This window comes from Equus caballus, chromosome 7 (genome assembly GCF_041296265.1).
Source record: "Equus caballus isolate H_3958 breed thoroughbred chromosome 7, TB-T2T, whole genome shotgun sequence".
Taxonomy (NCBI): domain Eukaryota; kingdom Metazoa; phylum Chordata; class Mammalia; order Perissodactyla; family Equidae; genus Equus; species Equus caballus.
In genome coordinates this window covers 35,067,997-35,138,502 of record NC_091690.1, presented here as the reverse complement: position 1 = coordinate 35,138,502, position 70,506 = coordinate 35,067,997, and the positions used below count along the sequence as shown (strand labels likewise).

At 44.4% G+C, this 70,506-nt stretch overlaps 2 protein-coding genes, 2 long non-coding RNA genes and 1 pseudogene across 13 annotated transcripts; 3 read left to right on the top strand and 2 right to left on the bottom strand.

Annotated features, from left to right (window-relative positions):
• Window positions 1-5,428: 5,428 nt before the first annotated feature.
• On the top strand, window positions 5,429-6,228 carry LOC106783374 (unconventional prefoldin RPB5 interactor pseudogene; annotated as a pseudogene).
• Window positions 6,229-20,055: 13,827 nt separating this feature from the next.
• On the bottom strand, window positions 20,056-30,986 carry LOC138924992 (uncharacterized). Of its 2 annotated transcripts, XR_011440554.1 has the most exons (4): window positions 29,850-30,986; window positions 28,778-28,943; window positions 26,913-26,992; window positions 20,056-23,575 (listed from the first exon to the last, which is right to left on the bottom strand). It is a non-coding gene; the product is annotated as an uncharacterized lncRNA (long non-coding RNA). The 2 variants fall into 2 exon arrangements; XR_011440553.1 differs by lacking the exons at window positions 28,778-28,943; window positions 29,850-30,986 and having other exon boundaries at window positions 26,913-28,324.
• Window positions 30,987-31,150: 164 nt separating this feature from the next.
• On the top strand, window positions 31,151-31,965 carry LOC138925073 (uncharacterized). Its single transcript, XM_070273521.1, has 2 exons — window positions 31,151-31,272; window positions 31,509-31,965. The coding sequence occupies exons 1-2, from the start codon at window positions 31,151-31,153 to the stop codon at window positions 31,963-31,965; spliced, it is 579 nt and encodes a 192-aa protein (XP_070129622.1).
• A 352-nt stretch (window positions 31,966-32,317) lies between these two features.
• Window positions 32,318-64,633, top strand: LOC111774245 (prostate and testis expressed protein 13-like). 9 transcript variants are annotated; one of them, XR_011440548.1, is made up of 7 exons: window positions 36,560-36,917; window positions 41,823-42,049; window positions 42,984-57,904; window positions 58,661-59,953; window positions 60,082-60,105; window positions 60,477-60,617; window positions 60,936-64,633. XR_011440548.1 is itself a non-coding variant. In XM_070272937.1 (5 exons), the coding sequence occupies exons 2-5, from the start codon at window positions 59,890-59,892 to the stop codon at window positions 61,127-61,129; spliced, it is 423 nt and encodes a 140-aa protein (XP_070129038.1). In that variant the 5' UTR covers window positions 41,912-42,049; window positions 59,823-59,889; the 3' UTR covers window positions 61,130-64,633. The 9 variants fall into 9 exon arrangements, 4 of the variants coding, with proteins under 4 accessions (XP_070129038.1, XP_070129037.1, XP_070129040.1 ...); XR_011440549.1 differs by adding an exon at window positions 40,322-40,468 and having other exon boundaries at window positions 42,984-59,953; XR_011440551.1 differs by lacking the exon at window positions 36,560-36,917 and adding an exon at window positions 32,318-32,487 and having other exon boundaries at window positions 42,984-59,953.
• Window positions 34,049-36,536, bottom strand: LOC138924993 (uncharacterized). Its single transcript, XR_011440555.1, has 4 exons — window positions 36,337-36,536; window positions 35,898-36,108; window positions 35,341-35,448; window positions 34,049-34,647 (listed from the first exon to the last, which is right to left on the bottom strand). It is a non-coding gene; the product is annotated as an uncharacterized lncRNA (long non-coding RNA).
• Window positions 64,634-70,506: the final 5,873 nt, after the last annotated feature.

Genomic DNA, 70,506 nt, shown 5'->3' with positions numbered 1-70,506 from the left:
AAATGTAAATATTTGATAAACAAGTGTTTGCTGGTCCGTTGTCTGTAGACAATGTGACCCGAGAGACAGAACTTTGATAAAAATGGGCTTGCCAGTGCCTTTCTGTCTATCAACCTGTTTGACATTATACTATAGTTATCTTGTGGTATTAGCTCCTTCCTGCAACAGGCCTTCTATCTTGAACTCTTTTAGACAGTTAGGGGGAAAGTCAAAGTTTCTTTTAGAGTCTTTTGTTCTAAAAATAATCAAGTCACATGGCTGGCTGGTGGTGCAGTGGTTAAGTGCGCACCTTTCGCTTCGGTGGCCTGGGGTTCGCTAGTTTAGATCCTGGGTGGGGACATGGCACCACTTGGCACACCATGCTGTGGCAGGAGTCCCACATAAAAAGTAGAGGAAGATGGGCACAGATGTTAGCTCAGGGCCAGTCTTCCTCAGCAAAAAGAGGAGGATTGGCAGCAGTTAGCTCAGGGCTAAAGTTCCTCAAAAGTAAATAAATAAATAAATAAATAAAAATAATCAAGCCAAAGGGACGCATTTTGGGGTGGCCAATTCTGATCCCCTACATCATCAAACATCTTCCTAAGAACAGGAGTGACCCAAAACTGATCCCCAAGAGTCTCAGGGTGGAGGAGGGAAGGTAAGAAGTATAGAGGGGTCCCCCCTTTCTCAGGTTGTGGACAGGCTACAGAAGGGAGGAACATTCTCTTAGTATAAAATCATGGTGGGGGGGGCACGATTTGTTTCACTTTTTAAAAAAATTTTGCCTTTCTTTTTAGAACTCAGAAGTCTATATCATTTTATTTATTTATTTGAAGATTGGCCCTGAGCTAACATCTGTTGCTAATCTTCCTCCTTTTTCCCTCCCCAAAGCCCCAGTACATAGTTGTATATCCTAGTTGCAAGCCATTCTAGTTTCTCTATGTGGGATGCCACCACGGCATGGCTTGATGAGTGGTGTGTAGGTCTGTGCCCAGGATCTGAACTGGTGAACCCCTGGGCCACCGAAGTAGAGAACAAGAACTTAACCACTGGGCAGCTGGGCCAGCCCCTGTTTCACATTTTTTTGAAAAACGTGGCAACTACTATGCAAAGATCATGTTGAGAGGAAACACCAGGAGAATTGTTTCACAATAAATTTATCAACATTTGAATGGAACTACATTTGTAAACAGTAGTTTTCTGTCATGAAACTAAATAAAATGAAATGTTTATTTCAAATCCAGTTGTTACCGCCCAAGGTAGGTCCTCTGCTCACCACAAGACATGCCAATAGTCCTGAGGCAAGGTGATAAGAGAGAGAGGGTTTTATTACAACTTGCTAGCAAGGGGGAAGATGGCTGATTAATGTCCGAAAGAACCATCTCACAGAACAAAGACTATAGGCCAGTTATATATGGGCTGGTTTCCCAGCAGGGGAGGCAGCTGGTCTCGGGGTCAGGACAGATATCTGATCTTAGGTCCTCATAGTCTTTTGTTTTACTGGATATGCATCAGAGACCGGAGCAACGCTCTATACCCCAACCATTCAGTAGTCATTGACGATGGCTATTAGCATAGACTCTGCCCAGGGGTCATCACATTCCTAAGGAACTCAAAAGAACAAAGTTATTAACTTATAGCAGCTGGGAGGGGCCATAAAATCTACAGAGTAAGTCTGGGTTAATCAGAGGTCATTCAAAGTTACAGTACAGTTTCTGATCTACAACATGGCTTCCCTTATGTCAACCTTGTGTTGAGCTGGTATCACAGTGAGCAAGGAATTATCAAAGTGAAAATAGGTAAATGCTTCCTGTTTAACATTTATTTTTCCATTTCAAATTTTAAACAATCATCATCATAGATATTTGCATATGTTGTATGTTCACATCTAGATGAATAAAATATATTTCAGTAAGTTTCTGGTGGTTAATTTTTTTTTGCATCAAGCCATATTTACCCATTTACATCTTCTCCCTGACCATATTGGCATTTGAGTGTGACCCTTGGCTCTGGGCAACTTTATTTGCTTTTTAACATGGCCATTCTGATATTTTGCTGAGACCAACAAGAAAAAAATTTAAGAATTTATCTCTTTTAACAAATATTTTTCTTTTTTTTTTTTTAAAGATTGGCACTTGGGCTAACAACTGTTGCCAATCTTTTTTTTTTCTGCTTTATCTCCCCAACCCCCCCCCCCCCCAACTAAGAGATACACAGTTGTATCTCTTAGTTGCAGGTCCTTCTAGTTGTGGGATGTGGGACGCCGCCTCAATGTGGCCTGATGAGCGGTGCCATGTCCGCGCCCAGGATCCGAACCCTGGGCCGCCGCAGCGGAGCGCGTGAATTTAAACCACTTGGCCAAGGAGCCGGCCCCGATTTTTCTTCTTGAATGAATGAAGTCATCAACCCCTCAAATATTTGAAGCATGCCCCCAAATCCGATCAGGTTTAACTGTAGGCAAAGAATGTAAAGTGCTGAAACTTTCCCTTCTTTTTAGCAAACACTACAACAAACCAGGTTAATCTCATTAGGGCTTATTAAAGGAGATCTCGGAGGGAGAGATTTCCTCACTCCCTCAGGTGGGATGGACGGCCAGACACTGTGAAACTCCAGACTAGCATTCTCTGCCCGGGTGGTATACCCCAAGTTCACTTAACCTTCAGTTTTCCATAAGGAGTTGGGTTGGCCAAATTCTTTGTTCTCAAGATGCCGTGTCCCCAGCATTTAGATACCAAAGGGATTCGAGGATCTCTCTCTCAGCTTAAGTAAACACTAGGAGTCAGATCAATGTTTCCTGTCTATGGAGAATTAAGGAAGCAGAATTTTGAGCTGAGGACCAAACCTTAGAGACTGGAGATTGAAGGATCCTGTGGCCCTGAGGCCCTGGCTGGACTCCCCCTAATCCCATCCATCAAGACTTTGACAAGCATCAGGACCTGGAATCTGAGAAATGGGTGAGTGAGGTTGGTAGATGCGGGCATTTCTCTAACTCCCTTTATAAACCAGGGTTTACAAACTCAGATGCCTACAATGACCTGGTAGGGAGCCAAGTGGAATAAAAAGGATTGTGACAACTGGGAGACCCCTGTCCTATCTGAAAGGGGAGCCAGCTGCCTTGTCCATGCCTTCCCATATGTTTTTCCAACACCAGGGACAATTCTCCAATTCTCAGCACACACTGACTGAGTATCCTTCAAATTTAACTCAATTCTGACACTACCTAGAGAGAGTGCCAGACCCCATAGGGTAAGGGCTCAGTCCTACAAGACTGCTGCCGCTTCAGATGCCAGTTGCAAGTCCAGGTTGTCACTTGTGCTTCTGATCAACTGGCTATAAATCAGAGATTCCCACAACCCCCAGCTTGGGTTCGATTAATTTGCTAGAGCAGCTTTTACAGAACTCAGAGAAACATTTACTTACATTTACTAGTCTATTAAAAAGGTCATTATATAGGATACAGATGAACAGCCAGATGAAGAGGCAAGGTATGTGGGAAGGAGCTCGGAGCTTCCAAGCCCTCTGCTCTACCACTCTCTCAGCACCTGCAGGTGCTCACCAACTTGGGAGCTCTCTGAATCCATCCTTTTCGGTTTTTATGGAGGCTTCACTACATAGGTGTGATTGATTAAATCATTGGCCATTGGCAATTGAACTCAATCCCCAGCCCCTCTGCCCTCTCTGAGGAGATCGAGGTGGGGCTGAAAGTTCCAACCCTCTAATCACATGGTTGGCTCCACTGGCAGCCAGCCCTCATCCTTAGGTGACCTCAGGGCTCACCAAAGTCCCCTTATTCACATAAATGCTGGTGTGGTTGAATGGGGCTTGTTAGAAATAACAAGATACCTTTATATCTCTAATCACTTAGGAAAGTGCAAGGGTTTTGGGAGCTCTGTGCTATGAACTGGACAAAGGCCAAATATATATTTACTGTAAATCACGATGAGACCTAGTGAGTATGAGAGCCTCCATGTCCAGAACCCGCCCTGTCTTATTCTCACAGTCTGGAAGCATGCTTTGGAAAAACGCTTAGAACCTCACATGGGCAAACTCAGCAGCAGCCCGTCAGGAACCAGCAGAGAGAATGACTTGTTAGCAGAAGATTCAAGTCCTCTCTCTCCAAACTGTTCCTTCTCTCCCTGATAGGAAAATAACTGATGTTTCTTAGATTCCTCAGGAATGTCACATGCAGCAGGTCTGAAACTTTTGTCTACAGAGAGGCGCCCAAGGGTCTGAGGTCATCCAACACCCAGCACTCCTGAGCCCCCTCCCTTTCCCTGCTTCTTTAGTTCCATTCATATGTAAATATAGATTTCTTTAGCTTTTGTGTCTGTGAGCTTTACATATGCAGGAAACAAGGGTTGAGGTTAGAACACTGACCTCCCCATCATACATGGGAAATAGCAGCTACAAACTGTTAGAGCCCAGGCGGCCTCACATTGAGGTCTTGGCTAATTATGGGTCTTTGAAGTTTATTGCAGGAAAACTGATGTCCAGAGAATACAAGAAACTAAAGTTTCCCAGACCCCACCCCTCGGAGTCCTGGCACCTGAATCACCATCCATCATGGAGGCAGACAACCAAGGACGCTCACCTGCAGATTCCCTTATCTCACCGACCCTCTCCCTGCACATAGTCACGTTCCTCACAACCTTTAAAACCTCATGCCTCCTGTCTTTCCAGAAGACGGATCTGAGTGCTTACTCCCATATCCTGGCTGGCATCACCGAAATAAACCTCTTTCCTTGCCACAAGCCTGGCGTTCCAATTTTTGGCCTCCTCTTGTGCTGTGGGTGGATGAAGCTGTGTTTGTGTTTGGTATCATGGGTACCTCAAATAAGTGGAATCATACAGTATTTGTCATTTTGTGACTGGCTTAGTTCATTTAGCATATATCCCCAAAGTTTATCCATGTTGTAATATGTGTCAGAATTTCCTTCCTTTTTAAGGCTGAATAATATTCCATTGTATGGTTATATCACATTTTGTTTATCCATTATCCGTCAGTGGACACTTGGGTTGCTTCCACTTTTTGGCTATTGTGAATAATGCTGCTATGAAAATAGGTATTTCATTTTGTTTAGTTAGAACCTTGAGAAGTTGTTCCAGAAAAATCACAGCCCTGACAGCAAAGTTCTCATGATACCCTAAGTGGGACTGATTTATATATATTTTTATTGTGGTGAAAGACACATAACACAAAATTTACCATCTTAAGCATTTTTAAGTGCACAGTGCAGTGGCATCAAGTACATTTACACTGTTGTGCAACCATCCTCACCATCCACCTTCAGAATGATTTCTCTTTTGACTGGATTTCTCTGAGGGGCCGAGAAGGCTGATTGGAGAAGCCATCGACACTCACTAGCCCCCTGCTGGAGGAAGCCTGGCACTGCAGTCTCTGAGACTGGGGGCCTCAGTGTGAGCAGCGACCAGTGCTGCACACACGCAGATGCTGTGGAGCCTCAGTATCTGCCCCTCAGCCCAGCCCCCTCGGCTGCTGCCCCCAGCCAGCTGCATGCCTGACAGGGTGTGAGGCTCCAAGAACAGGGAAAGATGGTCTCTGGTTACTGAGAGGAAATCTCGCACTGGTGACAGGAAGAGAGTGCCTGTGCAACCCTCCAGGTACGACTGCGGGCCTTGCCTGATGAGCTGTCTTATGAGGTCAGGGTGCCAGTGGGCCTCTTGTCTCCATGCCAGGAAGACTTGCTGATACCAAGAAAATCACTGTCCTACTTGGGGACAACTGGTTTTGCCAGTGCTCTGCAAAGCAAGCGGTGGATCTAGTAAGAACATAGGAAACAATGTGTAAGGAAAGCACTGGATGCCCTAAGAAAGGTGCTGAAAAACTCTGAATCCAAAGTTTTGTTCACAGCAGATTTACAGGGACAGTGTGACGGGGCAGGAGGTTTTGTTGACATAAGAGAACATGTTCCAAACAACTCTGAATTGAAAAGAAAACCCCAAATTACACACAAACCTCATTCAAAACCCAAAACTTCACATTCTGAAGATGGTGTTAAGTCCAGGAATGATTTTCTTACTGATGAGGAATTGTGGGCTCGTCTAGAAGAGCTGGAGAGAGAAGAAAACCTGCTGGGTAAAGGGAACACTGAGCAGGAGAGAGGTGTCCCAAATGGAGAGGAAAAAGAGGGTATCTCGGATAAGACTATGGGCTGCCTCACTCAGGGACGTTTCATAAGGAGATTTCACAGTCAAAATTGGTGCAAAGTCAAAGGCAAGGTCGTGTGAATGGTTCTGAACATCATCCACGCACAGACCACTGTGATGATAGTGGTTCAGGAGATGAAGAAGACTCTTCACCAGCAATCTATTTTTCCCACAGCCCTGAACTAAAGAAAGTCCAAATAAATACAGAAAAACCACGTTAGCTTTTAGTGAACAGAAAGAAGGAACCAGACATGGCCCTGGAGATGGCCACTTGGCCCCAGAGCACCTGATGATCAGAACACTAGCAGATATTTACAGAATATTTGCTGATGCTGTCAATGGGGAGCGTGGCCTCAAAGTCCATGTTGGAGTTGGGATGCAGAAAGACTCTTGGATGCGGCGGTGCTGGAGAGAGAGGCTGGGCAAGATGACACAAGGGTTTTAGGAATCCTGAGTATGAAAAAGCCATTCACAGAGAGGTCGACGAAGCCTCTTTGGAGAAGAAAGAAGAACCAGGAAATTCTCAGCAGGAGTTCTCATTCTCACCAGGAACAGTAGAGGCTTTTCCTGGCACTGTGGTAGAAACAGAATTTTTACTTCCCTCCCTGACACCGCACGCAGCCAATGCTGCTCAGGCATCGCCTGCCTGCGCAGAGGTACGAGACGCCATCTCAGAAGGGCTGGAAGAAACTCCAAGAGGATTTCCAAGTTCGAAGCTGCCAGACTGAAACCGAGACACTAGGTCCTGCTGTGGAATGCGTGTCCTCGAAGCCAAGGGTGTCTGTAAAGAACACGCAATTCGAGATGACTGCAGGGCCTGGAAGGAGCATCCTGGGGGCACCAATAGCAGCTGGACTTGCTCCTCATCAGTGCTACAAAAAGAACAAAAACAGATTTTGCACACTAAAATATTCAGATTTTATTATTAATTTTCTTTCATAATGTTAACACCTTTATGTTTGCCGCATGTGCAATTGTAATATTTGTAGCTACTTTTCAAAGAATTTTGATCATATTCAATATTCTTGTATTTAAGTTCAAATGATGCCTTTTTTTCTAACAATAGTTACTTTGATATTCTTTATTCAGTTAAGGATCATTTTAGAGAAAATCTTAAACCTAAGTTTCAAATACATTTCACAATTGCGTTTCATTATTTGCTTTAACATTTTAAAAGTGTTTCCAAATATATTGTTATAATTTTTGCAACTTACAAATTCAAGGAATCACTCAAACAGTGGTGAGCTCTAAGAAGAAAGCTGGCACAGCATGGTGACCGTAGTTAACCATATTGTATTATATACGTGAAAGTTGCTAAGAGAGTAGACCTTAAAAGTTCTCATCACAAGGAAAAGAATTTGTAACTATGTGTGGTGATGGATGTTGACTAGACTTATTGTGGTGATCATTTTGCAATATACACAAATATCAAATCATTATGTTGTACGCCTGAAACTAATATAATGTTATATGTCAATTATATAGAGATTTTTAAAAGTTAAAAAAGGAAAGAAAGAAAGCTGTGTCCTCCAGAAGAGAGATGTTTTGCAAATAACTGTTTGTAACAATACATGCATTTTGTGGGACGCATTGATAAGACTTGGTGTGAGACGGATTGTTGAGTAAGAGAAAGATTCCAGGGTGATCCCAGGTCGTTGAAGGGGCAGCTGAGGTGCTAGTAAAGTCATTTACCAAGGTGACAATGCCAAGGGGAGGACGGAAGTAGAAAGGGCAACAGCCAGAGAGGAGGAGATATAAAAGGAGAGAAAAAACTGGAGAGGAACAATTATTTGAGGAAATAGTAGAGATAAATGGACCAAAATTAAAGAAAGAAGAAAGATCTCAGATTGAAATGGCCCATGGAGAGAGAAGAAAAACCTCGCACCTAGACATGTAGTAAAATTAAGGATAAAAAGAAAAATATGAAAAAAATCTAAAAGTTTCAAGAGAGGAAAAGGTTACCTGCAAAGGAACAAGAATCAGACTGACAGCACATCTCTGAATGCAGGAAGAAAATAGAGAAATATTTTCAATGCAATGAAGAGGAAACAAGGTAAGCATCGCCTTTCATATCTGGCCAAGTTTTCATGAATGAGAGAGCATAATATTTAGCATAATAGAGTCAGTCTCAATCATAAAGCCCTCAGAAGCTTTGACACCCAAAGTCTGCATGGAAACACTTTTGGGAGAAGTAACAGCAGAATTGACTAGAGGGAGACCACTGGGCATGAGAATATGTGAAATTTCTCATGTAGTTAAGGGGAAGATATAAAAATCAAAATTTTTTTATTGGGATACAATTCACCATTTTACATTTCCACCAGCAAGGCACAAGGGTTCCAATTTCTCTACATCCTCACCAACACTTGCTGTTATCTGACTTTTTGATTATAGCCATTGTACTGGCTGTGAAGTGGCCTCTCGTTGTGGTTTTGATTCACATTTCCCTAATGACTAGTGATATTGAGCATCTTGTCATGTGCTTGTTGGTGATTTTATGTCTTCTTTGGGGAAATGTTTATGCAAGTCCTTTGCCCATTTTTTAATTGGGTTGTTTGTCTTTTTGTTGTTGAATTGTAAGAGTTCTTTGTATAGTCTAGATAACAGGCCCTTATTAGATTTATAATTTGCAAATATTTTCTCCCATTCTGTGAATTTTCTTTTTACTTCGTTTTTTTGGTGAGGAAGATTGACCATGAACTAACATCCATTGCCAATCTTCCTCTTTTTGCTTGAGGAAGATTGTTGCTGGGCTAACATCTGTGCCCACCTATCTCTATTTTGTATGTGGGATGCCACCACAGCATGGCTGATGAGTGGAATAGGTGTGTTCCCAGGATCCGAATCCACGAACCGAAATGGAGCTCGTGGAAGTTTAACCACTCGGCCATGGGACTGGCCTTCATTATGTTGATTTTTAAAAAGCTGTTTAAAAATGATTTTCCTGTTTATTTTTTAGTGAATTTTGGTTCTAGCTAAAAGGAAATTGTTTAAGAATGTGGCTGTGGCTTAGACTGAAGCTCTTTTGGGGATGAATTTTTTCATTGTCTTTATGAAGGATCAACACCATCTGAATGTCTGACTTTTGTCTTTTCAGGATCAAAGCAAGTTGGAGAAACCCCTGCATCTGGAGACTCTTTAGCTGGCACACCTCGTACTCCCAATACCATCTTTGATTTCCCACCTCCTCCATTAGACCAAGTGCAGGAGGAGCAATGGGAAGTAGAAGGTAATTCAGTCATATCTTAGGGGGTTTAGGATATGGCTTAAGTTTTTGATTCTATAGTATTCCTGCACTTTGTAGCATTTTTTCCATATGTGTTTTTTGGGAAAGAACTAGAAGTCATTGGTAGAAAATATTAGATAGGCACTGAAATGTTTTTCAGTTTCTTTGATATAAATTAGAATTATATTTTGAGTTGTAGACCAAGTATAAATTAAATAAGAGTGGGATGAAAGATTTTAGAAGCCAAGCTAATATACGTGAAGTTTGAAACTTGAACTTTCTGTATCTCTTGAGAAGTGAGTAGAAACCAAATGGTTACATTGTGCTGCTGGAAAAAAAAGTAGTCACTCCCAACTAAAAGTGTTACACCTGCTGAGGCTGAACACCAATACCACCTGTGGGCAATGAATGAGGAGAAAGGAAGATATAAACAACTTTCACCTTAACTTCAGACAGTACAGGGTAATTATGTAATTCTCTAGTACTCATTTGAGAAGCTTTATAGGTTAGTAAAGCTTTGGTTTCTCTTCTAGCCCAGCCAGTATGTTGTCCTTAGCAGCCATTTACTTTTCTTTTCCTGAAGTTTAACGTTTCCTTGGAACAAAACCAGGGCCAACTGGGAAAATATTGTGACCATAGCTCTAGTACTTCCAAATAAATCCATATCTTTTTTTTTTAATGAAGCCCCAAAACGAAGTCTAATTCTGGAAAGATCTCACCGTTTTGAATGTTCTTTTTATTTTAGCAGCCTAAATTCTTCCCACCTCCTTCCAAGCCCAGCCTCCCACACCTTCTGTTCTATTTTGACTATTATACTCACCATTTTACTCTGACGCTATATCTGCCTTTCGGGATGATGAGATTAGATCCTGTCTTTGAGTGAGACTAGTTATCATCAAAGCTGTTTTCTCAAAGTTACGCGTCTAGAAGTTGGAATCTGCTTCCGTGTAGAAGCACCCAAGGGTGGTGGACAAAGCAACCTTCCCAGGGCAAGAGAGCTGGGTTGTAGCTACTGAAGTGACCTGCCGTGACCCTGTGCTCTCTCTTGTGGGCCTAATGGCTCCTCTGCTGTTAAGTGCAAAAGACATTTGGGGTGTCCTCTTCCTTTTCAGAGAACAGTTAATCAGGGCAAATCAGCAAGGCCCCAAAGTGCAGTGATTTAAAATCATGATTACTGCCCTAGAGGCCATGTATTTTGCATACTTTAAAATCAGCTAACTTGGACTACTTGAGTTATCTCGCCTTTTAGAACCTAAACTGTAACCATTTATTGTATTATACTGCACGGAAGGGATATTTCTCAAGTTTTTTGGCTTTCTTTCCCCTAAAACAACTTCTAGTGACTGTTAGAAAGAATGAGTCTCTTTTAAAAAGATTTTTGGTTACTTGTTTTTGAAGAGGTGGGGAAGCTAATGTGATAGAGGATAAAAGTCCACTTTTTCTTATTTTTGGAAGCTAAAGAAAATGATTACACTTCATGTGAGTTGTCTTTTACATGCATAATTTTTCTTTCTTTTTGATGTTGGTAAATTCGGTGTATTCCGTGGAGCGTCTATGTTTTGGACGGGACGCTGTCCTCTCTGAAGATGGTGTGTGATGTTTTGAGCGACTACAGCTTTGATCAGTGTTTCCTTCCCCATACATCACAGAGGGCACCACCGAGAACTGTGTACAGAGGACCTCAAAGCAGAAAATTAGCAGGACGTCCTAGTCATCTTTCTGCGGGCAAGGTTTTTTCCCTTTAGTGTTCCAATTTCTGTTTTGTAAATCATGTTTTTTTCTGACTTTTCCTTCCCTTTTCAAAGTGATCTGCAAAATTGTTCTTTCCTCAAGAAAAGAATTTCTTTTGCTTCGTTCCTTATGCCTTCCCCACTGGTACTGACGGTTTTGATAATAAATTGGTAGGAAAAAAATGTACCTCCTAGAAGGAAGCCCTGTCCGCAGTTTCCAGGTGCCAACGGCTCAGCGGGGCACTGTGAAAAGGAGAACTTGATGTGCACGCTGTGGGTTATTTTTAATAGGCCTCTTCCTACTTAGGGCATTTTATTCTCCTCTTTCACCATACAATGTACTCTTTAACAGAAGTTACTTTAAAAACATCCAGAACTATCTTTAAAAAAAGCTTTATTAATAATCACGAATTAGCTGGTAAGGCTGTATGTTTCTGGAACAAAATATTGGTAGTCCAAAAACTTTGTTTTCTGGAGTCTGGGAAAACAGAAAATGAGAGTTCAAATATTAAATATGCTTAAAGGAACCCAGTATGTGACTTTTTATTTAGATTCTTGTTGATTTGTCTTATACAAGTTATAGAGAAAAGTTTAGGTGCCAAGGAGGGCTTAATCAATCTCACTGGCGGTGACCGTCAGACATCTTCCCGCTTATTAGAGCATCTTTCGTAGTGAAACTAGCCAGTTGATCTCTGTAACATATAAGCTTCCATGAGGACACCAGCAGCTGGATTGGCCCAGCATCTGGGGCAGCTTTGTGGTTGTTTTTTAAACAGCTTTCTTGCGATCTAGTTCATATATTGTGTAATTCACTCTTAAATAGTGTACAATTCAACAATTTTTGGTATTTTACATTATTAATTTTTTAAATTATGGTAAAATATATATAACATAAAATGTGTCATTGTAGCCATTTTTAAGTGTACAATTGAGTGGGATTCATGGGGCAGCTTTCGTGGCCCACTTGAAGATCAGCTTGGTTGAATTTCTCCCTAAATGAAAATATGATGTCTTTATTACCATTCTTATCCCCAGTGCTGGACTTCCACAGGTGCCAACATTTCAACCCAGAAGGCTCACTCAGTTTTGGGCTTTTTTGCATATTGGTTTTGACATAGAGGTGTAATTTGAGTTATTCTTGGGATGATATTTTAGTTTTCAGTCTTCAGGGGCACATTTGGCAGATAGATCTAATAAGCATAACAAAAAATGCTTAGTATTATATTATATTTATAAATAACTATATAACTATAATAATTTATATATAACTATAAATATATATAACCATATAAATATAGTTAAACCTTTTAAAAATTAAGGATATTCAAAGATACTTTGCGGAAATTAACCTGTTTGTACTCTTGGCTCTGTTTGTAAGTAGAACAAATAAATACCCAGACCATTCCCACTTGCTCCTAGATGGCCACCTTCTGATAGGGATGGAGAAAGTAAAACCCTGTCTTTCGACGTGAACAGTTACTTCGACTTGCTGTTTTCTTTCCAGACAAATGACTGATTCACCAAAGATTTAATACTGACTTGAAAGATAAGAGGATCTGTCCTGATGAAAAAGCTGCTTTCAGTTGAGCTTGATGTCTTCCTACTATGATGAATGTCATAAAACGTTACAGCTAAATAGCTAGATGTAGGCGTTTCTCATTTTTTCTGTAATGTCAAGTCTAATTCTTGTTACTAATTGAAAACACTTCCTCAATTTTAGCTGTCAGGAATGTGGTTGTTTTGCCACCTGTTATTACCAGTGAGACATCATCATTTCCTGAGCATCAGTGAGGCCTGGGTGTGAGCTCGTGTGCGGTGGGTAGAGCTACTTCTGTTCTAGTCTTTTCCCCTCATTTGATTAGGGGCTTTGGGGCCCACCTAGAGGTCAAGGCTTCCTTTACAGCCTTGATTTCAGGGGACCCCTTTCTCTGTCCATGTGACCTCAGGGTTGGGGCCTGAAGACATTCTGATCAATAACAGTAATTTGGGTACATCTTGGTAATATTTTTAACATTCTTGGAGAAGAATCTGTACAGAGAAAGTTTTTCTACTATCTGTTATTTCAAACATTAGAGGCAGGTAGCGTGATACTGTCAATGGTTCTCAATCTCTTTGATCTCGGGACTGCTTTACATTCTCAAGAATTATTGAGGACCTATGGAGGAGCTTATGTTCACGTGGATTACATCTATTGATATTTACTTTATCAGAAATTAAAATGAGAAAATTTATTATGAGAAAATTAATAAAAACATTAATTCATTTAAAAATAGTGGTAAACTCATTGCATGTTTTTATGAAAAATTACTATATTTTACACAATAAAAATATTTACCGAGAAGGGTGTTTTATAGTTTTTCAAATCTCTTTAATCTCTGGCGTAATAGAAGAAAACTGGATTCTCACATTTATTTCTGTGTGCGATCTGGTGTGATATGTTGTTTTGGTTGATGTATATGAAGAAAATCCAGCCTCACACAGACATATATTTTAAAAAGGGAAAACTATTTTAATAGCCTTTTCAGATAATTTCGGATTTTCTTCTTTGATACTACACTAAAACGTGATAAGTGGTAGTTTCTTTTTTTCTTTTTTTAAAGATTTTCTTTTTTCTTTTTCTTCCCAAAGCCCCCTGGTACATAGTTGCGTATTTTTAGTTTCAGGTCCTTCTAATTGTGCTATGTGGGACGCCACCTCAGCATGGCCTGATGAGCAGTGCCATGTCTGCACCCAGGATTCGAACTGGCGAAACCCTGGGCCACCAAAGCGGAGCACGTGAACTTAACCACTTGGCCACGGGACTGGACCCAAGTGGTAGTTTCTTAAAAGATAGCTATGATGTGGAATCAATGAAAGTTTTAGACTTTGTTACACTAAAATCCATCAGTCCGGTTTATACTTTAAGTGTGTGAAGAGTGGAATCTTTTACCCATGCATGATTCTATAATGTCCTGTATTGGTCATTTGGAAAATATTGGTTTACTGAGTCATGCAGGTCTTCAAATGTTGGCACATTTCTTTATATAATATAAAAAATTCACATTTGTTAATGTCAACAACCGATATCATCAGAAAAGTCTCTTGGTGGTGGACACAAATTTCCCAAACTTCTAATTTTTGCTTGAAACCTCAAAGTTTATTATTGGCAACAAATACTGATGGTTGTTTTCCTTCAAATGACAGGCTAATTGTTTTCATTTTTGAGAAAGTATCTGCCACATGCTCAAGTCTTAATAGCCATTGGTTAGGAGTCATTCTTTTGAGGTCAAATGGTCCTCTGTCTGAGAGAAAGTGATGGTCTAGCTCTCAGCTCAGACCGTTGCACGAGTGCTTGTCCCTCAGCCACAGCCACTGGGGCTCTGGTGCGGGGCAGAGCTGCTGTGCGCTGCCCATGTCCTCACAGGATAGTAAAAGAGGTGTGCCCAAGAGTTGAGATTTAATAAAATTATTAATTTTTACCATGTCCTCAAGGGCACTGTGAAGTGAAATGGGCAGTGTTGTATGGCGAGTGAGTGGCTGTGAGGAAAGCAGTGCCTCAGTGAGACCTGGTGTCCCTGCCTCCATCAGGCCGGGCTGCCCGCAGCTCTACTTCCACTGCTTTTGTGCCATCAGTGCAGATGTTAACACGGTGAAAAGGCAAATGGTGTCTTAGTAGTTTTATGAAAACAATTGTGACTCTCTAAACCCCTGGAAAGAGTCCTGGAGACCCCCCGGGGGTTTGCAGACCACACTTGAGAACTGTTGGTGTAGTGGAAAGAGGCTGAACTTAGAAGATCTGGATTCAATTCCAGCTCTTTCACTTACTTGCTGTGTGGCCTTGAGCAGGTTCCCCTCTCGGTTTCCATTTTCTCATCTGTCAATTTGGTAAATGATACCTAACCTAGAAGAGTTGTTGTGAGCAGTAAAGAGAAATTTCCAAGCATATGATCGCTGTCTCTCCAAAGTTGTTTTCTTTTTTTCATTCTAAGATCTGACTGTTTAAAGCAGGAAAGGTGAAAAGCGATTAACGAATTTAAAACATGTAAATATCTCTCTTACTAATACAGCCATATCTCATGTTTTACGATGGTTTTGTGTATCTAAACCCTATGCTCTTAGGGTATGTGTGTGTGTGTTCATTTTTCAAAAATTGGTTGCTGGCCTCTATAACAATATACTTGTTTAACTTAATTGTTCTTTTGAATGTAAAGAAAACTTTGTGATTTAGTAAGAACCTTGGTTTTTACTGGACATGTGCTGTTTTGGTGCTGCTGTATGAGGGGGTGGAGTGTGGTGGTAGTAGATGTTCCAGAAACTTCAGTAATCCTGTGTAACCAGTGGTTTTCATCTTGCCCTCTTCCATATGCAATGGGCTAGTACTACTTGTGTTTATCTTCCAGTTAAAGCTAGATCTTGGTAGTTTTGAAACATCTTTATTCCCTTAAAATATATGAGTCACTTACATTCTTTTTAATTCATGGGAGACTGAGTTATATTGCAGTTATTTAATGAGAGTTTATGTTTTATCTTCCTAAAAATGCATTGGTTGCCATGTCTGCTCACTAAAGAGCATAAGCGACTTTCACATCCAAATCATAATACTACTTGGAGACCTTTTCTGGAGAACCCGAACCCTATAGCCCAGACATCATGGCTGCAAGTCCAGTGGATGGCAGGGTTTCTGCTATTTCTCTCTGCCTTCGCCACCTGTCCATCAGGAGAGGGCCGTTCATGGGGCCAAGAAAGCAAGACCACACCAAACTTGAGCTCTTTGTACTCTCTTCTGATATTAGCTGGTGGTCTAACCCAGAACAAGTTGTTCACCTCATCTGGGTCCCCATTTCCTCATCTTCTACTGGGGAAGTCGGGTGATGATTCTCTCTGAGGTCTCCCCAGTTCTGACAGTCTGCAAAATTGATAACACAGGGACACAGGGCCAGAGCTTACCTCTGGCTCACTGGGTAGTCTCAGGTAAGCTCCATCCTTTCCCGACCTCATGTGTGCTCCAAACAAGAGTATAATTTAAGATCACTCACTGAGGTCTATCCCTGGAAATCTCTTTTTCTCCTATTCTTTGGGATATCTATCTTTCTTCAATAGCTTCCTCTAGTTCAGTATTATGTACAGTCTGATGAAGCATTCTTTTCTTTTTTTTTCTTTTGTCCTGATCTCACTGACAGTTTACAAAAAACGTGGGGGCTTTTGTGGAAGAGGATCTGACGTTCCTGGTTCACAGGAGACTTTTGAGCATTGGCTGAGGGGAGACTGACAGGTCTTATCTCAGTTCCAGCTCCCGTCCTGAGTGATGGCCTGTTCTGAAAGGTTCATGAAATTTAGAGAATTCACAGAAGCTGAGTGCCCAGAACATGAGTTCGCTGGATCAGTTATTGAGCAAGCAAATGAGCCACCAGAAACACTGGTCCAGCCGGCAGGAAGAGGCCCCAGAGAACTTGGAAACTTTATGCAATCAGATGTTTATAACTAACAGCCCGAGTGAAAGGAAAAGAGGTGGAATGAAACTTGTCCTATGCCTTACTACCTATTGAAAGAAAAAGACCTAAATATTCTTGGCTGTCTTTTTTCTTTGGCTTTTAGAAATTGCCCTCTTTGGGGTAAATCCCAGCCTGACTGAGCAGTCAGTGACAATTAGCTGCAGCACAAACAGAGCTGGATGGAGGTATTTGCACTCTAATAGGATTGTGGGGGGAAGGTTCTGGATCTTTAGATATGAGTTATGATTGGTTAACTTACATTCTCAACTCTTGTCTTCCTCTCTCTCCAGAGAAGTTCTGAGCTGAATTGTGATTAAGACTGGGCACACCTAGGCAGATCAGAGTAAGCAGGAATCTTTCCATCTTGGTCCAGAACAGCTTGGCAGCAGTGACTAAAAAGTTTGTTGATTAACTGGTTAACTGATTCCCAGCTTTGTTTCAGGAAACAAAGACTTGGAGGAGCAGGGAAAAATAAAACGTCAGCCTAGGGAAAGGAGGTTAAAGTTTAGGATCGTTGACAGTATTTGTGACCAGGGCCTGTGACTTCTTTTTCTTTCCAAATGTCTTTCTGATGTACCCCTTGCTCTGTTCCCACTGTAACTTGGTCCTTTTGCCACACATGTGGGCATCTAAAACACCCCCATGAATTCCTCCTCCTGCTCTCCCATCTGTCGTGCACATGGCTACCCATTTGGTTTTCTAAAAACACTACTTTCGTCAGTCACTTGCTTGCCCAAGAACCTACTATGGCTTTAGAGTTACTGCTGTATCGAGATTAAACTCTGCTTGGTTTCTGAGATGTTCATAATTTATCCAGCTGGCTGTGGTTCCCTCTCCTACCCTTGTGAGCCCTCTCCCAGTCAGACTGAGCCTCCCCTCTGGCTCCCTCACCTGGCGATCCAGGTCCTGCCTAGACCTCGGCTTTTCCATCAGTCTCAAACGCACCTCCTCCTCTCGCTCTATCCACATCCTGCTGTCTTTCCAAGCTCACCCTTCTCATTTCCTGCAGCCACTGGTTACTGTTCTCTTTGCCCCATTCTTCCTGCTGTTGTGGTTTTCTCTCGTTCCCCCACCTGACACGCGCATTTCCACTTGGCAGTACGAGCACTTTTGATTGCCCACTCTGTGCAGAGCAGTGTGCCACATCTTACAGAGGATTCAACGATGAGTATGAAAAGCAGTAGCTACAGTTGGTTGAGTATGAACTACGTGTCAGGTGCTGTGCCTTAACCACATTACCTCTCGTCTTCACAAGCATCCACCAAGAGGTTATGATTGGAGAAGTGACAAATGGGGGAAGCGGTATAGTTGAGGTGAAATTTAGAGAAGTGACATCCACCAAGAGGCTTACAATTGGTGAAGTGACAGAATGGGGAAAATAGTATAGTTGAGGTAGAGTTTACAGATGCAGGCATGTAAGTTAATATGCAACATATGGGGAGGGGAGAAAAAAAAGAGAGAGAATCTAAGAAATTGGCATTTGCCGTTAATACAAGTAAGGAAGCTTATAGGAGAGATAGGCTTTGAAGGAAAATTAGTTTAATTTGGCCATTCTGTGTTTTAGGCAATAGTATATCAACTAAGGGACGTCCACCAAGAAGTTGCAGATACAGTCCTGGAACTAAATTGAGTTGAGTCGTTATGTGTTAGTTGTCCCAGCTGGATTAAGGACAGGAGCTTTGTGTTCATAAAATTTCAGAGTGGGAAGTACTTTAGAGTCCATCAGTGATGAATAGATAAACAAAATGTGGCATGTCCATGCAATGGAATATTATTTGACCTTAAAAGGGAATGAGGCACTGATACACGCTACAACATGACGGCTAAGTGAAGAAGCCAGTTACAAAAGGTCACATATTATGTGATTCATTTATACAAAATGTCTAGAAGAGGTAAATCCACGGAGACCAAAAGTAGATTACTGGTTGCCAGAGCCTGGGGAGAGGGGAGAATGCTAATGGATATGGAGTGAATAAAATATTCTGGAATTGTTCGGTGGTGATGAAAATATTCTGGAATTGGATAGTGGTGACAGTTATGCAACCTCGCAAATATACTAAAAGCCATTGAATTATACACCTTAAATGGATGAATTTTGTGGCATGTGAATTATATGTTTAAAAAAATTGGAGAAAATAATGTACCTCAGAGGTCACCTACCATGTCACCATCCAAGTAGTTCAATGCCTTCATCCATCCTCTACTTACTCTGGAGATGCTCACATATGTCCTGTCATAGGGACTTACTCACTCATGCAGCAACCCATTCCATGTTTTTGGACCCCTAATTCCTACATGTAGCAGAGTGGATAAAGAACACAGACTTTGGACATTAAACAGCCCTGCCTCTGCCACTTACTGACTGTGTGACATTGGGCAAGTTAGTTAATTTCACTAAGGCTGTTTCATCATCTACAAAATGGGGATAATAATATCACCACCTCATAGGGTAGTATTGATGACAGTGACACAATTCCTGTAGAGTGTATAGTGCCTGGCACATAGTCAACACCTGATAAATGATAACAATTAGCTGTTTATTACTTCTCACCTGCCCTTTACTATAACATCAGATACCTAGTGAGTGTAGGTAACACAAAAACTTTATGTTTTGGTTGTCAATAGTCCTGAAAGTCTGCAGCACCTAATTGAGGAACACAGGGCAATGACATTGTTGGAATAAGTTGTAAAAATGTAGTGTTTGTTAGTGGTTTCATTTTTTAAGAATCTTGATAGGATCTGCTGAAGCTTTTATAGTCAAGGAGGTCATTTTGCCAGCAATGTTGTTTTTCCCTTCATGAGGCACGTGCCCAGTGTGGCCAAGGTCTGAGGTGCTTTTGCATGGCACAGCTGCATGGTGGCCCAGCCAGATGCCAGGGAGCTTTGTGTTGTTTCGATGTTTCTCCCCCTCCGCCAAAGGTCCAAGAGTATTAAGAGAGTGGAGAGCAGTCTTATTTAGCATAAGGCAGCTGATCGAAAACTTCCTGATATCCCTATGCTCTTTGGTATCTAAAAGATATAAACAGAAAGACAGTTTGTAAAAGTGTGTGAAAGTAAGGAAGAATTTCCTAGATTCTTGTTCTAACCTCAGATTCCTTATAGTTGTCTTGGCTAAGGTTAGACCAGTACTATGAAACGATATGGCACCAAATCCCAGACAGGAGACCATTTATTTAGGTTCATCATCCACAAGACGTGGTAACATTTGACAAGCCATTTGTTATATTAAATGTCTAGTGCAATGCCGGCGTTAGCTGAAGATGTCTGGGTAATCTCTTGTATTTCTTCATAAAACACTGTAATAAATCCAATAGTAGGTTTCAATACCTTTGCACAAAGGGAACACCCCCTCCCACCTCTCATTCCCGCTGCGTCCTCCTCCCCACCCCTAACTCATTCCCCCTGCTGGGCAGCTGGAACCGCAAACCACCAATCTTACTTTCAGACGGAAAAAACAACCTAGATCTCCCACCTGCTTTCATTTTTATTTTTTTAATTAATTTATTTTTTATTGCAGTAACATTGGATTATAACATTATATAACTTTCAGGTGTACATAGTAATATATTTGGAATTCTGTGTAGATTACATCATGTTCACCACACAAAGACTAATTACAATCCAGCCACCTGCTTTTTAAAATGGTTTGTTTGTTTCCAGATGTCACTAGTATGAAGAATTTCCCCTAATTAATATATTAGCCTTCTCGTTGATATTAACTCAGCTCTGTTGAATATACTCTATTAAACTGACTCCATGGATGGGAGAGTAAATCTGAATTTCTCTCTGTTCTCGGGAGACATCATATTTCCTATTATCTGAGGTTATTGTTTTGCTAGGATATTAATGAGCAGTTCCCTACTGGAGTTATCATTGCTTCTTTCTTCCTTCAGCCCCAAACAGTTTTGAATTAACATGGAAACGAAGCTTAATTTCTTGACTCACCTCCTCTGGTTCTGGCTCTCTTTCTGTTTCATGCCACTGTAGATAATTTGGTGCTCCCATCTGTGTGTTTCCTCTGACCCTGCCGCTGATAATGTGATTAAACCCTCCACTCTGTTGCTTTTCATTTACTTTTAAATTATTTCTGGTCATGTGTGCTGTATTTTCTTCATTTAGACCCAAGGTATAATTAGGGAAGAGAGCTGAACAAAAGAGCCTGTTTTTTCTTTCTCTCACTCTGGTGTTGGGTGGACAGTGCTGTCCGGCATGTCCAGTGGGATACCAGCTGGTCCTGTCTTCTGTGACAGCCACGGGGAAGGTGCCTATTGGCGCAAATCCAGATGGGTGACGGCAGCCTGTTTACCTTACTTTGTGCTGAACGAGATTCTTCAGATATTGTGACTTTGAAGTACTGCTTCTATTTTTATTATCTAACATTTATTAGATGTCAACCGTGCTCTGTTACACACAGATAATAGCATAGTTCTGCCTTGATTCAGAATCTAGAATGCTTTTGGAGTTTGGTTCAGACCTAGTGACTAAAAAAAATGTACAGTGGACAGTGTATGTCATCCTAGGGTAGGTTTTCCAAATATTGTCTATGAATCAACATTAGACCTGCCCCTGGGGGAGACATAGATAAAACAAGGCACAAAATAGGAGAGAGAGAAATAAAGTACACCGGAACTTACTTTAAAGGGAAGATTGATTTAAAAGTAAGATTTAATTTTTGCTCTTATTTCAAGTGATAGGTTAAATTTTCTAGCTTTTTGGTCTCATCTGTGTTTTTCCTTCCACAAAAAAACATTGTGACCTTTTCATTTGGCCCAAGGCAGAAGCGGTGGCTTGGCTCAGCTAAAAAGGAAAAGCCTGGAACTTGAAGGAGCCTGAGTCTGGATTGCAGCTCACTTAACCAAGCAGTGGCAGAGCGCTGTTCCGTCAACTCTTTGTACGTCAGGTTCTACACGTATGACATCAAGGTGGCAGAGTGGTGGTTAAAACATAACAGGAGTGGAAGGGAATTTTCTGGTTAAAAATCAGGACATACAACTTGACGGCTCATAATTTACTCCTAAATAGGTTACTTTCCTATCTCTGAAATGAGGCTAACACGACTCCCAGGGCGAACAAATGTGGTGACGAGCAAATACGGTGGTGGCTGTGACAGCGCTCTGTAAACTGTGAAGTGCTGTACCAATGTTAGTTGTTATGAAGAGTGGTGGTGAGATGGACTAGGTACTTACACAATGATAGAATTGAAAAGCATCCTGAGAACTCTTACTCTCCATTTGCATATATTTATATGTGAGATGTGTATTTAAACGTATTTACTCATGCCTTCAGATTTATTTTGTTTTTAAGGAACAAAGTGCAGGGGCAGCAGGGTTGAGCTGAGGACTGAAATTAGTGGGTTGACTCCTACAGAAGTGCCTCTCCATGCCTCACAGGAGAGAGGGAACTCCTGAGGGCAGGGACCTCATCTACGCACATGCGCATCCCCAGCATCAAGGACAGGGCCGGCACCTAGGAGCAATTGTTCACTAAACCCAGCTGAAGACTGAAAACACAGCCTCAGCAGGAACTTCTGTTATTAACAAACTTTCCCCTGCCCCCATCCACTTCTTTATCCAACTACCCTACAAAGCAGATCCTTGTATCATTACTGAAGAATGAAAATATTGTCTTTGGGGGTTGAGAGAGAGAAGACTTACTTTGTATTTTGGTTATTAAATGTCTAAGTATTTATGTGTAGGTATTTTTGCTTGGGTCTACTTTTTTCCTTTTTCTTTTTCAATTTAGTTTCTCTAGTCCTCTTTCCCTGCCAAATTTTTAAGTCAGCTATATACCTCTACAGTGGGTCTTATTGACTAGTGTTTGAAAAGCAGTGCTCTCCATCAGATTGGCGGCAAGGGTAACTGGAGTCAACTTGTATCCCCAAGAACAAGGTATTACTGTGTGCTGAGCTTCACCCACGTGCTTAATGCTGGGAAATGCATGAAGGAAACCATCCTTCCTCTAGCACGAGGTGCAGTCTCCGGGGCATTAAAGCAGTAGATATATTGAGAGAGTTATTCATCTTTACTCCACTCAGTGTTTTCATTCCTGAATGTGTATGCACGTGTGTGTTATAAGAAGTCACTTAGGGGCTGGCCCCGTGGTGCAGCCGTTAAGTGCACATGTTCTGCTTTGGTGGTCCAGGGTTTGCCAGTTCGGATCCCGGGTGCGGACATGGCACCGCTTGGCACGCCATGCTGTGGTAGGCGTCCCACATATAAGGTAAAGTAGAGGAAGGTGGGCACGGATGTCAGCTCAGGGCCAGGCTTCCTCAGCAAAAGAAGAGGAGCACAGGCAGTAGTTAGCTCAGGGATAATCTTCTTCTTCTTCTTCTTCAAAAAAGAAGTCATTTAAAAAACAAGCAGGATGCTCATCTATTCAGATGGGTCTTATTTTGAAAGTATGGGCCTTTTATGTAAAGTGTTTCCCTTTTTTAACAAGGCTGTTAATGCTATTTAGCTACTAACACTTGAGTGTGTCAATATTACCTTTGTCAATAGAGCACTTAAGTAATAATTGCATTGCCTAGTATCAATTATCTTCAGTGCTTAAAGAAAAGTGCCCTTGAAGCTAAAGAGAAGGGCCCAAATACATAAGGCACATCTTTTACTTTCAACAATAAGTGTTACATTTCTCTAAAGACTGAAATTTCCTTTTAGCCTTGAGCCAAGGAGATAGACGGAGAATCCAAGATCTTAGAGATGGAAGGTACCTTCATTCAATCTCCTAATCCAATGCTGGAATACTGTCTATGGCAATCCTGGCAGATGGCCATCCATCTGCTTGTATACTTCCAATGCTGGGGAGCTCATTAACTCCTGAGGCAACTCATAAATTCTTTCTTATTTGAGCTAAAATCAGCCTGTAACTTCTATCTGTTGGTCCTGGTGGTAAAGTAACCCAGGAAAGATCTTAAGTATTTGAAGACTGCTACCACATCTTCCTTTAGTCTTTTCCAAATTAAGATAGCTGGAGTCTTCTCAGTTAAGACTTTTGCCTGGAATCTGGAAGAATAAGAATGGAAATGAGTATTAAACCATGTAATACTCAATACAAAACTTCTGTTACAAGTGCAGCTAGCAGGTAAGCATCTCTCCCAGTCTTTCAAACTTGGACACAGCGCATATGTAGTACAGTTCTTGAGTGTAACCCACACCTCATTTAGCTAGGACTAGTCAGAAATCTGTCCTGGGTTAATAGAAATTCTGCTGTCTTATTCCTTTTGCTATTCTGAATTCCTTGAGAGGGATGAGCTCCTAAAAATAGTTGTGAGATAAAATTTAAAGGTTTTCCTTTAGAAGGGAAAATTAAATGTACCAGAATATAAACTTTTTGAAAGTAGATGCCATGTCCAATTTTTCTTTCTCTTCCCTATAGTGCCTAATATCATACTAGGCAGATGAAAGATGCTTGTTAAATAGCTGTTCTGTTGAGCTGAAAAAGAGAACTGGCCAACATTATGTTGAAATATATATGTATTTGGGAATGTGTGCATGTACACACACATATATATGTACACATACATACATGTACATATGCACTCACATTTTTTTATACCTTTAAATATCTTTATAATATCCCAGAGTCATTCATAATGATTCCTAGGAAGCCTTAATGCCACTGTTCAGACACAACTGTTCTCTGGATAAACTGCAGACCCACACACCAGGCTGATGTGAAAACTGTCCTTTTGTCTGGATCTCCTGAGGCGGCCGTGTGGAGAAGGCAGACCCTTCTCTGGGTCCTTCCATTGCTGAAGTCATTGTGCTTTGCTCCCAGTGGAATACGCCACCCTGTCCTTCATCTTACTGCCCCTTCCTCCTGTTCAATTGTCCTGCTTCTTTGGTGTCCTCTTGTTTGCCGGGGGCCGAGGCAGCATTTGATCGGGTGTTTGACAGGGTCCAGCCGATCAAGAAGAGCCGAGGGGGGCAGGGCGCCCCTCCGCGAGAATATGAAGAGCCGGCCTTTCCCCAAGCTATGCTGAACTTTAAAAACTTGTTTTTCTTCCCTTTGTCTTATATCCCATTTTCCTGCTCATGCTGTAATTTTCCAGATGGCCACTTTAGAGAAAAGAGCTTGCTCCCCCCGCGGGATTGGTGCTGAGAAAAATATGTGACCACCTGCATAAGCCTTCAGAATATCGCAAGGGGCAAGTTCCCCCCGACGCACATATGATGCGGGATCGGTGAGCCGAGGAGTCGAAAGAAAGATTTCTTAGACTCTCAAGATCTGGCAGTAGTGCTCTTTTATTTAGAAAATAGTGTGGAATAGCATGGGGACAGGACCCATGGGCAGTCAGAGCTCCTGCTGCTGCCGCTTCTGCTGCCCCCGCTGGCATGGGGACAGGACCCACGGGCAGGCAGAGCTGGTGCGTGGGGACAGGACCCACGGGCAGTCAGAGCTCCTGCTGCTGCTGCGAGTTGAGGGTTAGGGCTAATTTTATAAGGCATAGGTATATGATTCATCTCTTTACAAGACAAAGGAAAGAACATGAAAAAAAGTTAAAATGGTATCAGTGTGGGTGGGGTCTGGTCATTGGGTGATCCCATGACTTTTAGACAAGAATCAAATCGGATTAAGTAAAGGTTAGAAAGGTTAGACACCACCACCCTAAACCAGTTACATGAGATTGCCAGACAGCAACCAACTTAAGTTCTTGCCTCTGGCATTGACCAAGAGCCTCCAGAGACAAGACCATCCCCCCCTCTTCCCGGCACAGAGAGGGAGGCATCTTCACAGATAGAGGTTTCCCTTTAGAAATGTAAATGTTTCCCAACAAAGGGGCAAACAAATTCCACTCCTTGGAGCCTGAATCTCATCTGTAGTTTTAAAACTAACCAGCCTAAAAATCCTCATCATAAACTGTTTTAAAATTAAGCAGCCTAAAAATCCTCATCACATAGATAGTGGGAGAATTTTTCTCCCTAATGAGGAGTTCGTACTGAAGAGAGCATTTGGATCAAAGCAGCTGCCTCCTTCTGGTTAATGTTTTGCTCTTCCCCCAGTTTCCCTGGTGGGAGCGGATGTACCCCTTCCTCTGTGGTTGATTGGAGTGTTCCTCCATGTGTTAGTTGTTGAAAAGTGTATTGTTGCCCTGCATGTGTTTGGCAAAACATTATAGAAGTCTTTTCTTAATTGCTGAAGTCGCTTTTGTGCAGGAAAAGATAGTTAACCTCTGCCCCCCTAAAAGTTAACTCTGTTCCCTGTAAGATATTACTTATCAATGAATGCTTTGTGATTTACTCTGCAAGAACATCTGTACTCCTATATTTATCCCCTGCTAAAAAAGATATAAAAACGCAGTAAAAACCAGTAAAGACAGACTTGCTTTGTACTTCCTTATCTCTCTGAGAATATTTGTAGAGCTATTTCTGTACTAATCCTGAAAAATATAAAAACGACAATTGTCCACAGTAAAGACAGACTTGATTGCACCGACTCAAGTCTCACATCCCCTCCTTCACTGCGCCGACTCCGTCTCTCCCTCAGGAACCTGGACTCTGCTGGAGCTGGACTCCGGCACTTGTTATCGGAGACTGAGAAGGCAACAGTGAAAGGGTGAAAAATATCCAACTTCCTGAGTCCTTGCTTCACACTTTACCCAGTTTGATCCAAACGAGTTTACCCCCTTCCCACAGGGATGTCTGACCAGCACCCTCCATGCAGCCTGCTTCCCTTCTGGAGCTGGGAGCCCTGAGTTTAACCCAGCTTTGCTACTTCCCTCCTGAGTGGCTTGTTTCTGTCACACGGTGCCATGGAACCTGCCTAGACTGACTGTGAGATCAAGCGAGGAAAGGAGGACACGGACCCATGGAGTCCATCACTAGTCAAATGCCGCTTTGAGCAGTGAGCATGGTACCCTCCTATCTTGGCCCTGTCACAAACCTTTACTGGTGCGGGTGAATGCCAGTGCCCCCATTCCCACACAGGTGCAGCCAGAGAGGCAGGCCTCCAGCTCCGAGTAGGCCTGTAGAAGATCCAGGCTGAGAATTCTGGGGGTGCACCCACGCCAGTGTGTGCTAATGGTCCTCGGGTCAACCCTGGAGTTACATAAACCACAGGGCCCTGCAGTCTGCCACCCCTCACCCAGTCTGCTGGCCTAGACTATGACCATGTCACGGAGTTAATGGATGTGAAATATCATACAGAAAATCCCCGATGTCAGATGAACAAAAACTGTTAGAAGGAGAAGGCACTGCCTCCGCGCTATGTTTTACTTGACTGTGCACGCCAAGGGGCCAGGCCCAGGATGTATCTTGCTTTCTATTTTGTCTCCAGTGCCTGGCACATAAGAGGCACTGAAGATTTCTTGAAGAAGAACTAACTGCCATGGCGGCTTACCTCCTCTGCAGAGCAAAAAATGGAAACTGAGGCACATGATGGGAATGAACCAGGTTCTTACATCAGGGATGAGAGCAGGGCTGCAGAATGAGAGGCAGGTTGTATTCTGATCCAGGATGATCCAAGTTTTCATTCTCATTTCGGTGTGAGTGGTATTCTTTATGCCTAGACTAACAAAATGGAGTTGAGATCTTGGGGGGAGCAAGCCGTGTTAGAGTTGTCCAGGGGAGGTGGGCCTTAACATGAGAGACGGTCTCTGCAGCCTGTAAGGTTGAGCAATGCGCTGTTGTGAGGTGTGGGGGCCATGTACGTCTAAACCTACATGCATATATGTTTGCTCGTTGCCAACACTTGGCCATACTGTCGTTAGGCAAAACCAATGCCTACCGCATCCTTTAAGGCAGGTGTAAAAATCAAAGGACAGTTCCCTTTCTAATTTCAATTCTGTTTCTAAACTGGTTCTGTTAGACGTCATCCTTTAGGAATGAACCATTTATCCCCCAAACAGGCAACAGGAAGGACAGAATTATTTTCATTTAATCTGGATTTGACTGTAGTCCTCTGGCGGGATTGCTGCACGTTAACACTGTGTGGCAACAAGGATACTCAGTCGGGCTCTTGCTTCCTTCAACCTCAAACCCCTCAGATGTGAACCCCAGCTTCAGCTTAGGTTTGTAAAGGCTTCAAGCTTACTGGGACCAATGATGTCACATTGCCAGGTAGGCTATTTCACCTGACTCATTTGGATCAACAATGGAAGCAAATGTGATTTGCAAGATTGCAGATCCCACTGCCCCTACTCCACGCTGGTTCATTCAATCAGCACATTTACTGAGCAGCTACTATACCAGGTGTTGTGCTGTTAGTATGAAACTTTTTTTAAGTCCATACTCTCATTATGAACTTGTGATGAACCTTCAAAGGGACCTTTGGAAGAGAAATGGTGGGTAAATTCTGCTTCATGGACACGCCTGTGGAAAATGCCAAGAAGGGAGGAGCTAAAAATAAACCCAGGAGAACGAGTTCACAGTCTGTTAGTGAACGCAGACGTGAAACAAGTGAGTGACCAAAGTCTAATGAGTGCACGGGAAGTCTAGACACAGGAGTAGTAATTCTGTAGGGAAAGGGCCAGACAGCAGGGTGGTAGAAAATTCTAGTAGGAGGAGATTCCTAAACTGAGTTTTGAAAGGTAAATATGCACTTGCGTACCTGTGTGTGTGTGTGTGTGGGCAGGGGCGGGTTCCAGGCAGAATTCCGTGGGTTAAAGGCACAGAGCATAAAATAGGAAGGGCCGAGAACTGACTGTGAGCAGTTTGGTGTTCATGGAGAACGAGATGTGTGGTAGGGGAAGAGGGTGAGGCAGGAGAAGTGAGCGGGGAGCTTCTGTGCTGTGCTAGGGAGTTTGGGACTCAATTTTACCTTAAAGGCCAATAGGGGTCGTGAAAGGGTTTGAGCCGGGGCGTGAGGTGGTGAAGCGCGTTTCAGGCCCATCGCTCTGACAGCGCCTGTGCACGTGTGGGAGGGAGCCAGTCTGCAGGTAGCAAGAGCAGTGAGAAGACTGTTGCAGTAGTTTCTAGGAGACGGTGACAGGCTGATGGCATGTGCCACCCAGCAAAGTGAGGACAAGTCACCGGGTCACTTGGGCCTCAGTTGGCCCCAATTATTGCAGGGGGTTCATTATGAACTTGTGCCAAACCTTCAAAGAGACCTTTGGAAAAGACATAGTAGGTAAATTTCAGATCAAGTGTTCTTGGTGGATGCACCTGAGGCAATAATAAGACAGAAGACGCTAAGAACAAATCCAGGAGGACAAACTCCCTGCTGCGGGCTCCAGCCACCCAAGAGCTCGGGCCCTCCCGACTTACCCATGATGCCCAAGCACGCCGACCCCTGTCCGTCCAGCGCAGCACAGCACAGCAGAGGAGAGGTTCTAGGGGAGGGAGCCCCACTTCCCCACCCTTCTGCTTTTCATTCTAGGCAGCAGCCTGAGATAGCTCAGCTGGGCCAGCCTCATTCCCCTCTGACGCACCCCTGCTGTGGAATCCGAAAATGATCTGGACTGACCTCCCCTCCCCTTCCCCACCCCCAGCTGAGCCTGGGAAGTTAACTGTCCTGGAATTAAATTTTGATTGACAAGTGGCACTGACATTCAGGAGTAAAGAAAGTGGGGAGCAAGAAGTGAGAACTCCAAAAAATTCAGCAGCTGGTAGCAAAAGGAAGAGAGAAGAAAGTGGGCAGGGGACAGCCAGGCTGGCGCTAAAGGCAGGCTTCTCTGGCTTTGCTGCCACCATCTGACTCGTAGAGGGCTACTTGCTTCTAGGCCCAGAGGCCTGAAGTCCGGGAAAGAAAGAGTCGTCCTTGCAGGAAGGGGAGAAACCGGGCTCTTTGTTAGGCCGAAGCCAAGGCTCCCTCCGGATGCATCCACAGTCCCTCTGATCTTGCCCTAAGCTCCTCCCACCTTCCTGTCCATAGGGTGAGCTCACCAGGCACAAGAATAAGGTGAAGCGTTTCACTTAGACGGTATTTCTCTTTCCAAACACTTAAGCCTGTACCATCTCTCGGATCTTGCATCCTTCCAGTAAAAAGGGCCCCGGGTCCAGACTTGGCACTTCAGTTTGAAGTAACCTCAGAGATTATTTAGGTCTGCAACCCTCATGTTCAGAGAGGGGGAATCTGAAGCACAGGGTTGTGAAGTTGCTTGCCTAAGGTCCCAGGGGCGGCCCCCCCCCACCCCCCCACCCCCTAGCGTGCTTTCTGCTTGGCCCCTGCTACCCTTCTGTCCATTTTGTAAATGAGGCCCAGCTGCCCGACAGAGCTGGCATCAGAAACTAGTTCCGTGTAGCCTGTTTGGGGCCAGGTGTGGTTGGCTTACAGTGATCTTAAACTCTAGCAGACTTCCTCATCTGTAACACGGGGTAGTGTCACCTCAACGCCCACCTTGCAAAGTTGATGTGAAGGTTACTGGAAGCCACGCTTGTGTAAGTGCTGTAGTCTTGGCACACAGTAGGTGCTAAATAATGTGCTCCCCAGGAGCACTCTTCAGCCCAGTGTGGAGGGCGGATGGGAAGACGGAACCCCGCCCCCAGGGCTGCAGAGAAGTGGGAAGGATGGGCGGCTTGCCCTCCCTGGGGAATGTAGTGTCAATGAACATTCCGTAGTCCAGAGACCCTCCTCTCGTGCCCAAGGCCCCCGGAGTACGTCCGGGAACAACCCTCACAGAGGATTTGATGAGGGTCTGAGGTGGTGACGGTCGGGTGTGGAGCCCAGGCCGTTGAAGGTGGGAGAGCTCTGCCATCAGACCGCGATCTGCCCAAGACAGAGACCTTGTGGGATGGCAAAGAGGAACTCATGTCTGAGGCTACCACGTGTCCTTGGGCCTCCTTCTGCAGGGACCCCATTCCGCACCTCCTCCTGAGGGCAGCTGTGCTGTATAGTAAGATGGGCACTGACCGCGTGTCAGAACCTTGGTTGCCCTCCTGGTCCTGCCACTCGGTACCGTGTTCACTTGGAGTCCTGGGCTCCTGGGCTGGCCCCTTCTCCTAGCCTCAGGGTCCACATCCGAAACATGGGGATGACAGCTCCTCCCAAGACATTTGTAGTCATAAAATAGTGCCCTGGAACGACTAAATGCGGGCTGTTTGTTGTCACCCTCCCGGAACAATTGGGTCTTTCTCTCCGCAGGAAACCTCCCGCTCTCCGCCTTGGCCCCCAGCCGAGGGCGCAGTCTAGCAACCAGGCGCGCTCGGCCCTCGCGCTGTTCCCGGAAGCGCCACCAGGAGGCGCCCTCTGCCTGCCGAAGCCGGCCTGCGGGCCCTCCTCGGGCGGGCTGTGCTGCCGCTGGCGCAGGGCGGTGCAGGGCAAGGGCTGCGCCAGGGACCCCGACGTCGAGCCACCGCAGCGCGTGCACCTCGGCTCCGGCCGCTCGCGCCCCGCGGCCCCAGCCCGGCGTCTCCCGCTCGGCCGCGGGCCCCGGGGCGGCGGCAAGTTTGCCCCGACCGCTCGGCCCCGCCGCCGTCCCGCCCCTCGGGCGCCCGGCTCCGGGCGCGCGTGGCCAGGGCGAGCGGGCAAGGAGGACGTGGGGGCCGCGCGGCTTACCGGCACCTGAGGGGTCACTTGGCCGGCGGGCCCCGCCGCAGTCTCCCTGCTGCCCGCCGGGCGGCGCCCCGCGCCTGGGCCGCGCTCCTCCCGCGCTGCCCGCTCACAGCCGCAGGGCACAGACTGCCTTCAGCTGCCAGCGGATGGCGCTGGAGCCGCCGCGGCTGCCGCGGAAAAGGGAAAAACAAAAAAGGGAAAACCACGGCTCGGCGGCCGGCGGAGCAGCGCCCGCCCCGGCTCAGCCCTATAGCGCGGAGCCGCCCAGGTAAGGGCAGGGCCCCGCGGCGCCCCCAGCCGACCCCTCAGGAGCCTCCTGCGCCCCCGCGCAGCGTCCGCGCGGGGCCCCTTGCGCACGCCCCCTCCCTCGCCCGCATCCCTACTTTTGACGACTCTGCCTGTCCTTCCCTCCCGGGCCGCTGCCGGCACCCTTCCCCTGCCCTCCGTCCCCGCCCCCGCCCCCGCCCCCACCCCCGCACCCTTCCTCCCCTCTCCCGCTTTCAGCCGGCCTGTCCCCTGCACTCCGATCTCCGATCTCCGCGTCTCCCGACTGGGCTCTGAACCCCATCGCTCTGCTCCCGTAGTTCCTCCAGTCTCCATCCCCGTGTGCCCCACTCCGCGTCCCTTCTCCTGGCTCGCAGCCCTCCCGCTCTGGTCCTCCCCCGTCCCCTGGACAACTCCCAGCCCTGCCTCTGCCCCTGCAGGGATGAGGGCCCCTTCCCAACCCTGGGCCTTCTCCCCTCCGCCTCCTCTGTCACCTTCCGCTTCTCCGATCGCCCCGTTCCTCGGCTGCTGCCCCCCATCCCAGCTCAGCCCCGAATCCCACGAAACCCCTTACCCCTTTCCTCACTGCCATCTGTCTCGACTGCCCCCTGCCCCTGCACTGGACTCGGGCCACCACCATACACCCCCACCCTACACACTGTCTCGCTTTGCGGGAACAAAGTCCTATCAGAAATGACCCTCTCTCCCTGGACTAATGGGGTTCCCACCCATCTGCCCCTAGTTACGCGGAGTGGGAAGTGAGGGAGAAACTCTAGAGACCCGCATTTGGGCGTATGATAGGGGCGGGGCTGGGGAGGAGAGGGGGGAGGATAGTTGACTGAGATTCTCTGCAGTGAGGACTGGCGGACCATGAGCTGCTCAGACCTGGCAAGAGTGGAGGGCCAGCATGCCACAGCTGGGACAGGGGTTTCAAGGCACTGAGAGCGCCTGTCTCTTTCCCTGGCTCCCTTGAGCTGGAGAGAGGGGAGGAGTTGGAGCCCGAGGAGTGTTGGCGGGGGCCTTTGGGGCGTGGTGGGGGGGGGGGGAAGGCAGCCCTTGGGGTTGGGCCCGGGGCCCTCTGGCCGGCCAGCCTGGCAGTGGTGGGGCAATGCGGCTGAGTTGCTCCCCCACTGGACCTTTGGCTGCAGCCTCATCAGCTGCCCCTGATGTCTCAGTCCCACCAAGATGGGAGGAAGAAGGGCAGGAAGACCCGTCCTGGGTGAGGGAGAACAACTCGAAAAACAAGAGGAGCTGGGGGTTGTGCGGCTGGTGGGGTGGCGGTGGCGGTGAGTGTGGGAAGACAGCATCTCTTGTTACTTCTGCACACTGCTGATCCCGTAGGTGTGGTCTGCGTTCTGCAGTTCTCCAAGTGCTTTTCAGAAAAATTACTTCATGTGATCTCTACCAGGGCCCCACAAGCATTTGATCTGCATTATTGCCTCATAAAGAGGGATTATTGATCCCCCAGAAACCAAGGCTTGGATGGGAATGAATTGTCGGAGGCTCTGCAGCCACCTCGAGGCCTCTGGACTCCCGGCCCAGTGCTCTTGCGCTGCTACTTGTTGCTTCCTAAGCTGTTCAGTCCTCCCCTCCCCCTCCCATGCCTCACTTTATCTTCATGCTCTCCGAAGTCAGCCCAGTGCTCTCTCCTCCCCATGGTGCTGAAGAGTCTGGGGTGTGGGGTCTGACTAATTGTTGGTTCCGCATTCTCTCCTCTGTAGCCTGGCTGCCCCAGCACCCTGGATGGCCCGCCGGCCCGCCACCCCACCCCGGGCCAGTGCTTCCTCTTGACTTCCTCCTGCGGAGAGCTCCAGGTTCTCCCAGGCAGGCAGCCTGGGCCCCTGGGACCCCTTGTCTCTTCTTCCACTTCACCAGCCCACTCTCCTGTGCCCTATCACTTCAGCCTCTCGGTTCTTTTGGCACCTCTGGGCCCAGTCTGACCTCTCCTTTCCCACTGCCACTGGCCTGCTGGAGGCTTTAGGGGCCCACCCCAGGTTACGGTCACACAGCCTCCTCCCTGGGCAGCCTGCAGCCTCTGCTTCCAGCACCTGCTGCCACAGCTACCTTCCTACAGAGGAAGGTATCTGTGTCATGTGACCCAGGCTCCAGAGCCTGGGTGGCCCCCTGGGCTCCTGGGTAGCGTCCCCATGTGGTACCTTGGCATGTAAGGCCCTCCACACGCTGGCCTAACTTTATGCCTCTGGACGTGATCCTCTGCTCCCTGCCTGCCACCTTCACAGCAGGCCCCTTACAGCTCCCTCAGGCCCTTTCCTCTCCCCCTCTTTCCTGCCCACCCACACCCTTCCCGGCCTTCAAGGTGCAGCTGGAACTGCACAAGGTGCAGCCTGGGGAGCCCCCCTCCTCCAGTCCTTTGGTCCCAGCAGGAAGTGGTGGCAGCTTCAGCTGCTAAGAGTCAGGCAGACCTGGGTTCCTATCCTGGTGTCCCTGCCTGAGTGACTTTGAACACGTTGCTTAACCTCTCTGAGCCTCACTTGCCTCACCTGTAAAACGGGGATAATCTCACCTGCCTGAAAGGATTACTGTGAGCGTGAATGTGGGTGGGGTGGGAATGGGATTTGTCATTGAAGGGTGGCCCAGGGGGTGCCCAGGGAGCGTCCCTCCGGGGGCTCCTCTCAGCTGCCTCTTCGTGGCCTGAATCAGCTCCCAGCTCCTGCCTGCTGTTGACAATTATCTGTTCCTGTTTCTCTTCAAGGGAAGCCCCTTGAAGGGTGAGGACTTTGCCTGGTGCCTTTCACGTCCTCACTCCTGAGCCGGCAAGCATGGTCCTTCGCCATCCTGCAGGTTGGCCCCTGCTCAGAGCGGGAACCCAAGAAATAGTTGTTACTTGATTATAATATTTGGTTACGTAAAATAGGGTACGCCTTCCATTTAGCAAATCCCGCATGAAAAACATCTTAAGCCGCAGTACCAGCCAAGGCAAATTATGGCAAGAAAGGAGGGAATCAATTTAACGTTGTATTGACCGCACACTCAGCTTGTTCGCTCCATCACCCGGCTACCCTGGGAATAGATGTGAGCATCTCCCTTTGTACAGATGAGGAAAGGGGGTCCACAGGGGACCCTGCAGTGTGACACCCCCTGCCAGGTCACGGACCAGGGGGCACTCCAGAACCCCAATTCCTTCCCCTGTACTTGGGCCTAAGAAAGAGGGGAGGAGGCTCTTTACAGAAAGATTCCTCAGAGGTTTTCCTGAAACCACTGAACACTTGCGTCATTTACGTTCAGCCCAGCCGGGGCTGGGTCCTGGGGAGCATCTGGGAGCGGGGCTCTTCCTTCTGCGGGTTTGTCGTCTGGGTGGAGAGCACAGGAGGACACAGCGCACGATGGGACATGAGGCGTGTGGACGTGCACCGGCCGCCTGCGAAGAAGCAGGGGTTCACACTGGCTGGAGCCCGGAGACAAGGGGGAGGACTTCCAGGGAGGAGGGCCTGCATGGGCAGAGTGGGGACGGGATGTCTGAGGATGGGGTGACGGGCAGAATGGATGGGTTGGGGTGGGCAGGGGTCAGGCAGAACTGACTCAATTCAAGAGGAGCCAAAACCCAAAGAGAAGAGGTTCAGGTGGGCACATCCGGTTTGGGGAGGCATCGAGGATCCTTGGGCACAGGGGTCGAGGGCCTGGGTGTGATGGCAGAAGGGGGTGCACTTGAGTGATTTTTCCAAGGAGCAGCAGAACGTGTTTGTGGCCAGACTACGTACAGTAGATGAGGGAAGTGGGGCGTGTCGGAGATTTCGAGCCCTGAGCCTGGGGAGAAGGCGATGCCGCTCAGACTTTGGGAGCCGGAGGGGAAACACGTCTGCGGGAAAGCTGGCAAGTGTGGCACAGACCTGCTGTGAGGGAGGTGCCTGGAGCCCTGGGGGCCATCATGGGTGGCCTCAGGGTTCCTGGACAACAGCTGAGCAGTCTTGTGGGAGGTCACGTGCCTTGGGGCATGTGCTGCCGAGGGGGCTGGTTATAGGCATTTTTGATGCCTGAATGTCCCCTTTCCATCCTCTGTGAGCCTTCTCCGTCCTCCCCTCATGGCACTGGCACCCCTGTGCTCAGCACTCACTGTGCTTGAAGTCGCTCGTCTGTGTGTGTCCCCTCCAGGGGGCGGTAAACGGAGCTCCCCACAGGAGGGCGGGACGTGCTGCTCTGCTCATGGTTGTGTCCCTCGTGCCTGGCGCAGAGCAGGTCTTCAATAAATGTTTGCCTTATCTAAGTGGCCTCAACTCAGGTTTAACACGTTTGTTACAGAGACAAATTCATAGAAGATGGGAGGTGAGGCGGGGAGAGGAAGGCCGTGTGAGCCATCGGCTTCTGGAATGGGGTGTCCCAGGCCCCTCCCTAAGACCGCACTCTCTGGTTTCTGTGACTCCTCTCCCTTACGTCCACCCACCGGGTGCAGGGGTGCAGCTTGTGCAGCCAGCTCTTCCCCAGGGCTACTGGGGCCGGAGTGGCGGGGATGGGGAGGAGGGTGAGTCCAGAGGCTGACGGGTCTCACTGTGTCTCTCAGTCCGGAGTTAGAGGCTGTCCTGCTCCTCCCCACTTCACTGTGGGAAGACTTAGGCGGCACCCCCACCATCACCGTGAGCCCCTGCCCTCACCTGAAGTCGGCCCCGCGCTCACCTGGAAGCCGGCCCTCATGCTCCTGGCCCTTCTGCTTGGGCTCTTCTCCGGGAGCAGTTTGCTCAGAGGAAGCAGTAAAAACTAGGTGGTGGTCGTTATTGCTTTTTGGGGTGCTGTGGAGTATTTCGGCCATGGAGAGGCTGAAACGGAAGCTGGGTTGTGCACAGAGTCTTGGGGGGCATCTTTGGGTGGGAAGGGGTAGTCTGTGAATCTGTGGAAGAGAACTGACTCAGAAACAGGAAATCCTGGCTGCTTATTGCTGCCTCAGTTTCCCTTCTATTGACACGGGCTTACAATAAACTCCACCTCACAGAGTTCCTGATTCAGTGAGATAATCATGTGAAGACCCCAGAGGAGGGAGCAGGGAGGTGTGGGACCCCCCCCAGGTCAGGGGGGCATAGCGGTTGGTTGCCTGGGAGAGCAGCTGTGGAGTACGCACACGTTTGGAATTGGAGTTTAGAGGCCAGACTTAAAGAGAGGACTTAATAGAATGAGAAATCAATAGCCCAGAGAAGGTTAAGATGTGTGAGAGGCTGGCTCCCAGACACACTTAATAAAACAGAAAAGTGAAAGAAGCTGTGCAGGGTGGGGGCACATCTAGGGGGTGCCAAGGCGCCTGGGGTAGTTTCTGTTCTCCAGCCTAGCGAAGTTCTGAGCAGGGAGGCTGGGTTTAGGGAGTAAAACGCTGCTGTCACCTTTTGGGGGCAGCTCTGTGCTCCTCTCTGCCTGTCCAGGTGGCCGGTGGAGGGCTCTTCCTGCCCCAGAGGCTGTGTGGTGCAGTGGTTGGCTGCTCCTGGATCAGGCTGCTGGGATCAAAGCCCAGCTCTTCCCGTCGCAGTGGTGTGGCTGTGGGCACAGAGTGTAAGGAGCACAATGCCTGCCTCTTAGTCAGCAGGTGCACCAAGTGCCCAGTAAATGCTCGCAGTTGTTATTGTTGGAAGTATGATCATGTTTTCATCTTCCCAGCATCTCTCTTAGCCCAGCCTCATTCACGAGACTAAGGAACACCCTTCCTACAAGGTAGGGGAGAGGATGGGAATTGGGTCTGGCCCTTTTGGGAGGCAGTAGTGGCTTTTTGTAATCATCATCAGAGAAGTCTAGAGTGGGTTTAGTGCCTGCCGCAGGCAGAGGAGGGCCCTGAGGCCCGGGGAGGTTAAGGCACCTGTCCAGGTTATGGGGCAGGAGCGGCAGAGCTGGGTCGTCAGCCCAGGGCTCCAGGCTCCCTGGCCCACATCCTCATCAGTGGGTCTCCTGGCCCTCCAGGCAGGAGTGAGAGAACTGGAGACGAGACCTCAACAAATTGTTTGCTCCCATCTTGGCTTCGAAACAAAATCATACAGGAACTAAGCCAGAGAATGATCTTGATTCTTGAAGGTACTAGACTGGGAACTCCTGGGGAGGGGTTCGGCCCTGTCTTCTGTCTCTAGCACGAGGCTGACACTTAGGAGGTGCTCAGTAAATGTTTGTTAAGTGGATAGGTTAGCCACCACCACCACCAATGACCAAAAAAAACAGCTAATATTTATTGAATGCTTCTTATGTACCAAGCATGACGCAAAATGCTTTCCTGATATTACCTTAGTTCATCCTCTTAATAACTGTAAGGTACTATTATTATAGCCATTTTACAGACGAGGAGCTGAGATCCAGAGTGGATGATTAACTAGCCTGAAGTCCCATAGATGTAAGAAGCAGAGTTGGAATTTGTACCCGGGTGGTCTGATTTCAAACTGGTGTAAAGATTCCTGTGTGTAAAAATTACTTGTGCCTGCAGGGCCTGATCACGTGTATCCCACTTCCACTTGATGATGGAATGTTGCTGTGCACATCCAGCTCTAGGGCTTGTTGGGTCAGATAACGTCCAGTTCATAGTGGGCAGCTCAGGTATCATGGTAATTTGGTGGCCCATGGTCAAGTGCTGAGATTCTGCTGAGGCCCAGTAGCAGACCAAGAGCTGTTTCTCAAAAGGAGAGTCATTACCTGTGGAGGATGACAGGGCCTTGCTCTGTGATCCTAAAGGCCTGTGCTGTGATTCACTTATAGGGCCTGCCAAAGGCTTTGAACAACACCCCCTCTGCCACTGACACTTCGTGGATCTGCTGGGTCCTATGGCCCAAGTGGCAGAGCAGCTCGAACAGCACCCTGAACCTGTTGCAGACTCTTCTCTTGTTCTGGGTCCCACTCAAAATTAGCAGATTTTTAGGTCACTCTGGTCAATAGGCTAGAGTAATACATCCACGTTAGGAATGTGTTGCCTCCAAAATCCAAGACACCCACTAGGCATTGTGCCTCCTTTTTGGTTGTCGTGGGTGCCTCCCGCAACAACTTATCTTTTACCTTAGAAAGGATCTCAACATGCTCACACCACTGGACCCCTAGAAATCTCACGAAGGTAGGCATTTTTGTTGATTTTTGTTGGATTTACTCCTAGTCTCTGACAAGCAAATGTCTTGCCAATATGTCTGGAGTACTTGCTGCTGCTCTTCTCTAGGTCCAGTCAGCATTATGTTGTCACTGTAATGGACCAGTGTGATATCTTGTGGAAGGGAAAGGCAATGAAGATCCCCCACGAACTACATTGCCGTAGGGCCAGAGAGTTGCTTTACCTGTGAGGTAGGACAGTAACGATGTACTGCTGGCCTTGCCAGCTGAAATCACATTGCGTTTGGTGAACCTATAGACAGGTATGGAGAAAAAAGCATTTTCCAGATCAATAGATACATACTGATGAGGATTTTAGCCTGGTTAATTTTAAAACTGCAGATGAGAAGCAGGCTCCGAGGAGTGGAGTTTGCTTGCCCTTTGAGAGAGATTTGCATTTGTGAAGGAAATCTCCTTGCCTCCCCCTCTGCACCAGGAGGAAGGCAGGATGGCCTTATCTCTGGAAACTCTTAATGGGGAAGGCAAGAACTTAAGTTGGTTACTGTCTGGCAACCTCATGTAACTGATTTAGGGTGGTGGCTTCTGGCCTTTACTTAATCTGATTTGATTCTTATCTAAAAGTTGTGGGACCACCCAATGGCCAGACCCCACCTGCACTGATACCATTTTGACTTTTTTGCATGTTCTTTTCTTTGTCTTGTGGGGAGATGGCTCACATGCCTATGCCTTAAATTTAGCCTTACTCTCCAGCCATGTTTGCAGCAGTAGCGGGGGCAGCAGCAGTGGCTCCTCCTCCCCGTGGGCCCTGTCCCCACGCAGTAGCTCTGACTGTCCATGGGTCCTGTCCCCATGTCGGCAGCAGCAGCTCTGACTGCCCGTGGGTCCTGTCCCCATGCTATTCCACACTATTCTCTAAATAAAAGAGCACTACTGCCAGATCTTGAGAGTCCAAGAAATCTTTCTTTCGACTCCTTGGCTCATCGACCCCACATCACATACTAGGTATCAGGGCTGTGTTCATTAACTTAAGCAATGAAACCACATCTAGTACAGTAGCTGCAATTGGAGTCAGCACCTGGTTAAGCTTATAATAATCCATTGCTACTCTCCAAGATCCACCTGTCTTCTGCATGTAGAGGCCATATAGGAGAGTTGAATGGGGACGTGGTGGGAATCAGCACCTCTGCATCCTTTAAGTCCTTGATGATGGCACTAATCTCTGCAGTCTCTCCAAGAATGTGGTATTGCTTTTGGTCTATTATTTTCCTAGGTAGAGGCAGTTGTAATGGCTTGCATTTGGCCATTCCTACCATAATGGCTCTCACTCCACAGTCAGGGAGCCAATGAGGGGATTCTGCCAGTTGCTGAGTATGTATCTTCTAATTATGCTTTCTGAAACTGGGGAAATAAGCACAGGACTCACTGGACCCACTGTGAGATGGACCTGAGCTAAAATCCACTGCTCACCTGACCTCCATAAGCCCCTTCTCTGACTGGTGGGCCACAGTGATATTTTGGATCTCCTGGAATTAGTGTCACTTCAGAGCCAGTTTCAGTAGGCCTGAAAGGTCTGACTGTTTCCCTTTCTCGGATGTACAGTTACCCTGGTAAAAGGCCCTAGGTGCCCTTGGGCAAGGCTGGGTGGAAGAATTACCATGTACACTTTTGGCAGTGTACCTCAAGGGGACCCTGCCTCCCCTTCATTTAAGGGGTTCTGGGTCTGTAAACTGGCTCAAGTCTATGAAGTGATTGAGGGGCTGTGACTCTGTTTTTATGATTCAAGTGAGATGTTTGTTCACTTGATGTAGAACTTTTCTGCTTATGCAGATGAGGTAAGAATTTAGTAGGCTTCCTATCTATTTCACTTCTAGGAACACCATGATTAACTAGCCAACATGCTCGTTCTGCATGAGTCAAACTGTTCTGATCACTGGTTTGGCTCTGTTGTCCATTGCAGTAGCCAGGCCTGCCTTGCTTTTGGCATTTGGGTGCCACCACTTGGCCCCTGCCCCCTGGGGTCCGGTTTCTCCTTCTGTATTTAGGTTTTCCAGTTGAGTGGCTGCACTTTCCACTGAAGGTCTGACCTACCAAGAAGAGCGGTCACAGAGCTCTTCAAGGATGCTGGGGCTCCCTCACAAATATATTCCTCACAGCCATGGAGAAAGTTGTGTCTTCTGGACCCTCCCATTGTGAGTGAGTGGGTCTTAAATGACAGTCCACTCTAACATCCCAGTCTCCCTAAGCCTTAGAATCTCTTCCTCTACCCGCTTTCTAACCCCTGAATTGCAACATAAAGGGCAGAATCTCTGGTTAGTGGGCCCAAATCAATAAATTCAGCCTGATCCAACTCTGTGTTCTTTCCACCATTATGCCACACTCTTAGTAATCATTTCCATACAGGTTCCCCAGATTTCTGCTTGTATGAATTAGAAAGCTCAAGTAGTTCTGTTGGAGTGTAACGTACCTCCTCATGGGTCACACTTTGTGCCTCACCTTTAGGGGCCTGCTGGGACTTGAGTTACAGGTCTAAAAGCAAAGAGGAGTGGAGGGGTGGGTCCTGCGGATAATAAACATTGTCTTGCAAGGCAACTGCCTCAGAGGAGGCCATTATAGTTCCCCCAGGCAATGCAGGATTAATCCCCTCAGAAGGGGGTGGAAAGACTGATAGCACTGGGGGTGGGGATGCTGTTACCCCTGGGTGTAGGGAGGCCACTGCCATTGCCACTGCAGTTGGGTAGGCCACTTTTGCCTGGGGGTGGGGGAGTCAATTCTGCTGGGGTGGAGAGACCATTTCCACTGGGCATGGGGAGGGTGCTTCCACCAGCAAAGAAGACTCTTCAATATTTAGGGACTCAATGTCCCAGCTTCATCATTTCAACTTACAGGATCCCATTCTTTCCCAATTAGTGCCCTCACTTTAACAGCAGACACCCTGTGAGGCTGGAAGTTCAATTTGAATTGTAATTCAGCCAGTCTAGAATGAGGCTCTGTGTCTGATTTTCAGCAGTTTCAGCCCTATGGCTACAGGAGATAAAAGTCTCCTTCAGGGCACGCATGGAAGCCTCTAGTCATTTATGTGACCCTTGAGCTGGAAATTGGAATCCTGGAACTCATCCTATTCTTTCACTACATTGTCTGGTGACACTGGGGACAACCAGCCAATTTTATTATATTTGATATAATATATCCAATATACCAAAAATGTTTGAAAGTATCTATGTATAGTCACCCTATTCTTGTTTCTTATAAGTGGTTGATTAGGAGTGTCCAGTGGAGATAGTTTACCTGTCTTATTGCTGGATCATGGCCTGGACTGTCAGTGCTGTCTTCATGACCAGAAGTAGAGGTGGTCATTAATGTCTTTAAATCTAATCAGATTAGAGAGCCAATTTCAGAGACTCCAGAAATGATTCAGAAAATGCATCTTTAAAATTCTATTCCTCTAGAACCGCTCTCGGTACCCAAATCTGTGTTAGTCAGAGAAACAGATCCAATAGGAGAGTCGTATACTTATTTATGTATGTATGTGTATATTTATTATAGGAGTTGGATCATGCAATTATGCAGGCTGAGAAGTCCCAGAGTCTGCTGTCTGCAAGCTGGAGACCCAGGAAAGCCAGTGGTGTCATTCAATCTGAGACCAAAGGCCCGAGAACCAGGATCTTCGATGGCTGTCCTGGCTCAAGCAAAGAGCAAATTTGCCGTTCTTCCGCATTTTTGCTTTTTCAGGCCTCCAGTGGATTGGATGATGCCCACTCTTGTTGGTGAAGGTGATCCTCTTTACTCATCTACTGATTCAAATGCTAATCTCTTCTGGAAACACACTCACAGACAGTCATACCCAGAAATACTGTTTTATCAGCTATCTGGGCACCCCTTAGCCCAGTCAAGTTGATACATAAGATTAACCATCAACCCTGCCACCTCCGCCCACCCTCCGCCATTTTGATTTTATATCCCAGTCTTACCTCCTGAGCTACATAGTCACATAACTAATGACTACTTGCCATTTTTACTTGAGTCTCTCCCTTAACTCTCAATAACATGTACTCAGTTGAATTATCTCCCTTCTTCATGCCACACTTCTCAAACTCCTCAGTGAGGTTTCCCCATGTGAGTAATGACACTTCCACCCAGTTGCACATACGCACACCTGGGAGTCTTTGATATCCAGCCCTTTCGCCATCCTAGTAGATCACTAATTGTCCACCCAAAATAGATCTCAGATGCTTCAGTTTTTCTCCATCTTTACTGCCACAACTCTAATAGCAGTCCCTGTGATCTCGAGCCTGGACTGCTGCCCCCGGCTCCTCCTCAGTGTTCTCACTGCTTCTCTCAACTCTTCTCCCCACAACAGCGAAAATAAATCACTTTCTCCTTTTTTCCTCATGAAGCTGCAGCCCTACTCTTCTTTCTTTATTCCTTGAATAAACATGCCTTTTTCTATATGCCTTTGGACTTTTGCAAACCCTTCTCAACCGCCGTTCCACACTTTACAAATGTTCATCCTTCTTTCTCTTCATGTCGCCATCTTCAGAGCTCTTCTCTGACCACCTTGTCATTTTATATTTTATACCCCAGGACCCTCTTTGGTTTGTTCATAGCACACCTCACACTTTATAATTATTCTTTTACTTGATTACTTGCCTATACATTTGACAAGTGTAGGAACCGTGACTATCCTGTTTGTCATTGTTTTCCCAGCTCCCAGGGCAGTGCCTGGTACCTGGAGGGGCTTAGTGAACAAGTGCTGAGTGAATGAAAGCCTTGAGTCAGTGCCTCTGCTCCTCTGTTGAAATGAGCCAGCAAGAAGAGCAGCCTCGTCCTGCGGGGGTCACCACGCTGTCCAGAGCTGGGTGTGCGTGAGAGAAAGCGCTGCAGAGGGACCGGGGCTGCTGCAGGGTCTCCAGGCTGCTGGCAGAGGAGGCTTTCTGATCCAGCTGTCAGCGTTTTCACTTAGGACCTTAATCTTAACTGTGTAATCACACTGTAAATTGGTTATCTTAAAATATGTGATTTGTGGGGGCGTGGGGAGTGGGCAAGAACATCAACTTCTTTTTACCTTCCTGTATTATTTAAAATTTAGAACAGCTATCCATGATTTTATAATCAAAAAATTAAATAGAAGTTTAAACATGTTTAAAAATAAGAAATAGAATATGGTTGGGAAATAACGATGCTGCATGGTTAGTTTCTGAACGTGGTTTTCAATGGTCCCAAGAAACCTGGCTTCAAGCATGCGATATCTCATTGAGCAGAGTCAGACCGAGTCCGACTGCTTTCTTAATTTGCTCTTTTCTTGCTTTTCTTCCTAATCTGTTTTGTGAATTTTCTGTGCCATGATAGCTTCATTTGCTTTTTGTTTTGATTTGCCTTATTCTGGCTTGTGACATTTATCTCAACTCTTATCCGGCTTAATCTTTCTAGCTCCACATTCCCAGGAGACAGGAAAAGCTCAGCTGTTTCCTGCCAGCTCCCTGGAGCTTTGGTCACTACCTGATGGATTTGTCTACACTTAGGTCAAGGGCCTGCTCGATCTAATCAGCTAGGAGTCATGGGGTCGTGTGGTATGGGACCTGGAAGAGGAAGGCTTAGAGAACTCAGCAAGAAGTGGTAGAACCTTGTTGCTAGTTTCCGTTCTATGGCTTTTCCTTGTTGCCTTCGCCACTACTGTTTAAACTTGAACATTTTATATGAATGTTTTTCATATATGAAGGCTTTTCTTTTTCGTTTCAAAACCGTTCAAAAATGTACTTTCCAAGTCCATGATATTCTCTACATTATTAAAACTGTATTCAATTATTAAGCAGTCAGCCACTAACATCAAGTCTTCTGCACTCCCACACATAGTCAAATGAGAGCAATGCCAGAAATCCCATTTTGAGCAGTGAGTGGCAGATTTTATGAGATAGAATGCCATACTACAAGGAGATTAGTGCACATCTCACTTTGTGCTATGTGAGCCTCTCATTCATTTATTCAACAAATCCTTCAACCTTGTATGAGGTGCTATGTTGGTTCTGGGAGTAAAAAAGATAATAAGACAATCCAAGCAACCAAGATGCTCAGGAGCCAACATGGGATGTTTTAAATCAATAGTCTGCAATCTTTATTTATTTATTTATTTTTTTGCTGAGGAAAATTTGCCCTGAACTAACATCTGTTTCCAGTCTTCCTCCGTTATGTATGTGGGTCGCTGCCACATCATGGCAACTGATGGGTGGTGTAGGTCTGCACCTAGGGACCAAACCTGGGCCACCAAAGTGGAGCACGCTGAACTTAACCACTAGGCCATGGGACTGGCCCTGCAATCATTTTATCCTTTGTAAAACATAATGATGAGTAGCATTCATATCAGGTCATATTTCATGGGGGTATTCAGGGACACTCAACTGTGAGATATAAGTCCTCCCTTCATCTCCCCCTTATGAATGCGTTCCTGTTATAAGAGGAAGTGCTATTTTTATAGATGTGCTCCAGATGGCTAGAGAGCTCACTAGGATTATGACAAGAAGTATCCAAATTACAATGACCTCAAGTACCATCCTACAGATCATGGAAATACTACTCAGGGTTCAGGAATTTTAATTTTTTAAAACTGTGTGGTTGGGGATACTTTGAGCAACACTGTTCTATTGGTTTTTCTTTCATAGCTGAGACCAGGCTGTGATGTTTAACAAAATTTTACCAAAGTTTGCACTATCCAATATCAAATGACAATACATGTTAGTCACCAGCAGCTCCCTATGGGTATTGGTTTTTCGAAATCAGTGCAGTTCTTCATAGTCTTTACTCCAGGGAGGGAGAACAGATGAAGATTTCACGCTTCTTCTGAGCTAGTATGATCTTGCAATGTCCTGGGAGCAAACACTTGTGCAAAAAAGACACACTTTCTACCATGGTTTGCACAAAGGGATCTCCACTACAGATTCTAGATAAAGTCTGATGGTCCGAGGAGTCAGGGGGAACACCACTGGATGGCAGCTATGTGGGGCCGAGCTGTAAGGGACACCTCAGTATCCAGTGGTGCATCATGGATAGCCATGGCCAGAAATAGTACCTGCAGTCCTTAACAGCAGTGGCCATGGGCAGGAATCTCCTGTGCCTGGAGTTGGGGAGGAGGAGGGAAGGATAGAGACAGTCTGGGGCCCAGCAGAGCTGTACAGAGTGGGCAACTGACTCAAGCTGAGTTGTTCAGTATCCTTGCCAAGGAATTCAAAATAGGACTATATTCCAGAGTGGGCTGGCTGCTTTCTAGGGCTAAGGAGATATAAACAGGAGCTCTTGATGATGGCCATTTTTCAAAAGGCAGATGAAGGGGCAGAGAGAGCTCATCTAAAGCCAGAGAAAAGAAAAATGTATATTCACGAAAAGAGAAGATAGGGGGTGTTTGGGTGTTTGTGTTAAAGTTTGTTGCTGTGTTTCTCTAATTGTGCACCATGAGACACCAGAGTGTTCTTAGAATAAATTCTCCCTTTTGTTTAAGCTTGTTTGATTCCTATTAGTGATACTTGGAAACAATAGAATCCTAATTAATATTCACACATTGATTGCAAAACTGCCAGCCAAATGGTGTGATGGAATACAGGTTGATGGCTGTAAGAGGGAAGTTACTGACATCCTGGAAGTGACTTGCTGTGTGAGATTGGACATAATCAGTCATGTGTATGCACATCGGTATGTATTGACCAGGTTTATCAGGCCCCCAAACCTATGTCAGAAAGGGGGAGGAAGAGTGGGGTTTGAAAGACAGCTTATAAACTCACAAGTCAAGACATATGGGATTTTGTTAAGGAAGTAGATTCTCATCTAGAGAAAGAAGGACGGTCCATGGCACTTAGGTCTGGGTTGAGTCTTGGATGGGGAGCACCTGTTGTTCCAGTAGAGTTCCTTGGGGCCTCAGCTAACATCCTGAGGCAGGCAATAGGGCCAGGTTTCTGCCTTTGGTTCTTGCCACAAAATACTGAAAACTTAGTGTTTCCAGGGGCTATAGCACCGTTGCTAAGGTGTCATGAGTGACAGGGAAAAGAATGAGGTAACCAAATATATTCAGATTACGTGTGTGTAGATGTGAGTATGGAAATAATATCATTAAGAAGAACAGCTAACGTCTCCGGAGAATTTCTGACGTTCCAGGCTCTGTAGCAAGCTTTTCAGAGATATTACTTAATTCTTATCACAGTCCTAAAATACTATTATTCTCTCTATTTTATTGATGAAGAAATTGGAGCACAGAGGCCACACATCCACTGAGGGAGGAGTTAGAGTTGAAGCCAGGAAGTTTGCCTCAAAAACTCACTTTTGTGTCTTCCACCCTCACTGTGCTCCTTTCTGCTATACGTGTTTACAAAGTCTCTTAGATCAGGGCCTCAAACGCAAACGCCAAGATATAATGTGAATTAAGTTAAGTTAGTTGTGTCTGGGAGAAAATATGGAGCACTAGAGGCTGTGAGAAACTGGATGACCCCTGACTGTCTGAAAGGCCGGCAGTGTTGAGCTCTGGTGATCACAGCCATGTGGTCGTTCAGGTTCAGTCCTGACAAATCCTTTGATGATTAAAAATACCACAAAGTAGTTTTTAATGTGGGTTCAAAAATATCCACAAATCTACATATTTATGTGAATTCTTCTGGTATTTAATGTTGCATAATTTTTTTAAAAAATCACTGTGCCATGCAGGCCTAACAAAGCACATCTGGTAGCAAAATGTGTAAACAGTATTGACCTCTGTTTTCAGTCACTAAGCTAAAAAACCCCCCAAAAACCAGTGCTTGGGACTTCTCCTTTCTTAGTCATGGAACCCCCAGATTTGTCCTGTGTACAGACCACACTGTGGTGCCCTGGCTCTGTGTCTCGTGAATTTGTAATCTGGGTTTTATTTTCGCCTCAGGCAACATTCCCAGGAAACATGGGCCATTTTCCTTTGCTGAATGGACCTCCTCTTAGCCCTGGCTGGCTGGGTCCTCCATTCAGCCCAGTGGCTCAGCAGTTTCTCCCCCATCCCTCTTGCAAATCCTACCACAATCTGTGCCTTTGGAGCCCCTTGGCGTACCACAGCAGGCCTTAAGGCATGCCCACTGACCTTTAACTCAGTGTCCACCCCGTACACGCACAAAGGTGGCTTTAGGAAAGCTATCCTTGAGGTCTCCTTTTGCTGCCTGTGCTTTACCAACATGGTCACCACGAGAAACCTCTACCTCAGACTCACAGAGGACATGTGTGAGGGGACCGCCTTCCAAAGTCCCGGTCAGGGAATAGGGCAAGATTTCCCTCTGCCAAGCTGTCAAATTCCCACTCCCAGAGCCCAACAGGGGCAAATGAGATGTTTGTTCTGTCCCCTGCCCACTTTGACTTTCTCCTAGAGCTAAATAGTGGAGGGCATTTATTTTTCCTTCCTCTGAATCACACACATAGTTCTACAATGAGTCGACCTGGACATCACAGTCTTGTGGGGCATTCACTCTATACCATGAAAGAATTTTCTCTGAGTTCCCCAGTTCTAGTTGTTGACTCATTAAAGGAAAAGCTAAAGAGAGTTGCAAATCCCTTTTCTTTTTTTTCCAAAACAATTATCTGGCTTCCAAGGCTATTGTCTTTTCTGTAATCTGATTTTGAATGTCAATCTTTGAATATTATCTTCTGACATTTTTTAACTCTCCTTGTGAAACAAATCTCAGTTCACCCTCGGACAATGAAGCTGGCTGCTGCAGGGGCCACAAGTAAAAAGTAAAATAAATTTTATTCTTTTTTTATACTTTTCCACCATCTCAGAAGCCTCAGGACCTGTGTGCAGGACCTTGGTTGCTAGGCCAATAACTCTGTACCTTAGCCCCTATTAAGAAAGCTAAGCTTGAGCCTAGGATGTCACCTCCAAGCCTTATGTATTCTCCCCCATTACAGTGAAATGTTTCTTAACAGTGAGAGATTATCAGAGCTCTTCTTCAAAAATCTAAATTTCAGTAATGATGTTTTACTGTGCAAATCATCAGCCAGCACCTTCTCCAGTGCTGTGTTATGCGGCCCCCTTTCCTCTGCCTATGTAACCATTTCTCTAACCTCAATAACTAGGCAAAGAATTTTTTTTTTATTGAGTTAATGATAGGTTACAATCTTGTGAAATTTCAGTTGTACATTAATGTTTGTCATTCGTGTTGTAGGTGCACCACTTGACCCTTTGTGCCCACCCCACCTTTCCCCTGGTATCCACTAAACTGTTCTTAGTCCATAATTTTAAATTCCTCATATGAGTGGAGTCATACAGAGATTATCCTTCTCTAACTGGCTTATTTCACTTAACATAATTCCCTCAAGGTCCATCCATGTTATTGCAAATGGAATGATTTTGTTCTGTTTTACAGCTGAGTAGTATTCCATTGTATATATGTACCACATCTTCTTTATCCATTCGTCTGTTGATGGGCACTTAGGTTGCTTCCATGTCTTGGCTATTGTAAATAATGCTGCAATGAACATTGGGGTGCATAGGACTTTTGGGATTGCTGACTTCAAGCTCTTTGGATAAATACCCAGTAGTAGGATGGGTGGATCGTATGGTAGTTCTATTTTTAATTTTTTGAGGAATCTCCATACTATTTTCCATAGTGGCTGCACCAGTTTGCATTCCCACCAGCAGTGTATGAGAGTTCCTTTTTCTCCACAACCTCTCCAACGTTTGTTACTATTAGTTTTATATATTTTTGTCATTCTAATGGGTGTAAGGTGATATCTTAGTGTAGTTTTGATTTGCATTTCCCTGATGATCAGCGATGATGAGCATCTTTTCATGTGCCTATTGGCCATCAGTATATCTTCTTTGGAGAAATGTCTGTTCATGTCTCCAGCCCATTTTTTGATTAGGTTGTTTGATGTTTTGTTGTTGAGTTGCGAGAGTTCTTTATATATTAAGGATATTAAGCCTTTGTCAGATATATGACTTGCAAATATTTTTTCCCAGTTAGTGGGTTGTTTTTTTGTTTCAGTCCTGTTTTCATTTGCCTTGAAGAAGCTCTTTAGTCTGATGAAGTCCCATTTGTTTATTCTTTCTATTGTTTCCCTTCTCTGAGAAGGCATGGTGTCTGAAAAGATCCTTTTAATACTGATGTCAAAGAGTGTACTGCCTACGTTTTCTTCCAGAAGCCTTATGGTTTCAGGTCTCACCTTTAGGTCTTTGATCCATTTTGAGTTTATTTTGGTGAATGGTGAAAAAGAATGGTCAATTTTCATTCTTTTACATGTGGCTTCCCAGTTTTCCCAGCACCATTTGTTGAAAAGACTTTCTTTCCTCCATTGTATGCCCTCAGCTCCTTCGTCAAAGATAAGCTGTCCATAGATGTGTGGTTTTATTTCTGGGCTTTCAATTCTGTTCCATTGACCTGTGCACCTGTTTTTGTACCAGTATCATGCTGTTTTGATTACTGTAGCTTTGTAGTATGTTTTGAAGTCAGGGATTGTGATGCCTCCCGTTTTGTTCTTTTTTCTCAGGATTGCTTTAGAAATTCGGGGTCTTTTGTTGCCCCATATGAATTTTAGGATTCTTTGTTCTAATTCTGTAAAGAATGTCATTGGGATTCTGATTGGGATGACGTTGAATCTGTAGATTGCTTTAGGTAGAACGGACATTTTAACTATGTTTATTCTTCCAATCCATGTACATGGAATGTCTTTCCATCTCCTTATGTCGTCATCCAATTCTCTCAGAAAGGCCTTGTAATTTTCATTATATAAATCCTTCACTTCCTTAGTTAAATTTACTCCAAGGTATTTTATTCTTTTTGTTGTGATTGTGAATGGTATTGTGTTCTTGAGTTCTTTTACTATTAGTTCATTATTGGAGTATGGAAATGCTACTGATTTATGCAAATTGATTTTATACCCTGCAACTTTGCTGTAGCTGTTGATTACTTCTAAGAGTTTTCCAATGGATTCTTTGCGGTTTTCTATATATAAGATCATGTCGTCTGCAAACAGTGAGAGTTTCACTTCTTCCCTCCCTATTTGGATTCCTTTTATTCCTTTCTCTTGCCTGATTGCTCTGGCCAGGACCTCCAGTACTATGTTAAATAAGAGTGGTGATAGAGGGCATCCTTGTCTCGTTCCTGTTTTCAGGGGGATGGCGTTCAGTTTTTGCCCATTGAGTATGATGTTGGCTATGGGTTTGTCATATATGGCCTTTATTATGTTGAGGTAGTTTCCTTCTATGCCCATTTTGTTCAGAGTTTTTATCATAAATGACTGTTGGATCTTGTCAAATGCCTTCTCTGCATCTATTGAGGTGATCATGTGGTGTTTATTCCTCAGTTTGTTGATGTGGTGTATCACGTTGATTGGTTTGCAGATGTTGAACCATCCCTGTGTCCCTGGTATGAATCCCACCTGATCATGATGTATGATCCTTTTGATGAATTGCTGAATTCTGATTGCCAAGATTTTGTTTAGATTTTTTGCATCTATGTTCATCAGTGATATTGGCCTGTAGTTCTCTTTTTTCATGGTGTCCTTGTCTGGTTTTGGTATCAGTGTGATGTTGGCCTCATAGAATGTGTTAGGAAGTGTTCCATCTTCCCTAATTTTTTGGAATAGCTTGAAAAGGATAGGTATTAAATCCTCTCTGAAAGTTTGGTAGAGTTCCCCAGGAAAGCCATCTGGTCCTGGGGTTTTATTCTTTGGGATGTTTTTGATGGCTGTTTCCATCTCTTTCCTTGTGATTGGTCTGTTCAAATTGTCTGCCTCTTCTTGAGTGAGCTTTGGGAGATTGTAGGAGTCCAAGAATTTATACATTTCCTCTAGGTTATCCATTCTGTTAGCATATAGTTTTTTGTAGTATTCTCTTATAATCTATTGTATTTCTGCAGAGTCTGTTGTTATTTCTCCTCGCTCATTTCTGATTTTGTTTATTTGAGCTTTCTCCCCTTTTTTCTTTGTAAGACTGGCTAGTGGTTTGTCAATTTTATTTATCTTCTCAAAAAACCAGCTCTTTGTTTCATTGATCCTTTCTACTGCCTTTTTCATTTGAATAGTATTTATTTCTGCTCTGATTTTTATTATTTCCCTCCTTCTTCTGACTTTGGGCTTTATTTGTTTTTTTTTCTCTAGTTCAGTTAGGTGTACTTTAAGGTTGCTTATTTGGGATTTTTCTTGTCTGTTAAGATGTGCCTGTATTGTAATGAATTTTCCTCTTAATACAGCTTTTGCTGCATCCCATATGAGTTGGTATGGCATGCTATCATTTTCATTTGTTTCCAGGTATTTTTTGATTTCTTCTTTAATTTCTTCAATGATCCATTGCTTGTTCAGTAGTGTGTTGTTTAGTCTCCACATCTTTGTGCCTTTCTCAGCTTTTTTCTTGTAATTAATTTCTAGCCTTATAGCACTATGATTGGAGAAGATGCTTGTTATTATTTCAATTTTTTTTAAATTTGTAGAGGCTTGCCTTGTTTCCCAACATATGGTCTATCCTTGAGAATGTTCCATGTGCACTTGAGAAGAATGTGTAGTCAGCTCTTTTAGGGTGAAGTGATCTATATATGTCTATTAAGTCCAATTGTTTTAGTTTTTCATTCAGCTCCACTATTTGCTTGTTGATTTTCTGTCTGGATGATCTGTCCATTGATGTGAGTGGGGTGTTGAGGTCCCCTACTATTATTGTGTTGTTTTTAACATCTTCCTTTAGGTCTGTTAATAGTTGCTTTATGAATCTTGGTGCTCCTGTGTTGGGTGCATAGATATTTATAAGCGTTATTTCTTCTTGATGAAGTGTCCCTTTGATCATTATATATTGTCCCTCTGTGTCTCTCTTTACCTGTCTTATTTTGAAATCCACTTGGTCTGATATAAGAATTAGGCAAAGAATTTTTTTTCTCTGTCTGATAGGCGGTCAGAAATTAAACACGTTAATCTCTGCTACTGTGTATAAGGCCAAATATTATTCCAGGGCTATTAAACGGTTGTCAACAGCTGCTCTGAAATCACAGACAGTGTCTAATCCAGGTCTCAGAGGCTCCGCCTCACTCCTGGCTGCCTCACTGCCCCTCTGAACACCTTCAACACGTCAATGGCTTGATCCAGGAGCAATTCAAACAACTCCTCTCCAGGTTCTGTGTCTGTGCTTCTTGGAAACCCCTCTTTAGAGGGCTTCTCTTGTAAGTTTATTTGAGAGTAAAGAGGATTTGCATTATATTCACTTCCATGCCAGTTAAATGCGGTAGTTGATGCTCCATGTTAGTTTTCACTCCATCAGAACCTTTGTTCAATTGGATCTTGGGTACTTCCTGGAATTCTGTGGCTATGGCTTTCAATATACTAATTATACTCATAAGCATCTGATGAACATTTTCTTGTAGTAGACAGTATTCTAAACTACATGCATCATCACATTTCATTGTCACAAAATCCTTTGAGGTTAGTATAATTATTTTTTAAAATTATTAGTCTGAGTATGTACTATAACTGTTTCTCTTATCAGGAAAGGAAGGCAGAAGTTAACCAACTTGGGCATCATCACATCATTAGTAAGAGGCAGATCTGGGATTTGAAGCCAGGTGATCTGAAGTGCCATGCTCAACTGATAAGATGCTGCTGTCATGTTCAGGGCTCAGTGGAGGAAAAGTGGGAGGGCCACACTTCTACTGCCCCATTTGTTTATTCCTAGTAATACCACAATAAAGGGTTGTGTGGATGTTTACAGAGTTTGAGAATGATTCAATTAATAAGAGAAACAAAAATTTTAAACTATACACAAAATATGCCTATTCCCGTGGTTCAAGGGATGTAAAACGAACACAAAACAAAAGAAAATGTATGACGGGTGCTGTCCTCATGGGCACAACACAGTTTCTGCCTAGGGTTGTCTGTCCTCAAGTTCATGCCTCTGTCTTAAATCCTCCATAGTGTAAATCAACACTATCCTTTAGAAAAGGTACCCTCAGGTGCCCTGCTTCCTGCTTTCAGGAATAGACTCATTTTCTCCCCACTAGTGTGTATTCTGACATATAAAAGTCCACAGACCATTTCCCCCAAAGTGAATTATTCAAGCAGGCATAGAGATTGTATTTAAGGAAAAGATGCTCTATAATCTAGAGGAGAACAATAGGAACAATCTGTGGTCCAAAGGTCTTCACCACTGGCATACCATTCAAAAGGGGTTTGGGTGTTTGCGCCCACCAAACAGTCCTGGATGGTGTTGCTAGGTCAAACCCCCTCCCCTTTAAGATCACTCATCAGCATGAGGTATATATATCCTCCTCAATCTTCTTGGTCACTCAACAGGAAAATAATGGTATGCATACACCTGAATACACACACACACACACACACACAAGCTTACCACTCTCCAAAAAATTGATTCTCAGCGACAACACAGTCAGTTTAGATCATAATTAGGAAGGGAAACATTTCTCTAAATATCTGCACAAACTTATGCCAACTGTAAGAACAGCATTTCACCTTATTGTGCAGAATGATCGAAAGCCCTGCTTTTTTTATTCTCCTTCCAAACCGTGTTCAGTGGCCTCAGAGGTACAGAAAAATGGGGCCATGGATCCTATCTTTTCCAAGCAATAGAGTCTCTGGTGCTTGATTGCCAACCAATGGCTGCACAAAGACCTGCCTGAAATTCTGAAACTGTCATTTTTCAAACCCCATTTTAAGGCTGGATATTCACTATTCTCTTTGAAAGAAGGGAGGCAGCAAGATGGCTCATCATTCTCACATTGCAAATCAGAAAGATAGGTATAGGACCTGCTCTTCCAGGTACTTAAAAATTTGTGACTCAACAGCACAATGGTTATCAAACCATCTTACCTTTGTTATGCAACCAAAACCTTCAAAGACAGCTGCCTCAAATTTGTGGAACTTGGCTGTCCAAAGAGTAAGCCATTTTGAATCTTAAATAGTCTTGTGACCTAGGATAGAACATGTTTGTAATAACAAGAGCAATTTGTGGTCCAAAAGTCCTCCCCTTTAGCTGCCAGGCAAGCAGAGGAGAAGAAGCCATCATTAAGTTAACCCTTGCTGCACCCTGGTTTCAGTGGGAAGAGGCATATTATCCATTAGAGAAAAAAGGCCGTGTCAAGCAGAAAAGGTCAGGAAAGTACAGTCAGGGAGGCAAAAAAGAGGTTGCAATATTATGAAGTGAGGCCCCAGGAGAGGGAGCAGACAGAAGATGCTATTACAGAGACCATAACCACAGCACTTAAGAATTGTGCCCCTTTGTGATCAGTCATCCTCTGACTTGGACACCGTATTTCAATCACTCATTGTGGGAAGAGCTGAAGAGTTGGATTTTTGTCTTTTCCAAGATAGGGAGACATGACAGAACTCAGGGTCAGGCCTTTGAGAAAGCAAAAGGGGAGAGGAAGAATTGACTCAGCATTCAAAATTCTGGAAACTATGCCTGACTCTGGGCTTGGTCTGGGAATAGAATCATTTCTAACAATCCCGAACCAACACTTTTATGCCTTCTTCTGGAAGAAAACTAATTGTGCCTAGGAGTTTGGCATCTAGAGCCACACTTGGAGATTCCCAGAAAATTCCAAAGAGAGGGGAGGTCTGGAGATGGGGGGCGAGATACAAGGAGAGCATCTCCAGAACACATCAGTAGAGTTCCTGTTAGGGATCTACTCAATCCTTTGGATATTTCTTCAGTCTGGTTACTCTGGGTTGAAGAGCTCCAGATCTCACCCTGTTTCAGTGAATCAGAGCTCAGTTAATTTTCTTGCTGCTCACTCATCTGAGAGAAACCAGTCTGTTCTGAACTGGAGTCCCTGACTTCAAAGGCCATTCTAGAAGACACTGCTCTTGATCTTCCTGCCCACTTGAACACACAAGACAAATCTAAGACTTAGTGACAGTTAACCTTTAGCAGATTACTCCTGCAGCTACCTCTACTCCTTGCCATGCCAGAGCCTCAGTGCAGCCCCTGGCCTGTTGCTCTCTTTGGACGGGTGAACTCTGAGCGTAATCTCTGCTGGCTGAAATACCTGACACCTACTCTGGCTAGGAGGTCTCTGTGGCTCCTGAGAATCCCAAACACCAAAATCTTCCATTATCTTACCTCTGTTATATCCTTGTGCTTTGGCATTGGGGAGCACACATGACAGAGCATTCAGTTCACTTTTGCTTGGGGAAATAGAAATAATGAATCCCACAGAGTTATGTTGCACAGTGGTGGGTCCACCTTTTCCCAGTATAACTTTATAACAAATTTGTGTGAACCTAAGGTCAGTCTTATTACACTCATGAGTGTTACACATGGGTTTTCTTGGGTGGGTGACAATGGGCAGAAGTTACAGCTAGGGGGAAGTATAACTTCCAGTCTCTCTTCTCCAGCCTGACCTGTCAACGTCCCAGCAGTGGGTGGTAGGAAGGGCATGTGATGAGCATCTCCTGTGACTGCAGTCATGGAAATTGGTCAAGAACTGCTTTTGAGGATGGCTTGCAGGAGCCTCCCATCCTATATTCATCACTTCTAAATGTGGTGGGCTACTCTCAGAGCTAGGGACTAGAAGGCAGTAGCTGGGGTGATGGAACCCGGGCTTCAGGGAATGGCCTCCAGGCAAAGCCCTCTTCCCCTTGGAAACTGAGATTCTGGTGACTCAGTCTAGGAAAAGCCTCGGGAGAGGGGGCAAGGAGAAACTTTAGGAGGAGTCCTTGTGAAGAAGTTAGTTGTTGTTATTCCTGGCCTTCCCATAACTGATCTCCTTTTCAACTATGTTAAATGTGTTAAGCTCCTAAGCTGGGCATGTGGTAGGAGTTTAACTAAAGAAAAGTGGCGACTTGGAATCTGTATATGACCCCAAATTCATATTCCTTGTTTCTCTCACTTGTCAGAGATGATCCCTGACCTGATAACTGAGAGGACATGGATCAAAATCTCCCTCTGCTTTTACGTTGTGGTGAAATTTTAATTCAGCACTGTTTCTTATGCATAAAATAAAGACATTGGGCTATATTTCTTCTAGGCCCAACTGTTTTGTATTACCCATTTGTAAAATGGTACCTTCAAGCCTGTCCAAAGCTAGAAAGTTTGGAGGGCAGTGAAAGGAGGGTAAATGAGGCTAGGTCAGAGGCTGATTTGGGTTGGGGATGGGGAGGAGGGGGAGGTCAAGGGTTTCTGAGGTGAGATCTAGGCACACTGGGCGATGTTCTGAGGTTGATCCAGGCTGCTAGAGGGACCTTGGGTCTGAGGCAGGGCTAAGTGTCAGGAGAACTAGTTGGCCTGACCCCGTTTTCCCTGCAGGCCTGGGATTGAGGCAGGTTAGACGTTGTGGAGAAGAAACTGTCTTGGAGAAGAAATGGGACTGCACTCCCATCACACACTCCTTTCTCCTGCCTGTACGGAGGGTCTGCTGGAACCCCATAATAAAGGAAGTGTCTGTCTTCTCACCGACTCACCCGGGACCAGATGGTTCCACCCTCAGGTCTCCTCACTGCTGAGCAGGGCCGGGGTAGTGCTTGTTTGAGGTCGGCAGAAGTAGCTGAAGAGGGTATTGCTGAATGCAGGAAACTTTCTCTGGGGGAATTTTTGCGTTTATCTTATTTTCCCTTGCATCCCATGCCCTTGCACTGTCCTCCCGCAGGGGCAAAGTAAACACAACTTTGGGTAGACTACAAAGGAGCCTAATTTGGCCTCAAATCCATTACCTTGCTCTCCTTCTGTAGAGAGAGGGGATGGGTAAATGCTGTGCCTCTGGGCGGAACAGGAGCAGGACAGGACAGAACAGGGTGTCCTCCAACCCTGACTAGGAAAGACCAGCAAGGAATGGAAGGGCCTTGGATAGAAGCCAGATGTGGGGGAGGCAGTGCAGGCTCTGGTCCCCAGGAGAGGCCTCAGGGAGGGCTGGGAACCTTTCTCAGGGCTCAGCTATGTTGGTAGGGAGGAAAGAGCCGGTTGGCCAGTACATCCCCCTCTACCTGTAGGAGGGATAGGTGGTCCAGGTGTCCAAGTCCTGTCTGTGGCCCACACTAAGGTCCTGGGGTGAGAAGGGTAGAGAAGCTAAGCAGCTAGCTGAGGCTTCTGCCTGAGTTGAAGGCAGGCACGGGGTTAGCCTTTTGAAAGAGGTTTATCTGGGGAGCAGCTCCTGAATCTCCTGACGGTTCTGGGCCTCACCTTCTAGGAGCGACAGTGAGGGACAGTGGTGAGGGTGCAAATTCCACAGTAAAAAAGCAGAATATCATATACATCATGTCAACTACGATAGCATTTATTAATGTGAACTTGTGATAAAGGAAATAATATTGTATGGACATATGGCAAAATATTCACATTGTGTTTTCACATTCAGAGGCACAAAGGGAATTTTATTTATTTCTTAAAGAGTTTGGCATATTTCCAAAATTTCTGTTATCTGAGAGTAACATTTAAGTTGCCTGAACAAACACAGGAGAAAGACTCAGGGTGCATGGGGCTTGGGGTTTATGCCCAGATTTTCATCACTGCTTGCCCAGGTCATGGTGCAGGATCATCTTCCCAGGCAGAACAAGGTGTTCTTTGCTTGGAAGCACAAGCTTGGTACTCTTAGCTCAGACCCTCAGGGACTTATTTCCATGGATTGCTGCCTGTCTCGCACGTTCCAAATGCGGGACTCACCAAGATGGTCCCTGTGGGGATTACTTCCTGACCATGGCATGTAAGTCTTAGACCCCAGCCAGGCTTGTGGGACGGCCCCCCTCCACTAGTTTCAGTGGAGTTTGCTGGTGAATGTTGTCTCTGCCAGGCAGAGGAGATTCTTCTTCTTCTTTTTTTTTTTTTTTACTGAAGACAGCCTTTTTCTTACCTGTTCTCCCTATTTTCCCATTGTCATCTGTGATTCGGGGTAGAGCCCAACCCAGAGCTCCAGCCCGGGGACTCTTCCCCAGGTTGAAAGAGAAGGAGACAGTATGGTGTCCTGGAAAGATAATGGCCCACTGACTCAGACAGATGTGCACCCTGTTCTCTGGGGAAAACTACTCCAACTCTGAGCACCCCTGGTCTTCAACTTAAGATGAGATCAATTATTTATAACCTATGAAGTTGTTCAGAGAATTTGAAGAGATCAAGTGTGTAACAACCCAAAGAATGTTTGACACCAACTAGGATCTTAATATCTGTTCCCTCTCCTTTGCCATTACCCATGTGTGTTACTAAGTCCTAACAACTGTATCAGATATACCTCTGATAGTCCTCTTTTCACTTATGAGGTCACAGAGGCACAGAGAGGTTCAGTGACTTGTTTAAGATCACTCAGAAGGTAGGTAGCACACTTGGGCTTCCATCCCAGGTGTGCAGGGAGTACCCTCCTAGTGAAGGTTATGTGATGGATCATACTAGGGTGAGCATATGTTTGGCTCTGGGAATGAGCAGTCTCAGATAAATGGGCCCCACATTCACTCTCTCCCCATGACAGGGGAATCTGCCATTACCATTGCCTGTCTTCTGTGTCGTGACTACTGACTGCAGGGTTAAGGCCAGGAATTTCATCCTGCAAGCTTTCAAGAAGGGGCTGTCAGTAGAAAGGCACCATTCCCTTGTGCCTCTCAGGATAAACCACACCAACCATGCCATTCCTTTTCCATCAGACGTCTTTGGTTACCTGGTATGTGCAAGGCATCATTCGGTGCTGAAGAGAAAGCAGTGAACACAACACATGAAACTCTTGCACTCCTGGAGCTTTCGTTCTTGTGAGAGGAGAGAGACAAAATAAACATAAATACGGAAAAGCTATGGAATGACAAATCGGGTTAAGTCCTCGGGAGAAAAGTCAGACAGGGAAGGGGCATGAGCAGTGCAGTCAGGGAGTTTTGCACACAGATATAAATATATTGGGAGAAGCTTCCAGATAGGATACCACTTAGTGGAGGCAAGAGAGATGGCACGAATATATGTCACCATCTGGAGGAAGTAAGGTCAAGGCGGGGAACTGTGGGAAACTCATTTCCAGCCCTCTCTACCTCCCCTCCAGTCACCCTTTCTAGTGTCTAATCCAAATATTTCTTCCTCTTTTTCCCCATAACACCCAGTGTAAGTCTGTCCCACTGTAATAATTTATGATCTTTGTCTCCCTCGAAAAAATTAATAACTGAGCCTTGAGGGAAACTGAGATCAGCTTCACTTCCTCACCTGTTTTTCCTGGGCTGTCCCATCCATCCTTCAGAGGGATGCTACACTGGGCAGTCAGATCATCTCTGGAGTCTTAGGTTCTGATCCTGGTGACTTACTGTGTGAGGGATGTAGTACCACTGGAGGTCATGCTGAGGCAAGTGCCTGGGATGGTTATGGTACTTGAAAAGGACTGAGCAACTCACTCACAAGTACTCAGTGACCCCAGCTTTGTTATATCTGAAAGACATCTGAAATACAACCGAAGTGAAGAGGTAGCAGGGAGAGCTTCTACACCAATGTTAATTCTTATCTTATGATAGATCTCATAAAATGAAATGAGTGTTTGGGTGGCTTGAATTCTAAGAAGCTGGAGGAATGCAAACACAGACAGGGTGTACCCTCTTCTGGGAATGTTGTAGAGAGGATTCAGTTGGTTTGATCTGAAATTTATGATTCTGTGATTCTAGTGAGATGCCTGAGGGCAGGTGATAGGAATAAATAAAGCTGGAACATCCCACCAGGACCTTCTCAAGAATGGGCTCCAGGATGTTCCGGCTGCTTCTGCTGGGCATATTCACAGCGCTCTTCATGGACGAGGGTAAGGCCTGCGAGGGAGGCGATGATAGGTGGGGAGAAAACATATGGGGAGGAGGGGAGGCTGTTGCTAAACTTGACTCTTGGGACTGCTGTAAAATGGTTCAAGGAGAATTTTTCTTCTCTTCACAGGCAACAGAGTCCTGACATCGAAATGTATGGTGTAGTTGGTTTGCAGTTCTGGGATAAATAATGCCATTATGAGAGGGGATATTCTTGATTTCTTTACACGCTGTCTCTCTGCCCTCCCTCACTCTTCTCGCTCACGGCTGTAGTGTCTCCTGTCTGCCCCCAGGCTTGGGTGAAGTCGCGGGGCGGGGCTGGGGGGGGTCCTTGACTCCTTGAAGGGTCATAGCTATCACCCATTCAAGGAGTAAGGACTCCTAGCAGAAGCTGGGAGGTATGGCAACTTCCTTCTTGTGAGGACTGTGCCACTCAAGTATAAATACTTACAGGTGGGGGCAGCCTTCTGCAGCAGAATCACTTTCCCTAGAGCTCTGCTTTGAAGTTTTCCTTTTTTTCTTTAGGGATTCGATATTGCCATAAATGTGATCTCTATGATGGATACAAATGCCTCAGTTCCATGGGACGTTGCTGGAAGTTTAATGTATTGAATTATGAAAGGGTTTGTACCACAGATCACTTTTACTTTAATGATCGCCTTACAGGTAAGTGGGGGTCAGAGAAAGACATGGAATATTACCAGTGGTACCCACAGTCCCAGGCTTATGGTGTGGGGGGAGACTGGGACCACGGGAGAGGGTGGGGAAAGCGGGATTCTCCATACACAGATGTGGGGTGGAGGCTGTGTGGGAGGCAGATGGCTTTTGCCTGGTCCTGTCTAGAGAGACATAGATGAGATGCAGACACAGCCTTGGGGCTCATTCCAGCCTACAGAAAAATGAGGAGGGTCTGGAAAGAAGTCATTGTTAGGAAGATGGTGCGATTAAGCAAGGTGATCACCTTTCTTTTCTTTTCCTCTTTAGGGAGATATTTCTATCGTTATTCAACTCTATCTTGTAGGGCTTGTGAAGAGGGAATGGTCCGGCTATTCCATGACTTAGTGAGAGAAACGTATTGCTGTAATTCGGGAGACAGGTGTAATGATGGCGACAGCAGTATGGATCTTATACATCCATATCGAAGCAGACCGAAGGAGGACAATCCAGAATCTACTTAAGATTTTAAACCGTCTCTCCCAGTAACCTTTGCCCTTCTGCTACCAATGGCAACATCATCTCACACTTTCTCAGACCTAAGCCCAACTCTCTGTTCCAGCAGATCTACCTATGGAAGCTCTTTCTCTTCCGCATCAGTGCTTCTAATAACAGGAAAGTGTAAAGCCATAGGCCACAAAAACCCCATCACTGCTTTCTGGTTGGATTTGCCTGTCTTTGCTACCTAATACCTATTGGCAATCTTTACCTGCCCTTACGTTCTGATGCTAAACCTGGGCTAAAGTCAGAGTTGTAAAGTTTCTGGAAAGGGGGCAAAGTATTTTTCTGGTAGAGCTTCTGAGAGAAGATCAGGAGAAAGCAGACTAGATAGAAGTAGGAACAACACATCACAGGAGATTTTTAGGAGAAATATTTGGGAGGAGAGTAGACGAAGTATTTGATGGACAGTAGAAAAGGCTCGTGTTAAGTAGGGGCTTGAGAAAGTTAATGTGAAATTAGAAAACTCTAACTTCTGTGAAAGGAATAGTCAATGTACTAGACCTCAGAGTCTTAGTGCCTTCCACCATTTTGGGAAACTGTACCAATCACAGCTACTCCTGACCACATAACCTTAGCTCACCACGTTTCTAATCATCTTATCTTGTTCTCATGGCTAAGGCCAAGTAAATCAGGATAGACACTTGGCTGAGTGTTGGCCAATTAATCTCCTTGCATATAAGAAATACTCTACCACCTAGTCCTCAAAAATATTTATATATTACCTTGCCTTCAATGCACTCTTTGATAGAAAGCTGAATGTTTTTCATCTATTGGCCCAGCTCTGCAACAGATAATGTCAAGGAGAGATAAGAGTTTCAGATCTTCACTGTAGTTTTTCTAACAAAAATAATAAGCTCTGAAATGGCAAAACTTAATCCCCAAATTATTCTTCACTCACTTTAGGTTAAATTTTTTTTTGTCATATTAACCTTCGTATGTGTTAGAATCTAGACACTATTGTATTTGGTTTTTAGTTATATAATTAAATACACATATATAATATTATACTAGGTTTAGTAGTATTCCTTCTAATATCCAGGCTTATGATTGCTTATTACTTTCTGCTGTATTATAGTTGCATAAATAGAACAAAATATTTTAATATACAAATTAATTTTAAATATTTGCAATATATGTGAGCTGGGATAGCCTCCAAATTGTATCATGTTAGGACGGATATTATACTTTAGTAGCTTGAGAAGTAGAAAATATGGTAGATTCTTCCATTCAGGGTTGATTTGTCCATAATTAGTTTATATGGATAGCATGGAGATGCTAGCACGGTCCAATAATGAAATGATTCGTGGGTGAATTACTGCTCTGTGTTAGTGCTTAGAATGGTCCCAAGCAAGAAACTAAGAGGAAAGCTTCAGACTAGAGAAGAGACGCAATGTGGATGGTGAAGAAGTTAACTGGTAGCAGAAAGAGTAGCAGCTAGACACTGAGTGATACAGATGAATGGAGACTGACTTGTAGAGACTGACTCACAATCTTGTAGCTAAGCTTGAAGTGAAGATTCATGAACCACTGTGGCGAAACCCCCAGAGTTTCATCATATCCAGTCTGGCCCTCTAGGTCCAATCTTCTCTAGCCTGTCCCATTATGTTTTCTGTCTTGGATTGCCATGAGATTCTGACTCCTACATTGCCCCATGTTACAATACCCCATCACTCCTAATTTTCTTGGTCCAATTGAAGTACGTCTCTGTTCTTTACATTTTAATAAGAAAACCAAATGGGAAGTAGAGGAAACAATGAGGGAGGCCAGACCCTGAACAAGTGCAGTAATTCTAGATTCAGGTCCAGAATACTGTTCCAGGGTAAGGAATCCTTGCTTAGGGGTGAACCTAGACTGGCAAAATTGATCAAAGGAGGAAAACCAACTGTATGGAACTATAAACATGTAGGATTATTAATATTAGGAAAAAAGGATTTCTTTTGCATAAGTGCAAAATCCTAGAAATCCAGTAGAAATGTGTTCATTATTGACAAAATATCAGAAAACCACATCTCAAAACTTTTGTTCTGTTTGCAAATTTTGTACAAGTCATGGTTGGATGGAATATCAGGTGGCTGGCTCCATAATCTCAGTGTACTCTCTCTGGAGGCATTATATGATCTGGGGCTTACTATTTGACCTCATGTTTTTTATGGACTGGCCTCTAAAACAACTGCTGAATGTTTCAAAATGTGCCTTGTGTGTATTCCACACATATGTGTGGATTGCCTGATTTATGCTGTATTGGTGCTGCTAATGGTGACAAAGAAAAACTGGATAAACAAAAATTAATTGTATTCTTTTACGATTTCAGTATATGTTTAGTTGTAGTTCTATTGCAGACTCATTGGGGCAGACTGCTCACTGGCCCTCAGACAGAGGAAACAGCCCCCAGGAAGGACACTGTGAACCACGACTGGGAAGAGGCTGTGAGTCAGGAAGCTGCAGCTGCCTGCCTTAGGGTTCTTGGGTTGGCTTTAAAGCTTTGCTTAAGACTTTTAAAGTAGGACTGCGGTCTTTCAGTTGGGAACAAATTGGAGGGAGCTGTGTAATTTATGAACCTCCACAAATTATCTTATAAAAAAGGCAGAACAATGAGGATTACAAAAGGAAAGTGCCATAGAAAAAATCGGGTCCACTAGGGTGGCCTCAGCCCTTGAGGATCTCAGAAATATAGAAATATGCCACTAGAATTCCTTCCGTAAAAATAGAGCTCCGTCCTGAGGAAGAAAGCAACCATTGGTAGAGATGAAATTGAGCAGAGTAGAAAGACTAAGGGTACAGGAGAAAGTTCAAATATTGGTTGGGGAGGGGAGAAGCGGTAGGAAATCTTGGAAATCACTACAGAGGTTGCTATATAGAGATGAAAAACATTTTTAGCTACTTCTGTTTCAGTACCTTCAAGAGATGGAGCTAGGAAAGCTCTCCTGGTCCACTTCCATTCCCAACACAGGAATCTCCTTAAGCACTGGAAGAACACTTTTTTTTTCTTTTTGAGGAAGATTAGCCCTGAGCTAACTGCTGCCGATCCTCCTCTTTTTGCTGAGGAAGACTGGCCCTGAACTAACATCCATGCCCATCTTCCTCTACTTTATATGTGGGATGCCTACCACAGCATGGCGTGCCAAGCGGTGCCGTGTCCACACCCGGGATCCGAACTGGTGAACCCTGGGCTGCTGAGAAGAGGAACGTGCGACCTTAACCGCTGCACCGCTGGGCCGGCCCCAAAAGAACACATTTAATTTAAACATGTATGACATAAGAGGACTGCAGATGAACCCATATGCTAATGTTGTAGGAAAAGTGAACTGAATACCATACTGATAGAAAATGAAAGAATACCACAAAAATATGGCTTCAAAATAGATAGAAACTCAATGTGACATTTTAAAGGGAACTAAAAGAAATGAGAGAAATGATAGAAACTATGAAAAAGCAGCATAGATCAAAATAAAAACCATTCAGCTTGCTTTTTTCCTTCCTTCTCTAAGAATTTAGTCTAAAAGCCATTTTGGCTGAGTGAGGTAGGTCTCCATGAAGGAGGTTACTGGGTATAGGCCCAGCATAGGGTATTGGAAGCCCAAGTGAGGTGAAGACAACATCCACGCACCTTGGTGCAGATTGTCAGAGTCTGACTATGGTGAGGAAGGTGTCTGTGCAGAGTGAGGTAGTGGTAGAAGTGGATGAGCATGGGTTGATGATGACTGAGTGGACTGAGGAGGGTGACACACGGTCTAGTGTTGGTTTTAGAGTCGAAGCAGTGTGAGGAGGGCAACTTATGTGGAGGAAAGCAGTGGCAGCTTGATGAGAAGTATTGGAATTCAAATGGGGTGAGTGGTGACCCAGAAAAGAATTCGAAGACTGTGATGTGAAGAGGGTGTTTGCACGTGGGAATAGCAATGGCAGTGGCCTGAAGTGGGATGTTGGACCCCAAGTGGGGCAAGTTGGTGGCAATGGGAATTTGGTTATGTACGGAGGGGACTGAAAAAATAAGAAATGTATTGAGTATAATAGGAGCCCAAATTCTAATTATTGTGGAAGGGACTTATAAATATGAAAAGAGGAAAACCTAGAATGAATTCTAGATGCAAGTGTGTGTCTGTGTGTGTGTGTGTGAGAGAGAGAGAGAGAAAAAAAAACACACATATATTCTCTAGCTTTGATCATGGAGAGGACCTCGAAACATTGGTACCCCAACAACAATGTACATACCTAGTACTCAGATTTTGGTTTCTAAATATCTTTTCCCACTAAGAAGAAGTAGGGCTTCTTGAAGGGAAAGCACAAAATGAGCTTGGAACATTTGATTGTGGCAGAAATAAGGAAATATTCAAAGAATGATGGAGAATGTTGAAAGGACACAGAATGAAGCTTGAAAAGACTCTCACTGGTCAAATCTGAACATGAAAATTTGTGTGATAGTAACAAATTATAATTCATTGAACAAATAGGAATCATGAGTTTGCACTTATATAATCAAATAAATAGAAAGAAGAGCAAGATTTTCCTTACAGTAGAATGCCAACTAATAAACACAAAGATAATGTTGGGATTGGAAAATCACCATCTGGCAACAATAATGATAAGAATTAATTCAGGGCCTGGCCCCATGGCCCAGTGGTTAAGTTTGCATGGTCAGCTTCAGTGGCCCAGGGTTTCCCTGGTTTGGATCCTGGGTGCGGACCTGGTACCACTCATCAAGCCATGCTGAGGCAGTGTCCCACATACCACAACTAGGAGGACCCACAACTAAAATATACAACCATGTACTGGGGGGCTTTGGGGAGAAGGGAAAAAAATAAAAAATAAATTAATTCAGTTGAGAAACACTAATGGATGCTAAAACTAGTTGGTGAATGTGGAAAAACAATGGGATACTAACATAGTCTCAAAGACCCTCCCCAGCAACAGTTATTAGTTACAAAGGAAAAATGAATAACTTATAGAAGAGAAATCACTTTAATAGCCATCTGTTAACATCACTAGTAATGAAATGAAAGAAAGTCATGTACCACTTGCATTGAAAAAAGACAGCATCACTTCTGTGATAGCTTTGCCAAAGATTCATAACCTGAATCTATCTAATCATGAGTAAACATCAGGCAGACCTAATTTGAGGGACATTCTACAAAACAGTAGCATATAATTGTTAAAAGTGTGAAGGCCATGAAAATAAAGAAAAGACTTTAAAACTATTTCAGAGTAGAGGAGACTAAAAGACACGGCAAATGAATGCAATATTATGAGCCTGGATTGAATTCTTTTGCTATAATGGACATTATGGGGAAATTGACAAAACTTGTATGGGGGTCTGTGATTTCATGACAGTCATGTATCAATGCAAATTTCCTGATTGTAATGGTTGTACTGTGGTTATGTGGGAAAATGTCCTCGTTTTTAGGACACACACTAAAGAATTCAGAGATTGGCAACTAGACTTTGGGTGGTGAACACAATATAGTCTACGAAGAAGTCAAAATATAGTGATGTACACCTAAAGTTTATATGATGCTATAATCCTATGTTACCTCAATAAAAAAATTAATTAAATAAATAAAAATTCAGCGATAATGAGGCATCATGTCATCAACTTACTCTCAAATGGTTCAGAGGAAAGTATTCTCTGTAATATTAAAAAAACAGGCTTAAACCAAACTAAGATCGATCTAAATTATACAATTTAGCCTAGAGTTTGGTTGCATTATGCACAATTTGAGAAAAGAAAAAAATATAAAGAGAAGCTTAGAAGTGAGATGGCTAGAAAACAAAAATTTTATGATGAGAGATGTTCAAGAAAGACTTGTAAAAAAAATTTGAAAAATGAATATTGGACTTTTGGCTTCTGGTTAGGATGTGGAGAGTTGTTAGAAAAAATGTGTCCCATTGTAATAACTAGAAAAATAAAGTGATAAAAAAATCAAGTACGTTTAAGTGATATCGGAGATTTGTGGATTCAAACTAAAAAGAAACTCAATTCCAGAAAGAAATGAGCCCTTCTGAAGTGAGCAGAGATCAATAGAAACTTTATTCCCTGGAGACACCTGACAAGCTTCATGGTGACTAGAGGAACAGGCTTGGCATAGACAGAGTGACTTTGTTTGAAAAGGAAAAACCTAGCATAATTTTTCACAACCTCTTGCGCAGGGTGATGGTTTGGAATCTCTGGATCTCAAAATGTAGTTCTCGTTCTCCCTGCTCACTGACCATCCCCCAGTGAATATCCACTAAGTGCATGACAGTGGATTGGCAGCTGGCACCTAGACTGGAAAGCATAGAGCAATATCTGTAGTTGCAAGGTTCTTATGTTTTGAATTCCTGCTGGATGCTAGATGGAGGGGTTATAACATGCAGAGGACAGATCTAGCCCCCAAGGCGTTTGAAGCCAACAGTGAACTGAAACCAACTAAAGCTCCAACATACTGTTGACACTGCTCAAATATTGATTGGATCTTGGAGATGAGCTCCTCCACTTGGCTGCTTGACAGAGGAATGAGGTAGACAACACTCTTTAGTATGCTGAAAATACGATAAAAATTTTGTGACAAGTGAAGAAGCAAGAAAATGTGATCCTTAATAGAGGATTTAACATTTAAATAGAAGCAGAGCTATAGGTGATAGAGGTGTTGGAATTATCAGATGAGGATTACACAACTATTATAGATACTTTACATAAATGAGAGAAAAAGATGGAAAAGATGAAGAATTTCAACAGAGAAATTGAATGCATTAAAAATGGATATTCGAATTGAAGTTAAGAAGTCTTTTGATTAGCTTAAGTGAATACCAGATCCAGTAAAAGAAGTGGTAAGTAAACTGAAATGTAGATCAATAAACTACCCAAAATGAAACATAGAGATGCTACTGCTACTGCTACTACTACTACTAAAGATAATACAATCATCATTATTATTATTATTACAAAATCCACAAAGCACAAGAGACATACGGGTTACTATCAAACAGTTTAATATTTTATAATTAAGCTCTAAGTGGAAAAGTAGAGAGGGAAAACACAGAAGAAATTTTTTTCTCATTTATTGTTTATTTTCGGATGTACATCATAATATATTTCAAATTCTGTGTACATTACATCATGTTCACCTCCCGAAAACTAATTATAGTCCATCCCCTCACATGTGAGCCTAATCACCCCTTTTGCCCTCCTTCCTCCCCCCGTGGTAACCACCAATCCAATCTCCAATGCTATGTGTTTGTTTGTCATTGTTTTTACCTTCTACTTATGAGTGAGATCATATGGTATTTGACTTTCTCCCTTGGACTTAGTTCACTCAGCATAATACCCTCAAGGTCCATCCATGTTGTCACAAATGGCCAGATTTCGTCATTTCTTATGGCTGAGTAGTAGTCCATCAGGTATAAATACCACATCTTCTTTATCCATTCATCCCTTGATGGGCACCTAGGTTGCTTCCAAGTCTTGGCTATTGTATATAATGCTGCAATGAACATAGGGGTGCATGTATCTTTATGCCTTTGCATTTTCAAGTTCTTTGGATAAATACTCAGCAGTGGGATGGCTGGATCATATGGTAGATTTATCCTTAATTTTCTGAGGATACTCCATACTGCTTTCCATAGCGGTTGCACCAGTTTGCACTCCCACCAGCAGTGTACAAGGGTTCCCTTCTCTCCACATCCTCTCCAACACTTGTTGTTTCCTGTCTTGTTAATTATAGCCATTCTGACCAGAGTGAGGTGATACCTCATTGTAGTTTTGATTTGCATTTCCCTGATAGCTAATGATGTTGAGCATCTTTTCATATGCCTGTTGGCCATCTGTGTATCCTCTTTGGAGAAATCTCTGTTCAGATCTTTTGCCCATTTTCTAATTGGATTGCTGGGTTTTTGTTGTTGTTGAGCTGTATGAGTTCTTTGTATAATTTAGATATTAACCCCTTATCTGATATCTGGTTTGCAAATATCTTCTCCCAATTGTTAGGTTGTCTTTTCATTTTTTTGATGGTTTTCTTTGCTGTGCAGAAACTTTTTAGTTTGATGTAGTCCCTTTTGTTCATTTTTTCTTTTGTTTCCCTTGCCCGGTCAGACATGGTACTTGAAAATATGCTGCTCAGACCCATGTCAAAGAGCATCCTGTGTATGTTTTCTTCTAGAAGTTTCATGGTTTCAGGTCTTACATTCAAGTAACTCTTTGCAGACAACATGATTTTATATCTAGAAAACCCTAAAGATTCCACTAAAAAACTTTTAGAAGCAATAAAGGCATACAGTCAAGTTGCGGGATACAAAATCAACACACAAAAATCAGTTGCGTTTCTATACACTAACAACGAAGTAGCAGAAAGAGAAATTAAGAATACAATCGCATTTACAATTGCAACAAAAAGAATAAAATACCGAGGGATAAATTTAACCAAAGAGGTGAAACATCTGTACACTGAAAACTATAAAACATTGTTGAAAGAAATCAAAGAAGACACAAAAAAATGGAAAGATATTCTTGTTCTTGGATTGGAAGAATTAACATTGTTAAAATGTCCATACTTCCTAAAGCAACCTATAGATTCAACACATTCCCTATCAAAGTTCCAACAACATTTTTCACAGAAATAGAACAAAGAATCCTAAAATTTATATGGAACCACAAAACACTCCAAATAGCCAAAGGATTCCTGAGAAAAAAGAACAAAGCTGGAGGTATCACACTCCCTGATTTCAAAATATACTACAAAGCCATAGTAACCCAAACAGCATGGTACTGGCACAAAAACAGACACACAGATCAATGAAACAGAATTGAGAGCCCAGAAGTAAACCCACACATTTATGGACAGCTAATATTCGACAAGGGAGCCAAGAGCATATGATGGAGAAAGGAGTCTCTTCAATAAATGGTGTTGGGAAAACTGGACAGCCACATGCAAAAGAATGAAAGTAGACCATTCCCCTACATCATGCACAAAAATCAACTCAAAATGGATTAAAGCAGAAAGTTTTGAAGTGACAATGACCCCAAATTTTCTAAAATTGTCAAAAGACAGAAATCTAGAGTCCAAGCACCTCAGTGAATCTCAAACAGGATAAATACAAAAATTAAGCAAATAAACAAACAACAACAGCAATAAGAAAAATCTCACTAGGGCACATTATAACAAACTGCTACAAAGCCAAAGATCATGGTAAAAAATAAAGAAAACATTATCTTAAATTCAGCAACAGTGAGAATAAGGACCAACTGTTATTAAGAATTAGTGCAAGCCAGAAGTTAATGAAATGACATATTTGAAGTGTTGGAAGAGAAAAACAAACTTCCTACCTAGAATTCCTTATACTTCAAAAATTGAAATATCATAAAGACATTTCA

Excerpts from the sequence above, each read along its gene's own strand:
- LOC138925073 (XM_070273521.1), top strand. The coding sequence starts at position 31,151 with ATGGCGCTGGAGCCGCCGCGGCTGCCGCGGAAAAGGGAAAAACAAAAA. Across the intron at positions 31,273-31,508 it reads TATAGCGCGGAGCCGCCCAG|CCGGCCTGTCCCCTGCACTC; the intron begins GTAAGGGCAGGG and ends TCCCGCTTTCAG.
- LOC111774245 (XM_070272937.1), top strand. The coding sequence starts at position 59,890 with ATGGGCTCCAGGATGTTCCGGCTGCTTCTGCTGGGCATATTCACAGCG. Across the intron at positions 59,954-60,081 it reads AGCGCTCTTCATGGACGAGG|GCAACAGAGTCCTGACATCG; the intron begins GTAAGGCCTGCG and ends TTCTCTTCACAG. Across the intron at positions 60,618-60,935 it reads CTTTAATGATCGCCTTACAG|GGAGATATTTCTATCGTTAT; the intron begins GTAAGTGGGGGT and ends TTTCCTCTTTAG.